Source organism: Amphiura filiformis, chromosome 17, assembly GCF_039555335.1.
Source record: "Amphiura filiformis chromosome 17, Afil_fr2py, whole genome shotgun sequence".
NCBI lineage: Eukaryota > Metazoa > Echinodermata > Ophiuroidea > Amphilepidida > Amphiuridae > Amphiura > Amphiura filiformis.
The window spans coordinates 1,749,834-1,818,866 of NC_092644.1; the positions used below are offsets into that span (position 1 = coordinate 1,749,834).

At 37.2% G+C, this 69,033-nt stretch overlaps 2 protein-coding genes across 2 annotated transcripts; one reads left to right on the plus strand and one right to left on the minus strand.

Moving 5' to 3' along the window:
* Positions 1-10,113: 10,113 nt before the first annotated feature.
* LOC140136784 (uncharacterized) lies at positions 10,114-56,431 on the minus strand. The gene is made up of 4 exons (XM_072158376.1): positions 56,282-56,431; positions 13,893-14,071; positions 12,055-12,137; positions 10,114-11,605 (listed from the first exon to the last, which is right to left on the minus strand). The coding sequence occupies exons 1-4, from the start codon at positions 56,312-56,314 to the stop codon at positions 11,490-11,492; spliced, it is 411 nt and encodes a 136-aa protein (XP_072014477.1). The 5' UTR covers positions 56,315-56,431; the 3' UTR covers positions 10,114-11,489.
* On the plus strand, positions 17,877-45,164 carry LOC140136783 (1-acyl-sn-glycerol-3-phosphate acyltransferase alpha-like). Its single transcript, XM_072158375.1, has 6 exons — positions 17,877-18,410; positions 27,492-27,628; positions 38,244-38,419; positions 39,423-39,530; positions 43,288-43,360; positions 44,911-45,164. The coding sequence occupies exons 1-6, from the start codon at positions 18,175-18,177 to the stop codon at positions 45,063-45,065; spliced, it is 885 nt and encodes a 294-aa protein (XP_072014476.1). The 5' UTR covers positions 17,877-18,174; the 3' UTR covers positions 45,066-45,164.
* Positions 56,432-69,033: the final 12,602 nt, after the last annotated feature.

Sequence of the window (69,033 nt, forward strand, 5' to 3'; positions counted from 1 at the left end):
AAAAATAATGCTCTCACCCTTGCAATGGCCCCATATTTTTATATTTTGCTCTCACCGGATGCCCTTACTGCCCAGCACTACACCTATATCCATTTCATGTTGAAGTGCCGCCCCCGGGGCTGAAATGTAACTGTTTGTGTTTGGATACAATTTTTTCTTTAAAATAATAATGTAACATCACCATAGTAAGCAAAGAAAGATTAGGAAATGTAAAGCATATTTATTACAGTGAGAGAGGTGTACAAGTGAAAGAGGGTTAGTTTCAAATAAAAGGACTAAAGATCTTACCAATTTCGGTTACTATTGTTATTAGAAATCATGTTGTGGAGGGTTGTTGGAGCAGAATTATTTTATTTAGAATGATATTTAATTCTTAAGGATTGTTTTCCAATTGGACATATGATATAACTGTCGGTTGTAATACCTGACAATATTGCATGTCTGGTTATTGATTTAACGGAAAGTCGCCGCGGATATCAGGTTTTAAGAGCATTTGAACTTGTTTAACATGTTTTACATATTCGATGTAAGCCTCGGTATTCCATCTATTTCCAATAATGTTTTAGTTCTAACGAATGTTTGATGACGTAAACTCGATAATATCGTTATGAATTCGGCAGACGGCCGAATCCAGATTCGGCTTTTGGTAAATTCCTTTTTCGCATGCATTATTTTTGAATTAGAGAACAAGGGGTTTATGCTTTACCTATAGAGGGCAGCATATCGATTGTTTAACGGTATCGTCGTTGACCGCACTGCGATACACCGTTAGCTAACCTTGTATGTCGCCCTCTTTTGATTACTTATTATGCTGTTATCATCTGATCTCCGTTAAAAAATTGATATGCTGCCCTCTATTATGTACATCATTGATCCGTTGTTCTCTAATTCAAATGTTATGCATGCGTAAAATGAATTTACCAAAAGCCGAATCCGGATTCGGCCGTCTGCCGAATTCATCATAATGTCATGTCGAATGGCTGGTGGAAAAATGTTATCGATTTTACGGCATCAAATATTCATTAGAAGTTAAGGGTGTTTTTTTTAACCAACCTCATCTTCAGGGATAAAGGTTGGCTAAAGCATTCCCGATTTGGTCCAAGCAATAGATATGATAACCATTCGGACTTTGCGCCACTGCATTTTTACTCGCCTCACACAAATAGCCACTGAGTCCACTAGCAATGTGTTTTCACCTACCTTGGCATCCCAATAACTCGATACGACAACTAACATACGAAGTACCTTGCCATATGCGCCATTCTACAGGTCGTATTCGTATGTACCGAGTCACAATCGGCGCATCAAATATACTCGTGATTTTGGTGTTTCTGTCAGTTGATCCAAGGAAAACCTTTTTGGAAAAGACATTCGTTATGCAAATTATTTGCTCATAGTATTATATAATGAAATTTTAGCAATATCAGTAGAAAAGTTGGTTTAGAATTCAATGCAACAAATGCGACGGAAAGGGATAGTCAAGATGTCTTTAATTTCGGCTCTTTACTACCGACTGGGGTTGTTTCCTAAACTCCTCTAAAGACAATCGTACAGATGATCCACTTATCTTTAAAAATGTTCAGTCCATAAAGAAAGTTGACTTCCGACTGAATGAATTACCTATATAGGCCAGTAAAATTAGCTGAAAAGGTAAAAAATGCAACGTGAACTTTTATGCGGAAAACACTTCTATTTAGGTATCTGCCGAAAGTAAATGAAGCAACGAATGTAATGTAACTATCACAACAGAATCCTGATAAATTAACTGTTTTTGACAACATTTTAAACTATGATTTTACTTTACAGACTCGAGGAAGGTATACGGGCTATTATACGAAATAATTATAACAATCAACACGTTAACAAAAGTCGTGTTCACACAGTCGGATATAAGTGAGTTATTACCGGTAATATTAAAGCAACTTATAACCGGTATTAGTGACTTATACAGGTATTAAGCGACTTAAATCCGACTGTGTGAACACGACTAAAGTTGTTCCTTACCACTGGTGTTACTCCATCTGCCTCTGTCACCCACAACCACGGATCACTTGCATCTCTCCTGTAGTCTACGCTATACTTGCTGATATACTCAGCAACAGTTCCATCGTTACGTCCTTGCATGATTACACCCGCTACTAAGAAAATACAGTCGTCAAGTAGATCGATTTGAAGCCAGTCAGTTTCGTCGCAATTAGCGCCACAGAACCAAGCCGTACTTCCATCTAAACGGCCATGGTATGCCATGTAGGCATCAGCGGGATGGGAACGGGAAGCGGTCATTTGACTGTCCAAAATTATACTGTCATCGGCAACACCTAACGCTGATGGGCTTGGACACGGGTCTCCTATATAAAGAAAGAAGGAAGGAAGGAAGGAAGGAAGCGAATGGATTCCAGGTAAGTAAGTAAGAAAACGGGGCATTCAACATTTTGTTTTATATAACTCATATAAGTTCCCTTTCTTCCACTTTATTTTATAAATCACCAGGACTGTATTTATTTTAGAAGCGACACCCGCACCTATAATTGGCGAGTCGAGGTGGAAACCCCGCGCGTTTGTCGGTGTTGCTATCGTAGCTCCGCGTCGATGCAATGGAAAAATGACTATTGCACTCGTGCAGAGTGTAAATATAGTCCTTTTGCAGCTGGCCGCTACAAATAGCAAAAATAACCAATAGTAATTGACCAATCAAATACTAGATGTGACAAGTGTTAGATATTAACAGGTGTAGTCTCGGTCCCAGCCGATTTGTGCTCCTTCGTCACTAAACAAACCGTCTGGCGACAACCTCATAGTACGTCTTTTCTGATTGGCTGAACATCAACGCCATAAATACTGGCGTTAAATTTTGCTGTCAATCAACGCAGGGCTTCAGCGCATGCAGCGCCTGATGGACAGCTATGGGGTTACATAAATCCACACAATGTATACGTGAGTACGCGCTGCAAGTTGCGTACATGAAAGGCGATATCCGACGATCGGCGCCTCAGTGGTTGCTAAAGCTAGCGTACATTTTTCGTTTGCGGTATCTACAAAGAGTGGAGGGCCTGTGATGTTTAGTGTCACTTACACAAGTCACGTCCTACAGCCAATTGAAAACAGTTTTATTTGTAAATTCATTAACCAATCGGCGATTGTCATTTCACGGGTTGTCGCCAGACAGTTTGTTTAGTGACGGAGGAACACGAACCGGCTGGGACCGAGACAATAACAGGTGTAGCTCCTTTCCCATTAAAGAACACACTAATTTCACACTACTCATTTTTCTAAATAGAATCACCGCTCTTTTTTCTAGTGAACTATTCGTTCTGATGAGATACACTGTTCATTTGGTATATTATCTCTTTGAACCGACCCCTTTAATTTTGGTTTCCGTTTTATTTTTAATAAGTACCTTATTATTCGACAAAATTACCCAATTAATTTTGAAAAGATTATGTTTTGTACCCCTCAAACTGATCAAATATGATTTTTTTTGTCATTTTTGAGAAGAATCTATATTCATTTCTTATGACAAAGCAATCTTATCACATTTTCAGACAAGTAGAAAAAGTTGGTAGAGGGCGTGGGCCCGACACGCCGCTAGTCTGACACGCCGCTACACCGAATCTGAAATGCACTGCATCAGTCTGATACGCCGCTAGTCCGAATTTAAAATACACTCTACCGGTCCGACACGCCGGTAGTCCGAATCTCAAACGCACTGCGCTAGTCCGAATTTAGGACACACTGTGCTATTCCGATATTCGGACAGCACAGTTTTTTCAAACCTATATTCTATTTCACAGTCAATCAGCTTCAGCTTCAGGTTTCACACTATTCTCGCAGGTATGGGCAATTCGTCGGCTGTATTCCATAGTGGCGTATAGTGATTTTTGGTCTTTTTTTGAAAATTGGCACATATGTCTTTAATGATGTTCTCTTTCATTTTTTCTAAGTTTCATCAGTCATAATTAGCTAATTAATTAGTAATTGATTAATTAAATGTGGCGTATAGTTACAAAGTGACATTTTCGTATTCCATAGTGGCGTATCGACCATACGCCACTTTTTATCACATTTTATAATTATGAAATATCGGCAAAATGAAAAACATCGTATGTCATAGTGGCGTACGCGTATCGGACCTATACGCCACTATGGAATACGATGTTTTTCATTTTTTTTTATATTTCATAATTATAAAATGTGTATAAAAAGTGGCGTATGGTCGATACGCTACTATGGAATACGAAAAAGGTTAGGGTATTGCGTTTTGTTCGTTTTCCATAGTGACGTATAGTTTTATTGTCAGTTTGCCAGCAAAAGTATGTATTTATTTCTTTTGAAAAATATATAACAATAAAATCTATTTAGTTTACTACAGAAATTTCACATCATTTACAAAATATAATGAATGTCTGATTTACACAACTCGATTTTAAATTGGCATTTCTTCAAACCCGATTTTCTCGAAAAGTTGTTTATTCGCGGCGCCCCACTATACGCCACTATGGAATACGGACGACGAATTGTGATATACATTTTAGCAAAAACAAAACCCTGCCAGCTTCAAACCTGCAGTGATGGAACAGGAAATAAGAGTAAAGGTCCATTCCTGGTGGAACTAAATTCTGCTTAGACCAGGTCCCCGGACCAGGTCTAACTTTAGACCCGGTCTAACTCTTTTGAGCATACGGACCTATACTATGATCAGCTCTTAATAGGCGGGAATTATTCGGTTTTTGTTACTGCGCGAGTCAATAAAGTTCCAACTATTAAACGCACGCGTAAATCCACAAAAGCACGCGTCTTCACGCAAAACGCAAAGCGTAGTTCGCGTAACTGCTGCGCCCAGCTGTGTATACGCCGTTCTATATCAATCCACGATGTTATGAGTCCCCGCCTATTAAGAGCTGATCAAAGTATAGGAATGTTGCGCAGTATACAAATACAACATGTTTTGAGGGGAAGTAGTCAAAACTACTGGTCCCGAGGTGTTGGATGATTTGACTACTTCCCGACGCGTCAGCTTCCCGACGCGATGACAGCTTCCATACCTGTAGATATTATTTGACTAGCGTCTTATCCCAACTTTCCTTATCCGTGCACATACAATAACGTATAGAATGAAACACTTACATATGCATTTAAGAGTGCAATGCATTGCCTTAATTTTGATTTGTTCTATGATTTGTTGTGACTTAGTAGGTCTCATATCGGGTTTTTTTTATGCTGGTTACACACCAGCCTCAGTAGCAGTTGAGATTGGATTAAGGTTGGCCTCATAACTGCTAAATTGTTGGTCTAAAATATATATTAAAGTATACATAACTTAGAATGGCAACGACTTGGTTTATTCATATGTAAGGCAAAATTTGGGCTGGAATGCTCATTTTTGGCCAAAAATGACTAATTTTTAAAAACTAGATAAAAATATCTAGCAACCATTTTTTTTTGGCCCAAGACATTTTTGGTTACGTTTAACGAAAAATAAGTGGGCCAAAAAGCCGGGTTTTTTTTAAATTTTGGCCCAAATTTAGCAGACAGGTGAGGTCTGCTTGTTTTCTGTAGACAAGGGGCAGTCTTCAGTGAACAGCTCTTTTCAGAGCCAACAAACCTTTAAAATCAGCAGATAGGCGAGGTCTTCTTGTTTTCTGTCGACAAGGGACAGTCTTCAGTAAACGGCTATTTTAGGGCCACCACACCTTTAAATTTAGTAGATAGGTGAGGTTTGCTTGTTTTCTGTAGACAAGGGACAGTCTTCAGTGAATGGCTCTTTTCAGAGCCACCAAACCTTTAAAATTAGCAGATCAGTTCAAGCACTCATTATTCACGGATGTCTCAGATATCTTAAACATTTTGGCTGGGTTCCTCCCCCCCCCCCCCACCACATTTCATGCTGGATTGGCGCTAATGGGCCTAAAGATGGCTTCTAACACCAACGACTATGTCAATATACTATTATTTATGTTTGTTTCATTACACATAATAATGTCGCCTACCTTGAGCATCAACAGAGTAACTCATCGCCATTATCATGATGATCATATATTGCAAAAGAATAATCAACCGTCGTTTTCCCGCCATTGCGAATGATTGTCTGCTGAAGCATTTGTATATACTGAGAACAGCAATATCTCAAGGTAATAAGTTGAGTTGAGTCTTCCCGTACTGTAATGTCCAGATGCAGAGCATTATTTGCAACACCCGCGCCTAACTAACCACCAGGTAAAGATATTGAACACTTTCTGGACCAAATGCATAATGATCCGTGTCACTTATTAAGCCAAAGAAAAAGGTCTGTCCCAGATACCCACGCGCATTACTATATGAACTCAAATTAACGCTTTAAGGGAATAAACCAAATGATCGATGACGTCCTATAAACTAAACTAGTTTTGTTTTATAGGGGAAGGGGGTAGAAATACTCGATTACATTTGTACAAAAACATCGGTCTGATGAATGTCTCATAATTATGATTTTTTTAACAAAAAACAAATTTTACAAGGAAAACATTAACTAATAAATAATTATATTATTGCAATTATCAACATGTTTCTCATTATTTTGCAGCAGTTAAGGGCGAGTAAGCTTGTGTTTGCAAATTTGGATCCCAAAAATTTGGCATGTGCGGGGGGGTGGCAGGGTGCGATTTTTGGCAGGCCGAAGGAGGGGCAAGCATTATTTGAAAAACGCCGTTTGTAAATTTTGCCCTCCCAGGGGCTCATAATTATTGCACAGCCCCTTAATATCTGCTGAACCATCTTCCAAACACCGATGGTTTGCTTTTCCAGCTATCTTATTTAGTTTTAAAAATTGAGCTCCAAAATACTGCAAACTTTTGTCTGTCTTCATTGTCCTAGTTTTTTAACGGTCATTGGTTTTAGGAACAATACTGACACGAAATCTGTTCATTATAGGCCTACTGTTATATTAATCAAATCTGGAAAACCAATGACTCGTGACCAATGACCAGTGATATCGCGCGAGATATATCTGTTCATTTACATATACACTCAGAGAAATATTTACACGTTATGTAAAAAAAACACGATGTAAAATAAATTATACACATTGTTATGTTTTGATAAATCCAGTGTGTGAAACTATTGGATCCAACACATAATAATGACAAAATTGGATGCTTTACGCCTAATATTTATTGGTCTTGCTATGAGTTTTAAAATATTGGACTCGACTACGTCTCTTCCAATATCTTAAACCACAGTGATCTTAAACCTCATAGCTCGACCAATAAATATGGGCTCAATCGATCCAATTTTATATCAGTATGTCAAAGTTTGTCAAAAACATTTACCATGCCAGTTTGTAAATGCTTTAAATTTGAACTGTAACGAGGCTAGTTTACCCAATTTGTGTAATCATTGCATTAAGTGAAGTAAAATGTCAGCCCAAAATACTGATTGGAGAAAAGTTATTCTACCTAACGTGTTATGTAAATCGACACGCACAAAATACATAATCCTGGTGCAACAAGTTGTTATGGAATTTTAAAATGCACCTATTTGAAAGGCAAAACATATATTGGCACCGGGACATTGCAGCAATCTTGACATGTGACGTCATTGCCCGGCAGTATGCGCGCGAATTATGACAATTTCCATTGTTCTTTGTCCTGCAGTGTGCGTGCGAATCGTAGTTTGCTCAGGGCACGTGCATTTAAATCGCCCACCACATTTCTATGAGGCGGGATTAGGGTCAAAACATACGGTCGTAGCTCGCGGGTCGTCCAAGGTAAGTTCGGAATCAAGAGCATACGGTCGTAGAGGACGAGCTTCGACCGTATGCTCTTCGAGTTTTGACTCTAATCCCGCCTCATACATTTCATAATAGTACAAGAAAGCCATTGAACAGTGTAGCGGCTCGTTCAAGCAAATCCATAGACATGTCCCTCACCTTTGTTGATAAACAATGATATCAAGTGATCTTAAGATCTTCTCTGCGATTCTCTGCTCAGTCTAAACGCAGGACAACCGATCTTTTGTTCTGCTTAGTCGTGCTAAAAGTCGATCGATACATGTTAAAATCAACACAATTCCGAGATACACCTTTTGCTATGAAATTTATTTTCTCGGTCAAATATAAAGCAAAATTTTTTTTTCTTCAGTAATGTCAAATAAAAACATAGTGCTTGGATGAACATTTTTTTAAAAATCCTGGTGTTAAAATTAAGCATCAAATTGTGTCTTTTAGTGTGATATTTTTGATTTTTATAGGCCTTTAGTTCGCCCGTGAGCTTTTTACAGAATTCATTTTTAGCGTCTCAAACTAATATAGTTTGCTAAAGAAAGATATTTCCCACCTCTGTAAAGCACATCGTGTGGGTCTATATATTATAGTTTTGTCAGAATTTCCGTTTTTATTTTACCCTTTTCCCCTTTATGCTCCGAAAATGTCAAACTTAGTACTTTACCTCGAGAGCAACCAGCAAAAATAATCGATATTTCAATTGTTGTCAACCCAGGTCCCTTTTCCATTGAAAACCAGGATTGCCTGACCAGCGATTTGGTAGCCCAAATCCCCAATTCTGGTAAATGAGGTGGATTTTGGAAATTTGCTCCCGTGATAGCCTGCAATTTCAATTTATAGGGGCTATGGATTCCATGATTATGAAAACCATTTTGTCTGTTTGTTTGTTTGTTTGTTTATTTATTTACCTAGGATGAGGTCCATGGGAAAATCCACTGTCCAAACCTAGAAAAATTCGCGTGTTATTAGAGGGATTTTAATTTTCTGTCCCTCCTATCTCCAGGTGAATTTTGAATGACCCCCCCCCATCGCGGGTTGGCATTTTCATTACACCCTTCAGACTTGCGTTCGGGTTTGTGTAGGCCTATTTGTCATAATTTAGCGCTATAGGACCTACTTTCTAAATGTATAGCTATAGCCGTGCTATATAAATATTATAAGGTACCGGTATGTAATATTATGTAGGCCTATGGGGGTGGGGTGGGTACTCAACACATTTTAACCATGACTTACAATGCAAGGCTCATTGTTACCATAAATGATTTTTCCTTTAGGTCATTATAATAGGTTGTTATAAACTTCCGTGTTTAACCTTGTATTGTTTTGGCTGCTTCATTATGACTTTCGGTGGGTTTAAGCAATTTCAAACAAACACAAACAAAAGGCACTATACCGAAACACTAGGTAATTTCTTTGCTATATTGAAGTTCTGGCAAAACTGTATCCAGGCCGGGCACCCAGAGATATCGATCCACAATGCTAGTATTTCACTCGTGGATTTTAAATTTTTTCAGCTGGTATTCAAAAATTATGGAATCAAAACGGAAATTCTGACAAAACTATGATATATCGCTCACGGTGATGTGCGTTAGAAAGTTGGGAAAAATCCTTCTTTAGCGAACTATATTACTTTGAAAAGCTAAAAGGTTGATCCAAAAAAAGGCTCACGGGCAGAGTTGAAGCCTATCAAAATCGAAAATCTTACACTAAATGACTGAATTTCACGACTAAGTTTAACACTAAGATTTGAAAAAAAAATACAGTATCAAGCATTACAGTTTTTCCTGACATTTACTGAAAAAATGAAAATTATTGCTTTTCATTTGGCCGAGAAAAAAATTTTACACTGAAAAGGTGTAACTCAAAATTTTGTTCATTTGAATACCAAATTCGATCGTTTGTATTGCCTTATTAAATGACTGAGCGAGCCTTGCAGAACAATAACAATCGGTTGTCCAGCGTCCTAACTGTGCTAGGGCATGGAAGATATCTCTTTCTTCCATGCTCCGACTATGCGTTTCCTATGCAAATGTTTATCGGTAAAAAAAATCGCTACCGGCGAGTGAAATGGAACAATCCATATTCACTTTACGCTGATATTTCAACATCCACGCTGAGCGTGTTTATAGTGGCTGTAATAACAATAACAACTGATTTTGCAGTACGCTAATATACGCTAAATACCGGATAATCTGGCTCACTATAAACACGCTCATTGTGTAGACGTTTCATATTTGTATTATGTTGCTGTAGCATTATATAAATTATTTTTGTTGACATTTTCCTCATCATACACAACGGTTTATCCAACTGCAATATGCATCTTCACATAAGTAAATAACAATGTGCAAAAAATGTAGACATGGTTTATGTTTTATTTCTGTAAGCAACAATAATGTACATAAAAATGTGCTTAACTTGTTCTGTGTGATGACGTTCTTATTACCTACTTATGGGCGTTAACGTGTGACCACACCCTTACACATCTGTATTTTTCCTACAGTGAGTATTTGTGACGCATCATGTCAAAAGGAGACACTTTTGGGCAGGATTGTAAATGCAGAAAGAGATAGGCAAAAATCTGCCCGGGGTGATATTTTCACAATTTAGGTTTGTTGCGAATTTGTGATGTTATTAATGTTAAAAATATTGCCTGATAGTTTCAGACCGGAATATAACTGACATCTTGTATTTTTGAGACAATTTTCAAGCTAATTCCTACTCTCAGCATTGTCAATAATATTTTTGAAGGTCGATATCTCAATTTCCAATTTTATAATACCATAACTTACGAACTCAATATCTTCGCTTTGAAATGTCAGATTTCAATGGGGAAAACGGTGTTGTGGGGCAAAATATCTATATTTCAGATATATAAAAACCTCAAAATTGATAACCTGCCCAAAAGCGTCTTCTTTTGACATGACACGTCACATTTTTGATTAATGCAGCACCGGGATTCGGTAATCCAACAGTATCTCACCACACCTTTTAGGCTGCAACAAACATGTGCAGCAAAATGTTAGACCACCATATAAACTGGAATCCATATGTGAATAGTTCTTTCATCTGGATCTTCCACGTGTGACACATCAACATTGTAATGTCCAAACACTAGGATCCACAACATGCTCATCTATCAAGGCACAGTTCTTGACCCCAATACATTTGGACAATCATTAAATCATTAAATGACCTTCGAAAATTTGGGTAAAAAAACTCATACTCTGAAACTTGAGGTCAAATTTTGCACTGTGATTGCTCAATAGAGGTTATTGAACTATGCCATTGGGATGAGGCCATTGTGGTCCATAGTGATAATGCTTAGATCGGTACCTGCTGCACCAATTTCAATCTTGTGCCAACTTTTCTTTATGGACACTTTATAAAAAGGTTATATCAAAATAATTGTTACCCAACAGCTTCAAGTGATCTGTACAAGATTGCCTCATCAAAATGCACCACTTTGTAGAGTAATGTACTAATGTTATGCCTATGGGATTAACAGATGCTCCTACAACTTTTCAAAGAGTCATGGAGGAAGTGCTCAGAAAATAGCGTCATAACAACAGTCAATATACTCTTACATTCTAGTCATTTCAAGATGACCCAAATGTTGCATTTGAAAGAAACAGGTTTTTCAATAAATACCACAACTAATGCGTAACAATAATTTTGATACAACATATAGCAGCATTAAAAATAAAGATGTTGAAGCAAAGTCTGTTCATGTTTATTCGTCGTCCATTTCAACATCTTCATAATTTGAATCTTCTGATGCTTCTGATGGTGGTTTCTGAGATTTTTTATCCTTGTTCTTTTTATCCTTTGTCGTGACTTCAATTTCAACTGAAATGCAAAACAATATAAACATGCATGAAATGAGTGTTAAACATGGGTTAACAATAAATGTTTGTGCATTACGCTCTTGGTATTAAACCGCACGCTGTATCAAAATGGTTGTTCTCCTTCTGGTTTTTGAAACTTTTTAAAGCCTGCCTTTTCCAGAGGCAAGACTTCATATGCTATGACGTCATATGCTATACTTTGTATTCAAACGTATGGCATATATTTTCCGAAACACCCAAAAACGGACGGAGAACATTTTGATACAGCCTGTATGTGTAATGTATCATACAGCGAATGTGTTAAATCAAATTGATGGGTGTGATAACTCCACATTACTACCAACACCATCACTGCTCAAAATATACAAATACAATGATTTTTGTTACTTACAGGTGTAAAAATCTACTTTTCTTTTCAATCAATTTATAATAAATTTAGGAAACACAAACCTTCCATTCTATCTCTGCTTTGTGACATTCTTTTCCGAATTTTTCTCATCTTCTTCCCCGTCAATTTAGGTCTACCTCGTGACCTGAATAGGTAAACATGTAAGAATAAATAGATAAATAAATAGACAAATAAATAATGAAAATTTAAAATATCGGAAATTGTCTTTCTTACCATATGAATGGATGAAAAGAAAGATTCTTATCTAGCCTACTTAAAAAGTTTTTTGCAGCATTTCCATATGATAATTTGTCATAAAACCGAGTGCATTATAAACAATATAGACAACCATAAAAGACAACATGTATTAAATATATCACATTTGATACTCGATTGGAGCTTCTTTCCAAGATGAAATATGGTATTGTTTTGGGTACTTTTTTTCCAAAAAAATATAACCATGCACTATATCGGATATTATATTTCTCAGCAGTTTCTATATTTCTATATTTTCTCCACTGCCCTCAACTTGTAAATATTCAAATATACATCGCCAGTCGCCACACTCTCATATAAAGTCATATCTCACTATTTCACTATCATACTTTTATATACGCTGGCGAAGTTACGTAATAATCGGATTAACTACCATAGCAATAGGTGAAAACAATTTTTGAATATACCGCCCTACACTGATACGTTCACGCGGTACCTCTTCATTGAACCATATCATGCTGATTAATTGCACCTGTAAGATTAGTATCTTTGAAAAGACCAGTATAGTTTTCAATCTATGATTGCAGACATACACAGGTGATGAGTGTAACCTGCTTGTAGTGCAGCGCGATATGTTCAAAATTGTTTTCACCTATTGCTATGGTAATTAATCCGATTAATTACGTAACTTCGCCAGCGTATAGCATTACGTATTAGTATTATAGCTTTTATTACATTCAGGGCCGGATTTACCACCGGACCAATTGTGCCCGGGCCTAAGATCCAGGGATGTTTTATGGCAAAATACAGGCATGATAATGAAGGCATGATCGGGTATAAGTTAATTCTGCACTTCCGATATATTCAAGGTAAAATGAAACCGCTAACAATACTCACAAATTTCCTTCACCAATTTTATATAACACCATAAAGTAAAATAAAAGAAAATGATTTATACGTGCATGTAGACCTAATGCAATAAGCTGAACTCTTGGTAATTTCAACAATGACACAGGGCATGCACAGTGTCGGAATAATTTTAAGAGTACTTGCGAGAATCGATCTGAGACAGAGAATCGATTCTCGCGACGACTTTTCTAAAAATTATTTTGCTTGTGAGAATTTTATTCTCCTAAATTCATCCCTATTCAAAACGCAGTAAGCTGACAAAGTTTCTTGATTCTTGCAAGATGAGTATGATGTGTATTACAGGCATGAGACTGCACTTTCCTAAAAAAAACTGAAAAAACTGAAAATGCGCGTGAAATTGGGCAAAAAGTACCAAAAACAGGCTGAAATTAAATAAAGTTGCGGAAATTTTGACTATAAAAAAACTGAATTCAGTTTTTAAACTGAAAATTCTCATGCCTGGTATTATGAGTATTAATTTTTATTCACCTTCACGCTAGTTCGAAATTGCACCAAAAATCCCATAGGCTTTACGAGTGGACGAACATTATTTTGATCCTCTACCTTGACTGGCGCCACATTTGTAATTTACATCCTTTCTCAGTCAATTTTTCACCAAATACTTTTAGAAAGATGTTCTTTAAGGATATGCAACAAAAAATGGTAACAAATTTTTCAACTGTGAGAAATCAACATTTGAAATTGGGTAAAGTTGTTTTTGGACTACACTGTATATCATCATCACAGTACACCCAGGATGAAATCATCTACTCACATTTGTTGCTTGTCAGGTTCTTCCTGCTTTGCACCACTGGCTAAGTCGCCGTAATATTTTCGCATTTTCTTTTCGACGTTCTTGGCTTTCTTGGCATGATGTAGTCTCTTTCGCTGTCGTTTACCCCCTCCTTTCGATTTGGCTTTATTTGCCATGCGACCAAGCCTGTTTTTCATTGTCTGAAAAAGTAAGAACACACATTAATGATATGCATGTAGTACAAAGACTGCAAATGAACACATAGGCCTATGTATAAGTGGATATACCGCCATTTTAGCGTCAACACTACGTTTGTGTTATGTAGTTTCAAAACTGATCTTTTCCACAATACGCTTGTTTGATATATCAATTTGGCTGTTCGTCTGCTTTTTTGCGATGTGAAGCCTATGCAAAACGGGTCATTCTTAAACACTGAAGAAAGTTCCTGCAATCTTATTGGTTCTTAGTCGTGTGGTATGACACGATATAACACACTTGTAGCGCGTGTGCTACGCGATACTTGTACGTGCTATTTGAACCAATCGGAGGTGCATAGCAACAACGGGACTAATCGGCCCTATAAGGTAATTCCTTGTAAAATGTAGGATTTAATTTGATTAAAATTTGGTATACCTATGATTAATATATTTGTCATTTTCGAAACTCTACCTTTTGTACCTTTCGTTAATCATAAATGGATATAACTTTGGGGGAATAAAGTCGTATCGTGCCGAATGAGGTATCAAAATACGCAGAACAAAATTGTGCATAAAAGAATCTATTTTGTAATTTAGTTTTATTGTCTTTAAGAAATCACTTTATTTGCCGGAGGATGAATTTCAATGTCTTTAAAAAGACTTCCCATTATGCACTGTAAAAGTGTTCTCACCAGAGTTTCAACTGCAACTTTACTTTTCAAATCCCATTGAATTCTGTGCAAAAGATATTGTTTTAAAATTGTGTGTGTGTCTACTTTGAGCGGGTTTCAATTGATTTCACTGACATTCGCGTAGCCGTTAGCGTTGATCTACATGCAAAAGCTGCACCTACACACGACTGAGCTGAACGCCAACTTGCAACGTGAATGGCGTTTCTCTGTTATCGAAAACAAATTTACCCAGTGGACACTTGTCACCGAACTTTGTAATACATGACATCCCCTCCTTACAAACAATGGGCTATTCCATTTGAAATCCACACTACCCCTGTGGAAGATTTAGCTGAAGTCATCAACAAAGGGAGTATGAGTTTCGAATATAATAATTGGGTAACTTCCATTTGAAATACTCTCTCCAGTTAAGTTGAAAATATAGGTAAAGCCACAATACGGGGGGAGTATAGGTTTCAAAATAATTAACTCTGACCAATTACATTTGAAAAACATACTCCCCCTACTCCCACAATCTTCCACAGGGGTAGTGTGGATTTCAACTGGAATAGCCCAAATAGCAGTCAACATAAATAGCTATATTTTCACGGGAAAATTTTCTGGACACGTGACCAATGCGTATCAATGTGAGTGTGACCTCGAGCCTGATCTCTGACCCCCGGCGGTGACCTCGCTATTCAAGTCTTAGTAATTTTGAATTGGAAAAGTATTCTTGGCTGCAATTTCGATAGAAATTTGTGTATTGCAAATTTATTGAATATCATGCAATCTTAATTTCTTCACAATATCATCAAAACGTAATTTCAAAAATATCTCCCTACGGAAAAAAATATTTATCTACGGAAACTCTTACCATAATATTATCAACTTACGACAAGTTACTTATTTTGCAGCAAAGATGGAATTCTTCCTATTCAAATACATTGGTAGACCAACCGCTGTGCTCGGGGTCACATTCCATAATGCTAATATGTCTGCGCCCATGGGTGTCACGTGTCCAGAAAATTTTCCCGTGAAAATTTACCTATTAATTCTGACTGAATAGACAGGTAAATCCGAGTCAAGTTTGTGTCAATAATAAACGCGTCACGTACCTGTACTGTTTTGCTCATTACTTTAAAGCTTCGAAATATATTATCTTTAATTCATAAAACCTTGTGTTTTTATGACCCAAATAATTTTTTAAATGTATATCACGTTCTTTATATAATATTACCAAGGTTGTCAATATGACTGCACTGTTAAAGTAATTTATTGAAAGTCACACTAAACCATATATCACATTTTAATTTGATACGTTTCAGTTAATTGAAATCTAATACAATATTACTTTTATATGGCATCACATTCTCGTAATGTCATTTACGCTAACACTTTGTTAATTGCGTGCAATATAGTCAACAGTCAGCACAAATTTCGCATTGTGGCACGCCGTTTTAAATAATATATCACATATTATATTATAATCATTGCAAACTTCCACACATGCCATTAAAATGATATACTACACACAAACAGTATTATAAAGTATTATTAAAAGCAATATCTTCAAGATCTAAATATTACCAAAACAAGTAGGCCTAATCAATAGATGGATAATTTTGTTCTGCGTATTTTGATACCTCATTCGGCACGATGCGACTCTCTCACCCCAAGTTGTACCAATTTGAATGCAAAAAGAGAGCATTTCAAAAGTGACAAAATTGACACAAGACTTCTCTCTTAAGGTCCGTTCATACTACCACCGCATTTGCGATGCGTTGCTTTGCGATGCGGTGCGTTGCGGCACTGCATCGTACTGCGAACTACTGCATTGCGATATCGCAATGAAGTTAAATACATTTTAACCTGGAAATGCGACGAGTTGCGTTGAGTTGCGGCAAAAAGTAATCGATATATCGGCATCGCAAAGCAACGCATCGCAAATGCGGTGGTAGTATGAACGAACCTTTATAAAAGCACGGCGAGTGAGTATTGATCTGTTAAGGTCCGTTCACACTACGCCGCAATTACGGAACTTTGAAATACGGCGCCTTGCGTTGAGTTGCGTCAAAAAGTAACCGATATATCGGTAACGCACCGCACCGCAAGTGCAGCGTAGTGCACCCAGTCCGTTCATAGTACCCGCACCGCATATGCGATGCGTTGCTTTGCGATGCCGATATATCGATTACTTTTTGCCGCAACTCAACGCAACTCGTCGCATTTCCAAGTTAAGGTTCGTTCATACTACCACCGCATTTGCGATGCGTTGCTTTGCGATGCGGTGCGTTTTTCTTGTAATAGCAACATCATATGGGGTACTAGAGCATGCGCAATCGTAATGTGTAGAATAGAAACTTGGTGCTATCTCGAACAAAATCGCCACGCGTAGCTGTTGAAAAACGAGAGGATTCGCCGTACTATCACGGCAATTTTTGACACGAAGATATAGGGATGATGACGCTGTGTACCCCTCAAAGGTCTGAAAAGCCTGAAATAGCCAACGGCCTGAAAATATATATAAAAGTGCGGAAATTTTGACTTTATAAAAGTAGGAATTCAGATAAAAGTAGGTAAAGTGGCATCCCTGCAGTATACTAGTATACATTTGCTACATGCATTTGAATGGGGCTTCAACTTCGTCAATACTGCTGTTTTCTTCTCTTTTTTTTTTTTTTTTTGGCCAAATTGTTTTAATTCAAAAATACCAAATGACAATTTGAATAACTTATCTTTTACTTTTAAGCAATTTATAAACAATTTTGATATTTTTATGCTTGCGCTGCCGGATCACTGACTGGGCCTTTAAGGTTGAGTGTCTTTATGCTTTTGTTTTAAGTGTATACGGATACTTTATGGGTAATACTATTATGGATGGAAACGACCTTATGAAGAACTGATTGCAGCAAAACACCCTATATATATAGCTGCATGCTGACATTGTTGACATGCCCAACTCTCTGAAAATAATCTTACACGCGTAATACGGCCTTTAAGTTCCAAGGTACTCAAATCTACAAAGTCACGTAATTTAAATTCTAAAGTCAGCTGTAGAACATAGACTATTATTTTCATTGGCAAGAATTCATGCACCAATGCTGAACATGTCTTGTACAAAACACGGTAACCTGTTGTGTTTATTTTAGAAATTGACATAAATTTTTTACATTTTTTTGGAGTTGACTGGATTGCGCGCAAAAATGGTTAATGTACAATAACAAGCAGAGTCACGATAAGTATATACACGTAGACCTATCTTGCTTCTCAGTCACAATAGACACGCGTGTAAGTGCAACTATATATAATATAGTCTACGAACAGCTTTGCCGCTCATCTCTCCTCAGAATTCAGTTGTTGTGAACCATCATTTTGTTCATCAACAACATCACATATAAAAGCGAGAGTAGAAAATCGTTTTGATGACCCCCCAAGATGGTGGGTGAAAACATCCAAATCGCCTTGGCGCATCTCGTCGCTGCTGATTCTCACTATAAAGGTTTGGGACTAGTTTGTATGGCTGTATTTATGGCTTTATTATTAGCTGCTAACGTCAGTAAAGCCGTTCGTTTTTACATCAAGTATTTCGCGTATAATGGCATGTATTTGGTGCTAGGAGTTGTGTGCATTCCATTCATGTTGATGTCACCAGGGGATCCCGATAATATGAGGTAAGACCCCGGGGGTAAGACACCATGGTATAAGGATGGCGTAGCCAGGATGTCTTTGAGGGGGAGGTGACTTTCAGCGGGGGGGGCTTCCCCATTGTACCCCGCTCACGCCACTGTAAGGATCGGGACTTGATATCATTTCCTGGTGTAGGGCCCTAGGCCTATAGGCCCTACTAAAAAAAGAAGATTTTTCATAGCCCAAAACTTATCATTTTATACATGATATCCCGGATATGTATTTTCTCTTCCGGGCTATACATTCTGTTATTATTACACCGGTAGGCCTATATCATATTCTATTACAAACCCTGGATATCAAACCAGAGGTATATTGTGCTGTATGCAACAGGCACAGATCATATTAAAGCGAAATTTAAAATGCAGTTTGTCCAATCTCAACATGTGTTGTTTATTAATTGGCTTATTAATGTGTTGTTTATTAATTGGCATTTAGGCTTATTATGTTAAGCCAAGTGACTGGACACTACGAATCAGCCGTAAAGTCGGCCCCGGTCAATGTTGTTTTATTTCGTGTTTAGAAAATATAAAGCTTTAAAATAGTATATCATTTGACTTCAAACGATATCCAGAAGCGGGGTTATGGTTTGTTGAACTCTGCTCCTTCAACAAAATGGTATCTTTTTTTCGGTTCTACATGTGTCTCTTTTTCCACATTGCTGGTAATATTAAGTCATAATTGGCGGTCATTTCAAATCATCCCCAAGTCAGAGGTTCAGGAATGTCCTCTCATTGTTATTGTTGGTTATACATACCTAGACAAAATACAATGCAATATGTAGAAGATTATTATCCTCTTCAGCAATAGGATTATTGATTGGTTTAAACGCTATCAAATGAGAAACATGTCGCGCCTAATTGGGACACCTATGAATACGACCTTCACGCTAGACTGTCCCACAGTCTCGGTTCGGTCCGGCCTGGATAATGGAACGATAGGCCTACATAATAACATAATAGCCTATCAAAATATGCCATAGTCCTTCACCCCCCCCCCCCGATTCTAAATACACAGCGCCCAAAACCAATTCACAGCGCCCAAAACCAATTCCTCTTTCTACACAAATTGATGCCACTACACTAATCACACCTCCTATATTGAACGCTAAATTTCAGTGACCGCTCCCCATTGGGTTGATTTTTAATGCTATGTAATCTACATTACCAGTCGTTCTCCACGGACCCGAGGGAGGGTCTACCTTCACGCAGATTTTGCACTGTATCTCAGAATACAATTTGCCGAGTTTACGGCTCATTCGTAGTGTCCACTCACATATAATAATATAAACCTATAATATTTGATTTTATATTACAGGTTTCCACAGGCGTCAGAGGGGAGCACTGAAAACAATCAATTTTAAGGGGCATGTTAAGCCTGTTCTAAAATCAAATGAAGCTAACTTTTCGTTATTACATAGATCACCGTTAAAAAAACCCATGTTTATGCCCTCCAATTCAGAGTACACCAGATTTTGATTACTGCAAGTGAGCCGAATGCTGTATCCAAAATCGTTGGTTGACAGCCCCGGGGTGTTCACTCCCATTGTGGCCTGTACACCATCCGCGATAATGAAAACGCGTAAAAAGGGTAGTTTTTCGTGCGTAGGCACGATACGCGCGTATCGTGCTTAGGGTGTCAAAAACATGAAAAATTGGAAAAAGGGTAGCAAATTGCAATTGCTCATACGCGAAAATGAAATTTAGGGTATGAAATTTGATGCAAGGAATAAAATCCCTGTTTAGGGTATCGTTTTAGCCGAAGGGTTAAATCCTTGTTTAGGGTGCTTTTCAAAAGTTGATTATCGCAGATGAGAGTGACCCCCCCCCGGGTTGACAGCCAATAAATGTATAAACGTGCGTTTATACCTCTCTATTCTGCACGTTTGAAATGACCGTGCAGGCGAAGACGAAAATGTTCAAAATGTGTCCGTTTTACCATGTTTACAATATATAATAATGGAATCAAGGATAGTGAACATACGAAGGAAAGTCTAACTATTAAAGGAGGATTTCGTGATCCTAGCATCCTCTTTTTATGACATTTTCAGTACATATCCACGAAAAAGCCTATTCCCAAAATTTCAGTTGATTCCGATTTTGCGTTTGCGAGTTATGCATGATTATGTGTATTACACTGCTCCATAGACAATGCGTTGTAATTTCGTTCTGGTGCACCAGAACGAAATTCAAATTTCACGATATCTTTGCAAAACGAATTAATCTGCAAGAAATATTTTGTACATAAACATTATGTACCAGAGGTTTCCAGTGATATAAAAATATCAACTTTTTTTGAGAAAAGTGGGGGGATGAGGCTGTGGATCACGAAATGCCCCTTTAATAATGATCCACTTTGTTTGTAAGAAATCATTATAATAAAGCTGCAGTGATTTTTGAAAATTTGACTCAATGCAAACGCGAGGTTCATACGTAGAGATAGTGTCCATTGAAATGTTTGTGATACTTTCCGTATAAAAAATGACATTGCGATTTCACATCTTGTCGAATAAAATATTTGGGAAGCACTGAATATTTGGGACCATAATATTTGGGAAGCACTGAAATACAATTTATTTCAAGCAGCATGTTATTCAACCTTGGTTTTTAGTCAAAATCAAAAGCATGCTGTATTGAAGTAGGCATAGTCATGTATAATAGGACCCGGTGACACAGGCGGCGAGTGGCATGATAGAGCCGGTATAGCATTCATTTCTACATAGGCCTACTTACAAAGTATGATGTTTTGCATAACTTTTATTTTGCATAAAGAAACACCGCGCGATGTGTGTTGTAAGGGTGCATACTACCAAATTACTGACCCTCATCATTTATTAGACGTGAGGATAATCATCCCTGAAAACAGAGACATACAGTCATGCAGCGTAGGCCTACACGTAAGTGTGAAACATGTGTTTGAGCCTACTAGTCTCAGGTTTATGCAGGATACACCCCATTAGGTATATTCGTCTCAGGTCTGACCAAACACGGAGAAGCTGAAGGTCACTCTGTATATTTATCTTCTACCTGACCAGCATGCAAATCCCTCAGAATTTAGACAACCGCAGGTCAAGGCTGTGTATGTGTTGTTCGGTATCGGCTTTAGGGGCAGAATGGATACGGTCACATTATAATATTCTCTACTTTCAAAGAATTTATATTATATGTAGCCTAATACGTTAATTGTTGAGACAGATACAGATATTGCTAATTCATTTGTTACATACACTATCCGCTATATTTTGCCTTTTAAAATTTAAAGTTACCAATCATTGTGACATGCGCCCTTATTCACAAACACGAACTGCACGGGGGTTTCCCAGCAAAACATGTATTTTTTCATATTGACCGTAAACATGGTAAAGTATGTAGTTTTGCCTATGCAAAACTACATATTTTGCCGAAGTATGTAGTTTTGCATATGCAAAACTACATACTTTTGGAAAGTATGTAATTTTGCATATGCAAAATATCATATTTTGCAAAGGTATGTGGTTTTGCACGCAGCACCGGCAACTTGTGAAACCGCCCGGCCGTATGGCATTTTCCATATACTCAGTTAGTTTTGTGGGGTTCATTATCGAACCCCAACGGTTTTAGCTTGTATTTATATTATTTATTAACATAGGCCTATTTGTTTGTGATATTTCAAGCGTTTTAAATTTTCAAAATAATCCCATTCAATTACACGGTTGACGATGGAAATTGACTGAATTTAGAGAATATGCACGTCATTCACCACCTGCGGTGACCATTAAATTTTAAGCGCGTCGCCCTCTATTGACCAGATCCGATGTTAGTCTTTGTTCCATCCGCCTTGTTCTCCTTCGTGACGAATAAGCAAAATCCAGCTTGGAACCGAGACTAGCAATTAAAAACGCCGTTTTGAACGCCGTATAAACGCACGGTCCACGCAGCGTGTATGTAACATCACAATCTCTCTATTAACATGAAGAATATATCAAATAGTTGCCTTCTGCTCTTCTCCGATAAAAGAATAAATCCTATACCTCAAGAACCCTGGGGAGAGTAAGATGTCCCAGGGGCTCCTCTTGGGCCCTTTCCTCCCCCTTGACTACGCAACAGTGTATATTATTTGAACTGCTTGTGCCTGGATTAATTTAGCTTTCATGAAAAGCATTCTATATCATATGCTTCTAGACGCGGTTTTACGGTTGGCTTTTTGTTGGCTTACATATCATTCAACGATATTAAACCATTTTGTTCTCGTCTTCCAAATGTTTGCTGTGAAACTCAGGTAACCTGGTGAAAGATAATTTCCTTCGAGCGGCAACCATGGTATTTTTTGTGTTTTTTGTTTTTGTTTTTCTATAAACTGTAGATTTGTGTGCAAATTGAGGGCGCTATTTAGGCCTACATATGTGTGCAAATGATAATATTATTGATAATTGTCCTTGATCTTTCATTACATAACTTGTTCCCTAAGTTGTAAACAAAATTCACACATTACAAATATCCGCTATCACCCACATCTTGAGGGGAGGGGGAAAAATGGAGGCTAAAATTTCGATTTTGAAGCCATTTTTCAAACGTCACCACGGTCAAGGTGGTCATTCCATATGTCAGCGGCCTTTCGGAGTGTATCCAAAGAGTAGGGCCTATTAAAAAAAGTTGACAGCAATGAAACCCCAACGCACTCTCAGACAAATACTAGTCCATACATCCAAAAGACAATTTTTATTTGTGATGGCTAAAAACAATTTGTGATATACTACCGTATATCTCAGCATGCAGGATGAATTGCGTGAAATCGGTTCCTATTCTTACAAGTTTAATAAAACGAAAATCAACAAAATCTTCATGCATCAATCTAAACTCGGCGCACTTTTGTTGGATTTAATATAATTTATTGGATCTCAATTGATTCTCGCGTAACTCTATTACTGGTATTAAACGACTGTGCGAAAATCGATTTGATGAAGTCAATTGTTGCCGGTCCTTGTTGCGGGAATTTTGGCACTAGTGAAAACGTGAGGGAACAGCACTTAAAAATAATTTAAATTCATTAAACATAATTATTAAATTAAAAATAACAATAAATACACAATCTTCAGTTTATAGTCAAAAGAATATTATATTATATACTGCGCCAAAAATGTATCCTTACACTTGGAAAAAAATCCTAATTTGCAAAATATTTTATGTTTGCTGGGTAACAATTGGGTAACTTAAATTTATATACGAGGGGGTATCCAAAAGTTTTTGACATCAACCAGAAGTGAAAGAGCTATACCGATGAACTTTTGTCAGTGTAATCACTGGTCCTTATGTACATTATGGTCCAAAAATGGTCTCATAAGTATGTTTACTTTCTTCACAGGAGGCGCTAGATGGGAAGTAGGCGCATAACCTTTTCATGATAAGATCCTCCACTTTCTTGAGTTTTTTCACTGTGGCCGCATCATCCGTTAAGTGATGGACGTCCACTTCTTGGCTCATCTGTGAGGGATATGTGGCCAGTTTGGAAATTCCTTTTTCAAAAAGCAATAGTGCCATATGATGGGCAATCATCACCGTAGATTACTTTCATTTCATCATAGATTTTCTGAGCATTGTAGGCCTAACCCTTCAAATGCAGGAACTTTATCATGCTGCGTGCCTCAATTTTCACCATCTTTCAGGTTGTGCGCCTGCTGCCCATCTAGCGCCACCTGTAAAGAAAGTAAACATACTTATGAGACAATTTTTGGACCATAATGTACATAAGGACCAGTGATTACACTGACGAAATTTCATCGGTATAGCTCTTTCACTTCTGGTTGATGTCAAAAACTTTTGGATACCCCCTCGTACAGGGAGAGAAGGTTTCAAAATAACTATATTCCATTTGAAATTCATAGTCCCTCTGTGGTAGATTATTCTTAAATTTTCCAAGGGGTATGGACCCGGGTATGGTTTGCTTTACACCCTTCTTGTCAGTGCAATGATTATGGGTTTAAATGAGTTTAAGTGTTAATAATACGGTATTATAGTATTTTTTACATTCATTATGCAGTGTTATAACGACACACATAAAGTTCCATTATTCCAATGCCAAAATTATTTTGTCCTTATCATATAAAAAATAGTCGACTGGTATCGGTATTTAACATACTACATAACATACGTATCTGGTGTTACATCTATAGTTCAACCTTTGCTTTTGCACTTCTCATGTCGTTTAGAAAAAAATCGTCCAAATTCCGTATATTGAGTTGAAAACAACGGGAAAACAAACAAACTAAAAACAAAAGGCAGCGGTTGCAAATAATAAGTCTATCCACTCTATCCATTCGGCACTTAAAAGTGCACAAACTGGAATGAAAATGAAAATATCTTTTTATTTCTTTCAATGTTTATTGGTTCTTTATATTTATTGATTTACATACCAAAAAACACCCCCCCCCCTAAAAAACAAAACAAATACAAGAGTAAGTATACCAACACTTAAATGGATTTCAAATTTTCAATGGACTCCAGTACTACTATCTGTGGCATATACTCACACTCATGTAAAACCGCATGCAGTAAAACTGCATTATGCGTTTGCAGTGGCGTAATGCGACATTTATTTATAACTTCAATTTCTAAAGCCTTTGTATAACACAATTCCTCTTACAGATTTAATGGATTTCACAGATATTTTCCATTCACACTCATGATCTATATCAATGAAAATTTCATACTTGACATGTTTGGATCCATCAAAATCCATTTAGACTGATAATTTTTGACACGTCCATGACACAAATGTATTTATATTAATATTTCAATTTATTATTAGTTATAAGGTCCATCCGGAGGATCGTAAAAATCACCCAAATTATTTTTTAAATTTTGTATACCTTTGCCGGGATCACTGAATGGGCCTTTAATATTCGGAGATAAAAAAAACTGATCGTAAATATGAAAAATATCAATACAACTGCCCGGGAACCATTCCGTATCATGCGGTGCGTCACCGTGCGTGCGAGTAGGACATACGGACTAACAGGTGATATGAACCCAAATTAGCCTATTAACTTATATTTTCTGGCATTTTGGAACACCCTGAATCAAATTTAACATGTTTTTGTGATGTAATCATGTAGTATTGTTTTATCCTTCACAATAGGGGTAGGTTAAACAGCCTTTTAAAAAGGGTGATGTTTCAAATTTCTTAGGGAACCACCTTATTTGATGCGGCATGTTCTCCTAAGCAATTTGACACCTTTTTCATCCAAATCGGCCAAAAAAATGAGAAGGTGCCGGCCAAAACAAGTATTTGGACAGGGGGGGGGTCTGTTGGGGTCTTAAAATCAATATTTTCATCCATAATCATTATTGTATGCCTAATTCTGTTAAAGTTGGTGTTGGTTTGCAGGTAATTGATGTCTAGAATTCCATTTTTGAAGTTGCATAAAAATTGGAGTTGTCGTTTTCTTAAAATGGCCGTTTTACGTCCAAATAAGGATGTGAGGGCGCTTTGCATAAAACATGCACACATTCTTTTCACATAAAATTCTAATGATGTCAGAATGAAGATAATCACATGTGGCACATCCTCAAGAAATTTGGGCATTATATTTCTTTTCGTTTGACCGTGGCACCATTTTACGTATTCTCAGGAAGCCTTCCATTGAAACGTACACATTTTAAAGTGCGTTGACCTCTGTACAGTTGAATGGCAACGTTCTATGAAATATTCAAATGGCTGCCAAAATCAAACCGTACAATGTAAATCGCTCAAATTTCTTGAGCAGATACTACCTATGATTGTCTTCATAGATACACCATTGAAATTCCCGTTTTAAAGATCGTTTGCAAGTTAAATGTGAAGCGCCCTCATATCCTTATTTGGACGTAAAATGGCCATTTTAAGAAAACGACAACTCCAATTTTTATGCAACTTTCAAAAATGGAATTTTAAACATCAATTACATACAAATCAATACCAACTTTCACAGAATCAGGCATATAATAATGATTGTTGATGAAAATATTGATTTTCAGACCCCCCTGTCCAAATACTTGTTTTGGTCGGCACCTTCTCATTGTTTGGCCGATTTGGATGAAAAAGGTGTCAAAATGCTCAGGAGATCATACTGCATCAAATAAGCTGGTTCCCTAAGGAATTTGAAGTATCATCATTCTATAACCCACCACTATTCACAAAAACTTTGAATTTTACCCACTGGTTGTTTCAATCAGAATATATTATTTTAAAGGGGGGTAACCCTATTGGTTTTGGATATGGATTGTCTTTAAAATTACATAATAATATCAAATATCGCCTCCTTTATGCTGCTTTGTGAAAAAACGAGAGCATTTTCAGCGTAAATGTGAATAAATAGCCAAATTTGCAATCCAATACCTTGGTATACGTGAATTGCATTCTGGGCAGGGAATGACGAATGCTGACATGCTGTACAATGCCCGGCCCGTATTGAACGGAAAATGTGTTTTTTTTTCGTACCGTTTCAGAAAAAAAGGAAACAAAATATATTTCCCCTTGCAATATGTACATTTCAAATGAATATGAAAAAAGTTTGGGTAAAATGGAGAGGAAAAAAACCTTCCGAGACCAGGTTTTGAACCGGGTACCTCTCGGGTAAAAAACAAACGCGCTAGTCAATTGAGCTATTTAGCACATCACGTTTACTGTTGCCGTTTTCATAACTATATACGGCGCACCGTCTCCTCAGCAGTTAGTGTGGTTCGCTTTTTTCACAGAATATATATGACGCGAAACCAAAGTAGCTGCTGCGGTGACTGATATTTCGTTCATAATTCCCTCCCAGAAATCCAAAGTATTTACCATTGTTTACAAACTGGTATACCTGTAAAAACCGCTGTGATTCATGATTTCTCCGGAAATACATCGACTTGGAGCGTCAAATTTCAGGATAGTAATGAGAAAAATAGTATCTATTATGTGATACCAAAACCTCATCAACAATGAAAAAAATCGGGGGATGATGCTGTCGATCGGGTTACGGACCTTTAAAGTAACTTTCCATTTTCAATCCAACATACGGAGCTGTAATTATTATGCAATTCATTTTTTTTTTTACTATATGATTACAGATGGGCATCAAGGTTCACCAGTATGTCGGTGAAATACATATTCGGTGTACGAGTCTCAACTACGGGTCTTGAACATCTCAACTCAAACGAACCGTATATTGCAGTCTGTAATCATCAAAGTACTATCGACCATATCGGTAAGCACATTTATAAAAGCACAATCGAGACTCATAATTCTAATGATAACTTCTGAACGTGATTACATGTAGGAATCTGACATAAAACGAACAAAAGAATTTTCAAACCAGAATGAAGCGAGTATCCCTGCCACCTTCATGTGTATTTATAGGAGCTCAGTCTCATTACCCCTTTTTTGTCACATTCCCCATATGTGATGCGATCAAGCAAAATCAGTCGGAACTCGGAAATATTGATTTTGAGATATAGCCAAACAAAGGAAATATTTCCCTTTGTTTCCTGTTGTTTTGGAAACTCTTCAATTGCTCATATCTTTGGAACTGGTTGTTCAATTTCAATGGAGTTTTCTGCAAAATACAGCTTTGTAAATGCTTTTTACTACCCTATAAGAAACTGAAAATTTAATATTTCCGAGTTCCGACTGATTTTGCTTGATCGCATCACATATTGCCACTGCTCATGGGCATTTACAATCTTCGTCTTATTGATAATCTGCTGGTGCTATAACAAAGCAATAATTGTGATGATAATGTTGATTTTCTACCCACCCAAATGAAATTTTAGATTGAAGTTTAGATTACTAGTATACTAGATACTATAAATATTGATTTGTATGATTGCAGAATACGGTGCGCGATGCTCCATACGAAATAAACACATTAAAACATCTGCATTTACAACCTTTATCATATTGTTATAATAACGCAATTGTGATGATAATGTTGATTTTCCACATCCAGGTGCACCACCCAAATGAAATTTTCACATGTGTAGATATACTAATGTTGATTTACATGCAGAATACAGTGCTCCATATGAAATAACCACAATTAGTAAACATCTACATTTACAACATTGTCATATTGCTATAATAATGCAATTGTGACGATAATGTTGATTTTCCACATCCAGGTGCCCCACCCAAACGAAATTTTCACATAATTAGACACTAATGTTACCTTCCAGATCACAGTGCTCCATATAAAAATAACAGAATAATTTGGGGTAATAATAATTTCAATATTGACAATGTTGATTTTCCACATCCAGGTGCCCACCCAAATGAAATTTTCACATGTGTAGATATACTAATGTTGATTTACATGCAGAATACAGTGCTCCATATGAAATAACCACAATTAGTAAACATCTACATTTACAACATTGTCATATTGCTATAATAACGCAATTGTGATGATAATGTTGATTTTCCACATCCAGGTGCCCCACCCAAATGAAATTTTCACATGTGTAGATATATACTAATGTTGATTTACATGCAGAATACAGTGCTCCATATGAAATAACCACAATTAGTAAACATCTACATTTACAACATTGTCATATTGCTATAATAATGCAATTGTGACGATAATGTTGATTTTCCACATCCAGGTGCCCCACCCAAACGAAATTTTCACATAATTAGACACTAATGTTACCTTCCAGATCACAGTGCTCCATATAAAAATAACAGAATATTTTGGGGTAATAATAATTTCAATATTGACAATGTTGATTTTCCACATCCAGGTGCCCCACCCAGATGAAATTTTCACATGTGTAGATACTAAGTTGATTTATATAATGCAGAATACGGAGCTCCATAAGAAATAACCACAATTAGTAAACATCTACATTTACAACATTGTCATATTGCTATAATAATGCAATTGTGATGATAATGTTGATTTTCCACATCCAAGTGCCCCACCCAAATGAAATGGTCACATTTGTAGATCCTAATGTTGATTTACATGCATAATACGATAATGTTGATTTTCCACATCCAGGTGCCCCACCCAAACGAAATTTTCACATAATTAGACACTAATGTTACCTTCCAGATCACAGTGCTCCATATAAAAATAACAGAATAATTTGGGGTAATAATAATTTCAATATTGACAATGTTGATTTTCCACATCCAGGTGCCCCACCCAGATGAAATTTTCACATGTGTAGATACTAAGTTGATTTATATGCAGAATACGGAGCTCCATAAGAAATAACCACAATTAGTAAACATCTACATTTACAACATTGTCATATTGCTATAATAATGCAATTGTGGTGATAATGTTGATTTTCCACATCCAGGTGCCCCACCCAAACGAAATTTTCACATAATTAGACACTAATGTTACCTTCCAGATCACAGTGCTCCATATAAAAATAACAGAATAATTTGGGGTAATAATAATTTCAATATTGACAATGTTGATTTTCCACATCCAGGTGCCCCACCCAGATGACATTTTCACATGTGTAGATACTAGATACTAAGTTGATTTATATGCAGAATACGGAGCTCCATATGAAATAAACACATTTAGTAAACATCTGCATTTACAACATTGTCATATTGCTGTAATAACGCAATTGACGATACATGTAATATGTTGATTTTCCACATCCAGGTGCCCCACCCAAACGAAATTTTCACATGTGTAGATATACTAATGTTGATTTATATGCAGAATACAGTGCTCCATATGACATAACCACAATTAGTAAACATCTACATTTACAACATTGTCATATTGCTATAATAATGCAATTGTGATGATAATGTTGATTTTCCACATCCAGGTGCCCCACCCAAATGAAATTTTCCCATGTGTAGATACTACTATTGATTTACATGCATAATACGGTGCTCCATACGAAGTAAACACATTTTAGTAAACATCTGCATAATTTATAACCTTTGCCATATTGCTAAAATAATGCAATTGTTAAGATAATGTTGATTTTCCACATCCAAGTGCACCACCCAAATGAAATTGTCACATTTGTAGATCCTAATGTTGATTTACATGCATAATACGGTGCTCCATACGAAGTAAACACATTTTAGTAAACATCTGCATAATTTATAACCTTTGCCATATTGCTAAAATAATGCAATTGTTAAGATAATGTTGATTTTCCACATCCAAGTGCACCACCCAAATGAAATTGTCACATTTGTAGATCCTAATGTTGATTTACATGCATAATACGGTGCTCCATACGAAGTAAACACATTTTAGTAAACACCTGCATAATTTATAACCTTTGCCATATTGCTAAAATAATGCAATTGTTAAGATAATGTTGATTTTCCACATCCAAGTGCACCACCCAAATGAAATTGTCACATTTGTAGATCCTAATGTTGATTTACATGCATAATACGGTGCTCCATACGAAGTAAACACATTTTAGTAAACATCTGCATAATTTATAACCTTTGCCATATTGCTAAAATAATGCAATTGTTAAGATAATGTTGATTTTCCACATCCAAGTGCACCACCCAAATGAAATTGTCACATTTGTAGATCCTAATGTTGATTTACATGCATAATACGGTGCTCCATACGAAGTAAACACATTTTAGTAAACATCTGCATAATTTATAACCTTTGCCATATTGCTAAAATAATGCAATTGTTAAGATAATGTTGATTTTCCACATCCAAGTGCACCACCCAAATGAAATTGTCACATTTGTAGATCCTAATGTTGATTTACATGCATAATACGGTGCTCCATAAGAAGTAAACACATCTTAGTAAACATCTGCATAATTTATAACCTTTGCCATATTGCTAAAATAATGCAATTGTTAAGATAATGTTGATTTTCCACATCCAAGTGCACCACCCAAATGAAATTGTCACATTTGTAGATCCTAATGTTGATTTACATGCATAATACGGTGCTCCATACGAAGTAAACACATTTTAGTAAACATCTGCATAATTTATAACCTTTGCCATATTGCTAAAATAATGCAATTGTTAAGATAATGTTGATTTTCCACATCCAAGTGCACCACCCAAATGAAATTGTCACATTTGTAGATCCTAATGTTGATTTACATGCATAATACGGTGCTCCATACGAAGTAAACACATTTTAGTAAACATCTGCATAATTTATAACCTTTGCCATATTGCTAAAATAATGCAATTGTTAAGATAATGTTGATTTTCCATATCCAGGTGCACCGCCCAAATGAAATTTTCACATACTGTGTAGATCCTTAAGGGATCTAAAATGAGCGTTTATTATGCGTTTAGACAGTATTTTTGTGGGACATGAGAGCACCTCAGACCTATCGAATTGCATTCTGAATACTGAAGCATGTCTTTCTGATATCAAATAATTTTCATTTTTGAAAATCACAATATAATACAAATTTTATGACAAATTATAAAAATTTGATATTTTTCACATTTCTGATATATAACAGTCCTCGAAGTAAATTATATAAATCTAATGATATATTCTTAAAGTGTATGTAGCAGGGAGGAAAAGCCGACGGTCAATTGAAAATGTTGACCTTTCATATTGAAGATATGGATTTTTGTCCCAAAAAGACCCATTTTTTTTGGTGTTTTGGGAAAAAAATCCATATCTTCAATACGAAAGGTCAAAATTTTCAATTGATCGTCGGCTTTTCATCCCACCTACATACACTTTAAGTATAAATCATCAGATTTATAAAGCTTACTTCAAGTACTCTTAAATATCAAAATATCAATTTTTAATGATTTGCCATAAAATGTGTATTAAATTGCGAATTTCAAAAATCAAAATTATTTGATATCAGAAAGACATTCTTCGTATTCAGAATGCAATTCGATATGTCTGATGTGCTTTAATGTCCCAAAATAAATACTGTCCAAATGTTCATACCCCAGCCCTTAAGTTGATTTACATGCAGAATACAGTGCTCCAATACGAAATAAACACAATTAGTAAACATCTGCATTTACAACCTTTAATTTGTCATATTGCTATAATAATGTGCAACTGTCGAGGGTTGACAAACAGAAGGCCTTAACTCACTTTTGGCCATTTTGAGATTTTGGTACCAAAATAATCTGTAATACCCACAGATTCTTAAAATCATAAAGCCTTAACTCAATCAACTTCCAATTGCATCTATAGACGAATCCAAATACACGCATTCCTACACCTGACTAGCAGCCTTTAGTTGTGTAGCCGTTGGCTACAATGCACTCAAAATGTGAAATGATTCGGCCTTGGCGGAAATTTTAAACTGCATTCCATCACCCATTTTACACCTTCCGCGAAAACACAGGCAGACAAAAGAATAACACAATACAGTTCCCTTCGACAAAACACACAGCATGGTCTATTCGCTGTTGAAGTGACATAATAATGGGATTAACTACACGCGGTATCTATATATGCATTGATGTACTTGTGAACAAAAGGACTATATGTATGAATAGATGCGACGGGATTACCTGCGGAATTATCTCCATTATATATATTATTAGCTATTATTCTATTAACCCTCCTCGTCCTTGCATCTTCTCTAGGTGTTAGGCGGCTTTTATTTGCACAATTGGACGCTCAAAGCACCAGGTTGGTGCTAGCGGCTACCCAAAGATGTCCGACCAAATCCTGACCATGACTTGGCTACTTGGATTCGTCTATAGCACAATAATACTTGGTCACATTTCAATACAAAATATTATTTTACTCATTTTTCTCAAAAAGGCACTTTTTGAGTTAAGGCCTTCTGTTTGTCAACCCTCGCTGTGATGATTTTGATAATGTTGATTTTCCAGATCCAGGAGCACCACCCAAGCGAAATTTTCACATAATTAGACACTACATGTAATGTTACCTATCAGATCACAGTGCTCCAAATAAAAATAACATAATAATTTGGGGTAATAACAATTCAGCAATATTGATAATGGAGATTTCCCTAATCCAGTTTGTTACAGAACAATGCGTGACCCCAAAGACTTATCAATTAACCATCAGTGGTGTAACCAGTGAGGGGCCAGTGCCCCCACCCGCCAGTGCCCCCCTTACAGAACAATGCGTGACCCCAAAGACTTATCAATTAACCATCAGTGGTGTAACCAGGGAGGGCCAGTGCCCCCACCCGCCAGTGCCCCCCCTTACAGAACAATGCGTGACCCCAAAGACTTATCAATTAACCATCAGTGGTGTAACCAGTGAGGGGCCAGTGCCCCCCCACCCGCCAGTGCCCCCCCTTACAGAACAATGCATGACCCCAAAGACTTATCAATTAACCATCAGTGGTGTAACCAGTGAGGGGCCCAGGGGGGCCACTTATAATGCTTTTATGTGTTCTCATTATCAAGCAGGCCCTCAAATTACACACCCTAAACACGGATCTCGAGCATGTGAAAATACCAACCCTAATCACTGACCTTCTTGTAAAAAAGGGAGGCTTTTCACTGACCAATAATATTTAGGCACCCTTTTCACCGACCACCATAAAAAGGTATCCTTTTCACCTGACCAGAAATGCCAGAAAAAGTGGTCAATTAACCGGCCCTTCATGTCCTCCAAATACATACCCTCAATCGCCGACCTCATGTCTGTGAAATCCAAACCCTAAACGCTGACCTGTGTTGAAATGTATACCCTTTTTCCCAAAATAGCATGAAATAGCTACCCTATTTGCGGTCCGCCACTATGCGTGAAAAAAGTACCCTTTCCTGTGGATTTCTGCTCGGTGATGACAACACATATGTATTGAGTGCCCCCGCTCGTCATGGTCGTCGGTTCATGTAAGGCCGTCGGTAGACAGAAGGGGTTGGTGAAAAAAGATTGGGTTAATAGACTATTTTTTACTCAGGGTGACAGAAAAAAGGGGAAAATTATTTTTAAACAATGAAAAACTGTGAATTATAATGTACCGCCAATTATCCTTTTCTTTTTTTCTTTTTTTTTTTTTTTTGGCTCTTCACTTTTTCAAACCATGCAAACAAAATTTGGGTCAACAAATCACAACTTCCTTCGGCAAAAATATTTCCGTTGGTACATTTACAAGTTGTGCCCCCCCCCGGTTCCAAAATCCTGGCTACGCCACTGTTTACCATAAAATAATTTCTATAACTTCCAAATCTTTCTTCAAATCACATTCAACAGCAGTGTGCTATTCCATCCATCACATAGCATGGGTTAAGATGGATATCCTTGCATGTGATTAATTTCTTATTTTTGTGTCGATAACTTTATGCTCTTTTTTCATAAATTAGGATTATATAATGATGATTTTCCCACAAAAGAATTTCATACATGTTTCTCTTGTTTTAACCCATTTTCATCCATGGAAAGTAATATTTAAAGGAGGATTTCGTGATCCTAGCATCCTCATTTTATGACATTTTTCAGTAGATATCCATGAAAAAAACTTATTCCCAAAATTTCAGCTGATTCCGATTTTGCGTTTGTGAGTTATGCATGATTATGTGTATGACACTGATCCATAGGCCATTTACCCTATAGGCCACTGTTGTAATTTCGTTCTGGTATACCAGAACGTAATTCAAATTTCACAATATCTTTGCTAAACGAATTAATCTGCAAGAAATTTTTTATACATAAACATTTTGTAGTCAGAGGTATCCGGTGATATAAAAATCTGAACTTATTTTGAGAAAAGTGGGGGGATGATGCTGTGGATCACGAAATGCCCTCTTAATAACAGGACACAGTTCATGTTCAGCTGATTTCCTTAACCCCCCTGAGCACTATCTGCCGACCTAACATTGCCTCTGATTGGTCAATTACATGATATCTTCACTTTAATCACCAATCAGAATAGAACTTTGCAAATAATTCCCCCCAATTTTTTGTGTGGTGAAATTATTCTAGCAATGTTGCTGATTGGTCCAATTGATAATGAAAACTTCTTTGTGGCCAATCAGCAGGTACTTCTCATGGGGTTAAAAAGTAACTACATGTTGTCATAATCATCATCATACTTGCAATCTTGCAAGGCATACAGTGGACAATATTCCTTACAATTCATATTTAAAGTCATAATGTACGATCTTTTTTCAGAATTTACCTTTATTTTTTTCAAAACCGATTTTTTGGCATATTTGTAATACGTACACATGTTCTAACTTAAATCTATGAGCAAACTGTCAAATTCGTCCTATTTGTAGTAAAACGGGACGATTTTCTGTTGGTCCGACATAAAGTCATAATTTTTAGATTATGACTTTATGTCGGCCACGATCGCAAACCGTAGTCTCGTACAAAACTAGCTTGGTTACGCTCCCTCCACATGTGGAGGGAGCGTAACCAAACTGGCCGCGTAGGAGACTAACTCTGAGGCCGCACTCGCTGTCCTAATCCAAATAGTGCGAGATGTTTCGAGTGATAGAGGTGAAGTTTATGATGTTGTCTCTTTGCAAATTCCCAATGTTTTTCGCGTCCAAATGTATTGGGAACTTTCATAATGATTGCATATTATCATTTTAGAAGAAAAAAATAAAAATCTAAAAATTTAAAAAGATCGTACATTAAGGCTTTAAAGGAAAAAGAATAAATGTATTGTTTTAGCTGTCGTGCATCAAATCAAACGTCTCCTATAACACGGGCGACATCATTATTTAAAGTACAACAACGAGGCGAAGCCGAGGTTTTTTATGCCCAAAATAATGATGTCGCATGTTATACAAGACGAAATATGCATGACAGTGGCTACAAACAATACCTTTATTCTCATTCTTAAACACTTAAATTCAAATAAATATATTAATCATAAGTACATTGAATACCAAATTTTAATCAAATTAAATCCTACATTTTACAAGGAATTACCTAGGGCTTAGAATAGATCAATCCTGTTGTTGCTCTGCAGGTCTCCGATTGGTTCAAATAGACACGCACACGCTAAAGTGTGTTAAATCGTGTCATATCACATGCACGGCTAAGAACCAATAAGATTGCAGGAACTTTCTTAAGTGTTTAAGAATGTGACATTTACCACTTTCACTTTTTCCCCATTCAAAAGAACATTTAATGCTCTGCGTGCTAGTCATAAGCTTCAACATAAAAAGACCAAGTTTTGAGAAATTTTCTCAAAATATCAAGAGCTATCTCAAGAACCACTGCACCAATACTAGGCTTGTTTGTACTCATTTTTATGCATTTTTCATGCTGATTTCAAATATGATCATGAAAATTTACAATTCTGAAATTTTTGAAAAATTCAAATAAAATTTGAAACTTGTCGTCTGCAGTCGACTCCCGCGTGGAGAGTTAAATATCACCGCTACCTTTTTACCATCAGAACCAAAACGTGAGTTCAATCAAGTGTGTTCAATCAATCTCAACATGTTTAAATTTAGATTTGATACAACTTCAGTACTCCTGAAGTAAACATAAATAGAATTAAATCTTTCCCTATTGAAGACCATTTAATTTAAGATCCACATTAAGATCTGATATGACCTTCCCTATGGAAAGATTAAAGTATATTTAAAGTTTCTTTACAATTTTCCATATTTATGGCATCAAGATTTATTCCAGTATATCACGTTTCATTTTTTACTTTACTTCAATTTCTTCATGTTTTAGTGTATTTTGAGTTGAATACAATTACTCCAGGAATAATTGGTGTTATTCCATAAGTTGACATTTCCAAAAAGACAAAAGGATTTCACAAATTTGTTGAAAATATACAAAAAGTTGTTCTTTTGTAACATTAAATGAGAGGAAATTTTAATCAGCTACTAATGCAAGAATATATTTTTATATAACCAGCTAAAAAACTTGTTTTGTTGGAAATTGCAAAATATAGGGATTCCTAAAGCTTTTTAGGCTTTTTCAGCGATTTTCTGTACAAAATATTTGTCTGACTTCATCACCAAATGGGCCTATGTGTGCTTGCAACATACATGCCATATTCAACAGCTTTGCTTGCACCATAAGAAAAATGGAACTTTATAAAATTATAAATACACTTTTATTCCATCTTTATAATCATTTTGATTTCCAATTTTGTCTTTATTAGATTGCTTGAAATCACGTTTTATTTGCAATTTGTCCACTTCAGTCACTATATGGACCACAATGGCCTCATCCCAATGCCATAGTTCAATAACCTCAATTAAACACTCATAGTGCAAAATTTGACCTCAAGTTGCAGAGTATGAGTTTTTGTACCCAAATTTTCTACGGTCATTCAATGAATGTGGGGTTATTGGGGTTAAAGAACCGTGCCCTAATAGATGCAAATGTTTTGGATCCTAGTGAGTAGAACATCTATACTGGTTTCAAAAATCTGAATTTGAATTGCCTTGAATTTGATACTCTCTTGAATGTGATGTCTCATCTATATCTCAATTGACACTCACCGCTTATATGACAGTGCTGGGATGGTCTTCGTTTTGTGCTTTTGTCAGGCATGGTCCAGCTTCTGCTTTTTTACCATTCTTTTTCTTATGTCCTGGCTTCAGCTTGTGTGGTGTATACATCACAGCACTTGTGAGTGGTGGGTGTCAATAATTACAAGTGTAGCTACATATCAAACTTTAATTTGGGCTTAAAGGAATAATTGCATATTTGTTTATAATATTGTATGGCTGACATGAAGAAGGGGGGCTGGTGGTTTTCTGTATCTTTTCTCCACCCACCAGTCCCAAGTACAGGGCAATAAAAATGGAAAAACAAGAAAAATCTGAATTTGAATGCATTTAGGGTGTTTCGGTTTAGCAAATCGCTGAAAATTCCTCTAACTATGCATGTAATTTCTTACAAATGTCATGTCATGTTCCTAGCACGCTTTTATAATTTTGTCATATTTACCAGGTATGATGGAAATATGGCCACAAAGATGTACTTTGATGGTGAAACAATCTTTGAAATATGCTGGGCCATTCGGAATAGCAGCTATACTGTGTGGATGTATATTTGTTGATAGGAGTAACAAGGCAAGAGCCAAAGAAGCTATGGCTGAGACAATACAGACCATCAAAAGAAAACATGTAAGTATTCGCTGTCCAAGTAACGTAATAATCACTATTAGGAAAAACTATTTGCCAAAAGTGCCTCCCCCTCCACTTTTGAAAAGCTGTGCATGTCACTGGACCTCAGGTTCTGTCTAGGTCTGTACCACCTGATTCGTCTGGTACTTATTAGCTGTTGAAGTGATGTAATAATTGGATTAACTACCATAGCAATATATGAATACAATTTTTGAATAGATCGCCCTGCACTACAAGCAGGCTGCACTCATCACCTGTGGATGTCTGCAATCATATATTGAATACAATACCACTCTTTTTAAAAATACTACAGGTGCGAGTGATCAGCATTTCTTTAACATCTATGGTTCAATGCATCTAGGTGCCGCATGGACGTTAGAGTGCAGGGCGATCTATTCAAAAATTGTATTTATCTATTGCTATGGTAGTTAATCCAATTATTATGTCACTTCAACAGCGAATAAGTACCAGACGAATAAGGTGGTACAGGCCTAGACAGAACTTGAGGTCCCGTGGCATGCACAGTTTTTCAAAAGTGGAGGGGGAGGCATTTTCAGCACTTAATTGAAATAGTTTTTCCTTGAGGGTTCTACATTGTACAATGTAGAATGTAAAAAAAAAGGTTCTTGGCTTGTTCTGTATGTACAATGTACACACAGAACAAGCCAAGAACCTTTTTTTTTTTTTCTGAGAGTGTAGCGTTAATTTAAAGTTGCACTTTACAGCATGTACTTGTAAAACCCGTCATTATCTTCCCCCTGAATTCAAATCAATACACAATTAACTGCAACTTTTAAATTCGGGTATTTTTCTTTAAAAACACTAAATGTGTTGCTAATATTGAACAACATTGAACGTATGTGTATGGGGTATCAATATCAAGCGCGTAAATAACCCAATGTTAAATTATTGCAAAAACGATTATTAATTCTGAAACTGTTAGCATATTTATAATGGCTACCTTGCTTTTTTTTTTTAATTTTAAATTTTCTATACTATTTAGGCCAAAATATGGATGTTTCCAGAAGGGACACGAAGTCTGTCACATGACACCAAAGAACCAATGTTGCCCTTCAAGAAGGGTGCCTTTCATCTAGCTGTTGAAGCACAGGTAACATGTTTCATGATTCAATCAAAGGGTTAATGGAAAGTAGGTAATGGGGCTAAGTAGGTAATGGAGTCTAACCCCCTTGGCACAAAATGGTAGAATTTTTTGATTTGATTTGTTCGGGTTTTGACAACCCTGGATAACCCAAGAAAGGATCTATTGAAGCTTATTTCCATTGGGGTCCATTTGAACAATGGGGCGGGTTGGGAACAGTCAGGGGTTAACACCCTACTCTTTTCGAAACTGGCTGCGAGATACATATACAGGTATGGCTCTCTGTACACGGGACCGACGGCTTAACGTCCCCTCCGAAGGACGGAGTACTTTCATGATTCATTTACCCAATTCTAAATGAACCATGGGGAGCGCGGAAGTCTGAATTTAATCTACAGAAGTTGCCAATTAATTTCAGACTTTTTTTTTCCAAGTCAATATCCCAGCAAATCGCCACCGCCGAAATTGAACCGGGACCTCATGCACTAAAGGCAAGTACCTAACCATTGCGCCCACGCTCTCCTAACCATTGCGCCATGCTCTCCCTTAGGGTAGGGTACGGGTGTATTTGGGGGGGGGGTGTATCCTAGGAACATCAAAGGGGAATACCCATCTACTTTTAACCAATTTCAACCAAATGAACAGTTTATAACAGTCATTGTATTCCTCGATGCATTTGGTGATATTTGGATCAAAATTGACAGAGCCTTTTACTCACATACATGTATATACACCCCCCCTCAAATACACCCGTACCCTACACATATAAATCCAACATTCGCTGAATTATAGTAAGATAACAGCTTATGTCTGATTCCAATAACTCAATAATACTATTATAAATGGGCTCATTCCAGTTGAAATCCATACACCCCCCTCTGGAAGACATGACCTTAATCTTCTACACAGGGAGTCTAACTATTTAAGGGCGTACTACACCCATGTATTAATTGGTTTGATTGGTCTAAAAAAATATTTTTTCATTTATAGCTAGGCGATATATGCATAGACACACAGAATAATAATAAAAAAAGGTGCTTTTAAACCATTGTATAGCAAGTCATTTTAGCCTTATATATTTTTTGTTTACATGTATCCTGGTAACTCAGATGCATGTTTCATAACAATCCATAATTTATTCTTTTCAACATGTTCAAGTAGGGGCATGAATAGAATACATTAAATCCTTTGTTATACCATCTATAGAAATGTACTCACTGATTATAACACTGAATAAATTAAATAGGCCTAATCTCTTCCACATAGACAATTTAATATACACCATGTATTTATCTTCTATAATGTGGTGTTAGGAAAAGAGATTAAAAAAGGCCATCAAAGGTCATCAAAGGTCAGGTTATACTTATAGGTCAATTGGTTCAGGTCAAATTCAGGCATCAACATGTGGTAGTCTGTGATATCATACATGTCATAATGAGGCATCAATTTTGATATTTTGTCTGTTACTGGATATATAATGGAAATATGTGAGGTGGATATACTAAAATACCTTGGGATGTAAATGGTGAGTACAATTTAGATTGCCTAGTTGAGATGAATTGGGCAAATAAATATAAAATAGTTACCAAAATCACAAAAATGAAGCTTACGGAAAACTACCTAATATGGTGGTATGGGTGACAAAAAATACAATCTTTTTCAACATTGCTGTAGTGTGGTTGTGGTAACCTGCTACCTATGGCTTATTAAGTTTCAGTGAAATAGTGTCGCAAGTTTAATATACAAAATATAGCTCAACATTGAAAATAGAAGCATTTTAGTTAGTTGTGGAGCACCAAGTTCATGAAGTCATAAAAGAAATCAGGGACCGCTTATTCCCATTTTACATATCAACATTATTTCCCTAATATGTTAGCAATACATATCCAAAATTTTAACGAAATCCGTTGATAGTAAGCTTTCCAAAATGAAGTGAATTTAAAACATCAGTGATGTACCACCTTTTGGCTTATATCATTAGAAGCATGTACGCTTCATTGATACTGATGCCACCAATTGAACGAGAAGATTTGCCCCTTCATTTTGCATACCACTTTGTCCAATTTCTTTTTCTCATTTCTTCACAAAATGCAAAAAAAAATGCAATGGGTGTAGTACCCCCTTAACTCAAATGTGATTACCTGAATTGGTGACTCCATTTGAAATCTACTGTCTCCCTGTATGGAAAATTAAATTCTAACTCTTGATGGCCATAGTGGGATGAATTCTATTCAGCCTGATTGTAAAGTTCAGTCAGTGGCAGCGCTACAGGGGGCATTTGCCCCCCACCCCCCAATATTTTTCTTGCCCCCCTAGTTTTGAGGCAAAACCCACAAAATCACGTAAATTTCCACTTTTTGTGGTAATTTTGCATAAAATTTGCCAATTTTGCCCCCCCAATTCACTTTGCCACCCCGAAAACATTCCTGGCGTCGCCACTGAGCGCAGTCTATATAACCACTGGTAACAGTTGCCTCAGGTTCCCCTCCCACGAAATGTTCCGCTGTCCCAGAAACCATCCACCTTTTTATATCATTATTCAATGCCCAATCCTCCACCATGCCCAGCCTAGAAAATGGTTATGCTTTTCCCCAGTGAAATTTAAAACTGCTGTATACATGTAGCTTCATTATTCATTCATTTCCACAATATTATGTAAATCATGCAGGGGCTGTTATGCTGTAAGCCAGGTGTCCTTTCTCCCTTAATCTTAATTTGCATACATGCATCTAATTAAGAGTTCTACATCTTTCAGGTGCCTATTGTGCCACTAGTCTTTTCATTTCAAGAGCATATCTTGAGATGCAGGGGCTGATGATGCCAGGGGGGGGCTCATGCATAAAAGTTGTAAGCTTGCTTGTGAATTGACTTTCAAAAATGACTCTAAGTGATGATGTTAAAATTTTGTCAAAGTAACCCTAAACAAGGACTTTACTCAAATAAAAACACCCTAAGCGAGGAATTGGCATGAAATTTACCCCTAAACAAGGATAGACATTAGCTGACATGAGGTGTGTACATGTAGGTATGAGTGTCATTCAGTGATGATGATTAGCTTATTAAGGCACTAAGTCGGCTCCGAATTTTTTTAATCTAGTGTGTAAAATTGCTCGGAAACCACTCTATTGTGCCAAATACTAGTAACTTACTAGTAAATATGTCACCACTAATGGCTGTTAATTGGGCAATTTTAAAAAACTACCCTAAGCGAGGATCGTTCTTTAAAAAAAAACCACCTGCATCCAGTAAAATGAGTGTTTTGAGACCCTAATCGCGGATCCTCACAGATCCTAGTTTTGCTTTTCAAAACCACCCTAAATCCATGTTTCTTTTACACAGATGCTTACAAGTCACAGAATTAGAGAAGGATAACCGGGACTCCCTATACCGCCATGTACAATCGCGCCGTCAGCTATGGGGAGAAAATTTGGGGTATTCGGGTCCTTGCTGACATTGCGCAGAGACGAACGAAAACAATTCTGCATCTCATCTGAAGCGTCTTGGTACTCAAGCAGGTCGCATCAAGTCGTCTCTCAAATGCGCCCATCATCCATGTCGCGCTTGCATGACAACGAATACCTCGAGCGCATTCCGAGGGAAACCGAATACCCCCAATTTTTGCTCCATGCCTGTATCAAGATGTCAGTCGAGTCCTGGTTCTGTGTTACAAGTATCATTCTGAGTGGTCCCCCCCGGAGGCCAATGTAGCCAGGTGTCCTACACACATATAATTAGAGTGCTACATCCTTGTTGTTCCCTATTGCAGGTGCCTATTGTGCCACTAGTCTTTTCATCTCAAGAGAAGTTTTTCAGCTTTAGGGAACATAGATTTACATCAGGTAAGTATTGCAGAGTCGGTCAAATGTCAAAACGTAATTGCATTAGGGCTGTCGTCGGCAAGCTTTTGGCTTGGCGACATGTCGGGAAAAAGTTGATCCCGACGTCGACACGTTGTCGACAAAGACAACAAATCAACAACCAAATTGACCAATGATCCCGACTGTCAAAACACTGTAATCGTCACAAAAGTAAAAACAAAGTATGAAAAAACTCTGAAAAAGTAGGGATTACCATTGATACGCGCTATGCTTGCTCTAAAACATAAAATGCGCTCTCGAATTGGCAGTTTGGAATTTAGAAGGTCGGGGAGATGGTGCAGTATTCCATTTTTGTTCTCTTATTAAACTTTTGCAGCTTAGCCATCGCAATCATTGTGTGATGCTGCATGCTCGAGCATACTGCTACATGCCTGGTAAACTTTTTTTTTACCTTCTTGCTTGTCGACAATTTGACTAGTATTGTCGGCTGTCGGGAAAATGTGCCTTGTTGACAACATTGTTGACAAAGGCCTTGTCGATGACAGCACTAAATTGCATACGCATGTGATAGCTCTGATCATTAATAAATGTAGACAATGCGATATGCCCTTCTTCAACATGACATAAATGATCGGTAAGACCTTTTAAAAGTAAAACCTTGAATTAGCTTAATTGATACCTAAAGCAATGCATCAATTAAGCAAAGCAATGAGACCACAGGCCCCACTCTCAAGAGGGATAAGGGGTAGGGGCTAAGTTGGCATTCTTCCAGACTAAAATACATATCATAATATAAACTGCAAAAAATACAGTGAGATGACCTTGAATGTGATGTCTTAGGTCGTGTTCACATATAAATTATTTACCGGGACCGAGTTAATCCGGGTTGTACCGGTTGAAAAAAATTCTGTTCACACTATAACCACTCTCATGAAGAAAATTGACCCGGGTTGATTATTTTGGCTAAAGCCTACTGGAAAATGCAGGCTTGTACATATTCTGTCATTGACTATTACCAGTATATAACAGGCTCCCGGCCTAATTATGCTCATTTTTTATTTTATTTTCTAATTTCACCTTATGTAATCTTATCTAGTTACTTCTTGTAGCTGTTTTGGGTCACAAAAATAATTAATTACTTCTTGATTCGATAATACTAGTAATTTGTTTGCATGAAATAACTTTCTTATATCAGGAATAGATGTTTATTGATTTTATTGCCAAAGAACTGAATCATTATTTTCCCAGTGCAGACAGAAACAATAGAAAGGGAATGATAATGGTTGTGTTTACTTCTAGTAATGCGGGTCAAACAGTGAATTTCTGTTCACACTACAATTGACCCGGGTTTGACCCGGGTTTTAACCTGCTCATTCCTAGGTTGAAAAATATTGACCCGGGTCGATTTTTTTGAGGTTTTTTCCTGTTCACACTTATAATCAGGTTAGACCCGGGACCCAGGGCAAAACAGGCATAGTGTGAACACGTCCTTAATGTGATGTTACTACATGTTTTTTTTTGTTTGTTTGTTTACTGAAGTCATATTCTCCTCATATCTGATATTTCCACAGGTAACTACGCAATTAAAGTCCTACCGCCAGTATCCACAGAAGGCTTGACATCTGACGATGTACCTAAACTCACTGCTCAGATTCGGGAAAACATGATGGACACCTATGTTGCCTTGACACACCAAGCTACACACAATGATCTGCCTGCAACATGAACTTTGTGCTTTTTTTGTTTTGTTCAATATTTTGTTAACTGTTTTTAGTATTTGTAACAAAAATACTTGTTTAAAAACATATTTGTTGAAAAATGTATAATGCATATGGTCATTTTCACAGTAAAGGTGTAACTTTTGATTTTTAGGGTCAAAATTTCAAACCACTTAAATATGTTTCTGTTTACTGAAATCATGCATAGAAGCAACTTAAATTCCAGTAAAATAAAGTTTCAAGGCTTAAACCTTTTGATTTCTAATAAAAAATTTGACATTTCCATAACATTTTGGTTAAAATCTAAGAAAAAATGTATTTTACATAACCTCAGAAAATTATGACATGAAAGCTGGAATACATGTGAAATCCCATTCCAAAGTAAGTCAACAGATATAAGTTAAATTTTATACCATGTTTTGCTATGTTTGTAATTGCAGTTTTGAAAATTTTTAACATCAAGTGTCATTTACAATGGGAATTTCCAAACCTTAAACATATTTTTTAAGTTTTAATTGGGTTCCTAAAATAATTTGAATGTCTAACTTCATGTACAAATACTACTTGATGAAAGGAACCTCCCAGCCAAGTTTCACAGAAATTGGAGTTATTTTTAGAATTGGCAATTCAAGCAATTTGTGTTTGGAGGCTTCAGTTAACAACACAGGTGATCATAAAAGTAAAATATTTGGCTAACTACTACAAGTTGACATAAAAAATAGGTAAAAAATATCACAATTACCAATTTTCATGCTTTGCTTCTAAGTATTGAATTTCAGTTGTGACAAAAATTAAATTATCACAGCAAGTCATTTTTTTGTTTCGGAGGCTTCATGTTAACAATTGTTAAACATTGCAGAAGTAGTTTTTTTGAAAACAACAGTGTTTGGATCATCTAAGCTGTTATTTTCTTGTGTGTATTGAATCAATGATTCTATGCGGCAGATATTGTAGATTTATCACATGTTAATTTTTTCACCCATTTGTTTTGTATGGTGTTTTTTGCATGTGAAGCCTCCGAAACAGGCTTTTATGGGTATCAGTATATTTTTCAAACATTAACCATAATGTCAATTTTTTTTTAAATTTATGACATTCTGCACATATCAAGTAATAATTACAATGCAGATATCAGTATGAAACACACTAATTTAGATATGCATAGATGATAATTAATCTTATTGTTGTTTCGGAGGCTTCAATTGTTTCGGAGGCTTCAATTGTTAACGGAAAGTTTGTATTGGGTCCCATTTTCAAACGGTGATATATATCTCCACGATTTAAAAACATGTGATTTGAGGATCTACTTTGCTACATTTTGATAAATAGATTGGATGAGCTCTTTTATTTAATATTTGCACAAGCTTGCTGAACAGTTTGTTTCGGAGGCTTCAAAAAAGTTAACGGAAAAACGGCTCTTTGAAGTCAAGATTTTATAAAAATTTTAAAAGCTTGCAAATCGACTAATTTTTGTTACCCATTTCAAGTTAAGATAACAACTGTTATGAATCAAGAAGAAGTGAAGAAATAACCAAGAATTATGAACCAAAGCTACACCCACAAAATTTGTTAACAATTGCTAACGGAAAATGAAGCCTCCGAAACGACAAATATCAAAGTCCGGTTCTCAAAACTATAGGGCTGTTCACAAGTAAATCTATTGTGGCCGTGTTTACTGAACATATGACTGTACTTTCAGGATAAGAAAAATTATCCATGAACTAACTGAAGAAAACACAGGGTTTTACAAAATGTTACTGTTTTTTATAGTTTTTCAAAATGGCAATATTAAGTACATTTAAGCCTGCTAAAACTGAACGCAGTAACTCCCAAAGCTGATTATGCTACCCAAGGTAGCTGCTAACTAGATGACTTATGTGGCCAAAAATCATGGAATTCTGTGGCTTTATTAGAACACTACGGATTAAAATGTTAAAAATCCAAAGTTACACCCTTTACCGTGAAAATGACCATATACATTGTAAACATATTTAAATACATAAACATACTCGCGCCAGGTGTGTTTTTCGCGTTGCTAGGTTACGGAGTTTTTGGAAAGGCCTTTGATCATCGTGTTTTTCAATTTTAATTTATTCACCTGATGATCGCTTTGGCGTGAAACACAGTGTTGTGAAATGTATTAATATCTGTGTCTATATTTTTTTAAATAGCTCTACCATTTATTGGTATCGAGCACTGTATAGCTGTCTGTGATACTTTTACTTCTTAATAAATACACAAAGTTATATTTCACAATGTCACCTCTGCGGAAATTTAATGAAGAAGTGCAAAATGCCCTTCAATTGGGGGCACGGTGGCGCAGCGGTACGGGCTCTACCTCACAATTGGAGGGTTGCGAGTTTGAGCCCGGGCGGTGCCATCGTGTTGTGCACTTGGGCAAGGCACTTTACCTCACTTGCCTCTCTCTACCCAGGGGTGAAATGGGGAGCTGTTAGGGATATTGTCCATTGAGGGCCGCCCAAAGGTATGAGCATGCCTTGGGCATTGTATGGCAGCTGACATATTCTAATGACGGCTGAAAAAATGTAAAGCGCTTTGATACACATGAAAGGCGCTATATAAATGTCAACATTTATTTTATTCCTGTGGAGAAAAAGTCAAACACAATTGGCAACCAGAGTGAAATTCATGGGAGCAGAGTATAGCACAAGAATTTCAACCCCCATTTGGTCCCCCTTGGTGGCAGATTTTCCCCCGTCTTACCCCTCAATTGAACAAGTCTGGTTAAGGGGGTACTACACCCATGTGGTAAATTTGTGACTATTTTTGCATTTTTCTCAAAAAATAATTACACACTGGTAACAAAAGTTATGTATATTATTGGGGCAAGGAATCCAATTACTACACTGAAATTTCAGTGACTGAAGACAAGCGGTTCAGTATATATGATAGGAAACGAGGTACATCCTAGCGGTACCTTATATCTGATAATAAATAACAAACCGCTTGTCTTGGGTCACTGAAATTCCAGTGTAGTAATTGGATTCCTTGCCCCTATAATATACATTATTAGTTTTTGAGAAAAATGCAAAAATAGACACAAATTTATCGAGGGGTGTAGTACCCCCTTAAAGCCATTGCAGACATCTATTGAAAGGTTACATGTATGTATATTAGGTGTCTATCTGAGGCTTATCAATTGCAAAGCCATTTCCTTTTAATATCAGAATTAGACATATCATTATGTGACACAAAGGCATAATTAACACAACAATTTTCATACATATTGTTATTCACATTAATATCATTATTGCAAACAGAATTAAAAACAGTTTCAAACACATTTCCATCAACAGATCTAAGTTGATTACCAATAGTAGAGGAAACGTCAGGCATATTTTTACTAACATCATGCACAAATGAAGGTAATCAAGGGATGCTACATTGTATACCAGTATAACTGCATTATTACTCTAATAATGTTAACTCGCTCTCTCTCTCTGCCAAAGAAGCACATTGTTTAAATTAAATGTACAGTAAGTTTGAATGCTGTTTGAGACAACTTGTGTTTTAAGAGACAACTTGTGTTACTGTCCTTCTGTACGGGTGCGAGTCATGGGTAATCACCAAGGACATGGAAAACAAGATCAATGCCTTTGCAACATCTTGCTACAGAGTCATGTTAAACATCAAGCGTGTGGATTGGATTCCAAATGAAACCATCTACAATCTGACCAACACCACTCACTCCACTGGTTGCCAGAGTCAAGATTCATCAACTCAAATTTCTCCCCGGGAATTTCTCGGCCATATACTGCGTCTTGAAGATGACGAGCCTGTGAAAGAATATGCCCTTTATATTCCACCACATGGGAAGAGGAAACCGGGACGGCCACACACACTGTACTTACAGTATGTACAGCACCTCCTGGGAGATACTGAAGGGATGCTGCAGCCAAACAAAATTGTTTCGCTTGCCCAAGATCGCAATAGTTGGAGAAAGCTTGTAGTCGCCTGCTCCGCAGCCGACTGATGATGATGAAGTTTGAATGCAAAATAGATTTTAATGTTGAAATTTTATGAAAACCAAATCTATAATAAATTGTCAAGCTTTCACACCAAAAGGGTAAAGTTCAATTCAAAGAGAAAAGTGAACAACACCTAAAGTGAATTTCAGGGGGCAAAAAAAAAAAAAAATTTGGTTTTTTTTTTTACTGGTGGAGTTTTGACCTCCCACCCACCTGGAACTGCCACTGGATGGGGAGCCCTATAGACGAATCCAATTTCACGCATTCCTGCTTCTCAATGGCAGCCATTAGCCGCGACGGGTACCCAACTATCCCACCTAAAATGTGGGATGATGCGGCCTTGAAGGGTATTATAAACTGCATTCTATCACCCGTGTAACACATAGACAAAAGAATGATGACAGTTTTTACACAAAAGAATCTAACATCGAATTTTATGCAGGTTTAATCCACCCAATTGGGCACTCACATCACCTGTTTGGTGCATGCGGGTACCCAAATGTGGCCGACCAAATCCTGACCATGATTTGGCTTGTTGGATTCGTCTATACTAAACACAAGACGAAATAAAAGACACACAGGCTATTTATTTGAGAGCGCTTGTAAAAAAACCAGTTTTTGTTCAAATTCAGTTGCAGAGAAAAGGGGTCACAACTTTCATAATTCAATCAAAATATTGATAAGTTAGTCTGACGTTTTGGGTGTCAACATTAAATGTCTACAGTATTTGCTCGATCAGAGGATGATTTAAGGAAGCCCCATCATGCACTGCAAACGTGTTATCACCAGAGTTTCAACTGCCACTTTACTTTTCAAATCCCATTGAATTCTGTGCAAAAGATGTTGTTTAAGAATTGTGCGTGTGTCATTATTACTTAGTCGATTTCAGATCTAAAGTGATGTATGCATGAAGGATAAATCACACCTTCTGTCGGTTACATAAAATATGAAATCGACCAGCATTGTGAATGTGTTTTTATTATAAATATATCAGTCCAAATTGAAATTTAACCATGTCCGTCAATGCAATGTGCACGCAGTGGTGTCATGTTCACTCACACAGCTGTGCTAACCGCAAGTCAACACAGTGGCGTGGTGGGAAGTGCTTTCATCCTCTGTTGCTCGATTAAATGCTCCCCTTCTATTATACACCCCTATCTTTTTTCAAAGAAAAAGTGAACAAAACACAGAAATTTCCCATGCCATAACATGTTAGCATCCATGTATACCAGAACGAAATTCAAATTTGACGATATTTTTGCTAAATGAATTAATCTGCAAGAAATTTTTGGTACATAAACATTATGTAGCCAGAGGTTTCCAGTGGTATAAAAATCTCAATTTTTTTTGAAAAAGTAGGGAGATGAGGCTGTGGATCACGAAATGCCCTTTAAATTCCAATATCTATTTGAACAATGGTCCAAGTCCAAATGCTCTTGCATTTATATATATGCAAATGCTCTTCTTTTCCCAACGATCCAATGTATTAAATCAGAGTGTAATTTGCAGATTTGTGCCAACATTGTAACCCTGACCAATGACCATTTACACATGTATGTAGCACACAACACCAACCCTCCACACACCAATCATAAGTTTTTTGGATGACACGGCACAGAATTTTTATACATTTAAGGTACATTGTGTAATAAGGCGATGAAAAAAACCTCTATGGTCGGACAGACTTGCTGTAGGGTTTGGTTGGTTGGTTGGTAGGTGATGTGCTTTGTTTTTCATAATTAGCAAAATTATCAAAAATATCACCAAACGCTTGAAAAAATCTGATTTTTTTTGGAAAAAGAATCAGTCATAATCAATCCCCCGGCCAATTTTGTGCCTATTTTTGCATTTTTCTCAAAAATTATAGCGCATTGGGGACAAGTAAGATATGTATATTATAGGGGCATGGACTACAACTACTGCACTGGAAATTTTACTTCAGCACAGACAACAGCTGTGGAGTTACAGTCAAAAATGAGGGAAAACCAATATTTGATCAATAAATCAATAACTAATTGCTTTGAGTTGCTGAATTTTCAGTACAGTAGTTGTAGTCCTTGCCCCTATACATTGTAATATACATATCTCACTTGTCACCAATGTGCTATAATTTTTGAGAAAAATGCAAAAATAGGCACAAAATTGACCAGGGGTATAGTACCCCCTTAATTCATACAAGTTTTTTTTTCATCGCCTAATCCAAATAATCATTACAACACAAATATTTAAATTTATACAATGTATATTTAATTTCTATACAATGTCTGCATTGATCAACTGTTTAAACACTGAAATAAAATGTGATACTACACAGTCAAATATGAATTAGAAGTACATTGAGTTTTGGAGACTCAGCATAATTCTCATTTGCTCTGTGTTCTACAGTGTATGCTAGTATTACATGGATTCAGGCGCGTATCAAGCGGGGGGACAGGGTGGACGAAGTCCATGGGCCCCGAGGGTTCAGGGGCCCGAGCACAAAAGCGAAAATTAAATAAGGGCTGATAATGGAGAGCAGGGCCGGATTTTTATACCATTGGGCCAGATGGGTCCGGGTCCAGGACAATTTTGGGCCCCCAAAATTGCCCTACGCATCTTTCTTTTAACCCCAATAACAGCATGTTTATTGGTGATAATAGGGCAAAATTGTAAAATTTTCCGCGCTTCGCACGCATTCAAATACCAAAATTTATGTTGATCTGGGGCCAAAGTAGTCTGAAATTTAATTGAACAAAACATGTTAGTCCCCCTTTAGTTAAACCAAAACTTGGCCACTGACTTGAGTGCACATGCCTTCCTCGGCATGTGAGTTCGGGGTCTCCAAATTTTGGCCTGGCCCAGGGCCCATAGGGTAGGCTAAATCCCGCCCTGGTTAAAAGGGCCCGTACTGTTCCTTGTCCATGGGCCATGATGTTCTTGCTACGCCCCTGCATGGATTCCATACATTACACCCCCTTTGAGAAGACATTACCTTCCTTCCATGCAATTTCAAGTGGGGTTACTAAGGCGACTCCATTTGAAATCTTCACCCCACTGTTTACAAGTCTAGGAGATTAAGGTCATGTCTTCCCTTGTATGGATTTCAACTGGAATAAAAAATTAACCCATTGCTGTTATTTTTTTTAAACACAATAATCAGCACCTTGGACCTCCCGTACTAGATCGTATCCATATAGGCCTACCACTCCAATTACCCGGTAGTCCAAATATTTCAGTCCCAGAACAAAATATTCATATATATGTGACATGATCAAGGGGAATTAATCACATGTCGACCCTGGTCGAAAATGAGTTTAACACATGTTTCTAAAGAGGACATTTAGAGCTTTCAGAAACTGAAAACCCCATGTTGATACGACTTTTCTTTGCAAAGTTACAACCATTTATCAATCGCTGAAAACAAAATAAAACAAAAGGATTTTAACACCTCTTTTGCCAATATCTCAAAATCAATATTAGCGACATCCGACTCATTTCCCTTGATCGTGTCACATATACTGATATGATCGTGTTCTGGGTCTGAACTGTTTCCATTCGAAATCTTGATGGCAAACTGGACATCTAAGCACATGGTCCCACTTCACAGCTTTTTAATCCCTTATTCATGTTGCGTGAATCACTCTTATTGTGTATCATCCTGTTGATACTTGAGTGTTTGGCCAACTGAAACAGTTTTAACAGGTCTTACCTATTCAGCGAGGATGACAATTTTGTACATCCTTGTCTGTTTACAAACAGAGAGGTAGACGAAAGACCTGTCAAAACTGTTCCAGTTGTCCAAACACTCAAGTATCAGTTGAATGGTCCACAATATATATTGATTCACGCAAATAGGGCTAAAACCTGTGAAGCGGGAACATGTGCTTCTATTGTCCAGTTTGCCATCAGGATTTCGAATGCAAACAGTGCAGTTCAGACCAGGGAAGTGCGAACCCAGAACACGATCATGATTATTAAGATTCATGTCAGCAATGAATATCTTTGTTTTGCTTGGGACTGATTATTCAGACTATTTAATATTGTGGATGAAGCCTAGTGAGAGTACCATAATGAATAATAAAAAATGCCCGTATGCGATTTAAAAAAGTGACGGACGCAAATCTAAAACTTTTATTACCATGGCTGATCAATATAGAAGCGGCTACGGGACACCAGGTATAAACCTATTGTTGTTTTTACACAGTAAGCTGTAATTATAATCTGTTGACCGCTATCCTGTCATTCGACATCTAATGGAGACAAGCGGCTACAGAAATACGGGACGACAGGTAACCGCTGTATTTTCTTGTCATCCTAACCCTAACCCTTACCCTAACCCTATAAACCCTTACCCTAACCATGAAAGGCAAACCTTAGTTAACACATTTGCTCGTCAGCCAAATTGGCCTAAACCAGGGCCCAAACACAATACATACATGTATTTACATAGAAATTAAAAAGAAAAGAATAGTCAAGGAAACCTTAACCTACATAATAAATGTTGTCTATAATACTTCACTTGACCAAAATATGTGATTATCATGAGACTACTGTTTTGTTTTTCAGGTGTATCTGATGCATAAATATTGGCAATCTTTGAAAGTCAATCTTTGAAAAGATGTAACTTTGCTATGGAAAGGGGTATGACAAAACGGTTTTCAGTTTTGGCTTTCTTTAGTAAAATGATGCTGTTTGATGGTAAATTTGAATTAGACAATAATAACTTTGCACCATCTATTTTGAGGTCATTGTGTGAAATCAGAGGGTTTTGTTTTGGGCGAGGTATTTTTTCCAAGGGAGCGGTAGCTCCGTGGAAAAATACCGCCCAAAACTCAAACTCCGATATTATTTTACCATCTATTTTGAGGTCATTGTGTGAAATCGGAGGGTTGTGTTTTGGGCTGAGGTATTTTTCCAAGGGAGCGGTAGCTCCGTGGAAAAATACAGAGGCCCAAAACAAAACCCGACAATTTCACACTTATGAACTCAAAATAGATGGTGCAAAGTTATTATTGTCATTCATTACCGTCGTATCTGATATTTTGAACAAATCAAATACCCAGTTTTAATTATTGTTATTACCTACATTGTACCCTACAAAAAAAATCGACCAGGCGAATTTAACATTCGCGCCGACAACAAGAGCTACCAATCATAGAAGCGCGAAGGCATCGCGTAGGCGTGTGCATTGCCATAACGCTTAGTGTATACAGGCACGCGCACGCAGAAGTCATAGTAGCGCGTCAGAAGTCATTGTGAGTTATTAATGACCGCGCAAATCTTTTGATTGGATCGCACGTATAATAACATGAATAATGAGGTTATGAATTCACATTTCATACCTACATTAGACTCTATAGATGTCGATTGACAGGATAGCGGTCAACAGATTAATTACTTTTTGCTTAAAAAGTTACCTTTTTCAGAGTCTTGGTTAGCCCGGTGGGTTCAGTCTTCACTGACAATGTGTACGCATGATGGTTCCAATTAGGGGTACTTTTCAAGAAATGTCCGAATTTTCGAGGACAAAATTGTTTTGATTGTCCAAATTAGGGGTATTTTGGAGCAAAATTGTCCTTGAAATGAAAAATAGGGTATATTTCTAGGACTTTCGTCCGTGTTTTACCGCTACAGTTTTCGTATATTGTCCTCATTCCCTCGTGAAATAGGGGTAAAAATTCAAAAGCGTCCTTAAATGGTAAAAATAGGGGTATTTATTTCAAAAAAATGTCCTTGATTCCTCGTGATAAGGGGGTGAAATGAAAATGCGTCCTCAAAATGATAAAAATAGGGGAGGTATTTGGGGGCAAATTGTCCTTGATTTCGCGCAAAATAGGGGGTAAAATTGCTACAAATGTCCTATATAGGGGTCATTTTCAAATCCTGGAACGGTCATGAATACGTCCTACCTTTAAATACAAACTGAACCCACCGGGCTTGGTTAGCAGCGACGTAGCTTGCGACACCATCACGGCATCTTCATTCAGCGTAGTGTTTACAATCCTCCGGTCACATGACCACTGGTGATTACTAGTAGGGATTTTACGTTTTCAATATTACATTTGCATGGACGGTAATTTTTTGCAGGCTTGCCACGATTCTAGCGAGTAGATTTCTTGCAATATTTGGCTTACATGTATTTACCATCCAATTTATTTCCTTCAAAAGTTCAATGTACCTGTATATCTTTTACATTAATCCAGCACGGTCAAAAAAAGTTTTTTGATGTTTCTGATCGTCACAATGAAACACTTTTTAAGGACATGATTTTCTCAGTTTTCCCAACCATTTTGTTTACCCGTTGTTATCGACGTGACCCGAAAGTAACTGATTAGTCTCAACCCCAGAGTGCAACATTCTACAGGATTTTATGGGTAGACAACCTATGTACAGTTGTATCGCGCCCATCTTGTCCTCTTGAACCTAGAGGGTTGAGTGCAGATATCAGAACCGGGGATGATCCCCCTTCTCTTTTCGAATAGCTCCGACACTTTTACGTGCACCTGGATGAATCCTCCTGCACACGGGACCAACGGCTTTACGTGACTTCCGAATCACGGACGAAGCACATACACTACCTATATCTGCACGTGCTAGGCAGTGTATCGGGGCGAGAAGAAATTCTTCAATTAAATTCTGAAATTAAATTACTGAACTTAATTGAAGGATTTCCGACCATATAGGAACTTTTTGGGAGGGAAGAGAATTTTCACCTAAGGCAAGCCCAAGGCTCGAACCCTCGTCGATCGTATCTCCCGGTCGGCAGCGCAACGCCTTAACCACTCGGCCATCTCGCCAAGCAACATCATGGCTGTATCGCGAACATGACTTGACGACAGAAACCAATTTCATATAAATTGACTGAATTGCAAAAAAATTGTTGAAATGTTTGAGCTGTGCAAAACGTTAAGTGTGTAAATCCCATTGACACACAAAATGGCATAAGCCAGTCTCTGTGTACAAATGGCGTACACAAGACTGGCAAGCAAGGTGACTACTGTGACAACAATAGGTTACCTGGGAGGCTGGGGCGCTGGCAATTGAGGGGTTATGGTTCATGGGTTAGAGTTAGGTTGACAAGAAAATACCAAGGTTACCTGGCGTCCCGTCGCATGGTAGCCGCTTGTGATCAATACTGCATGATTGCGCAATCATAATTTGCATCACGACACTAAAACACAAATCAGAAATTGGGGTTTTGGTATCTGCACTAGCATGACCAGCACTTTAGAACGATAATAAAACATTTCACTTACCCTATAGCTTGTATTGATTTTAGGTCCTCCCATTCTGCCGTCGATATAATGAATAAATTATGTAAACATAGAACGAAATTGTTAAGCTTACTGAATGAACACACCAGCAGTCGCGTTGCACATGTCACGCATGTGTTTACGTTTGTGCTGCCCTCTAGGTTTGCTTTTCTAGGCTCATTGCACTACTAGGGTTGGGCTACAACAAAGATCTTTAGTAAAGCCAGATCTGGTGACCACTTATAGGGACCGTTCACAAACACTTGTTAGGGGGGCCTGATGCAAAAAGGGGGCCCTGAAATTTTTTGGCCCTTCTAAGGGGGGCCCTGAAAAAAATGACCACATATATGCTTTTCTGATGGGGTTGACCCCCCATAATTTTCATGTCAAAAAAAGGGGGGGCCGAAAATTTTTGAGGTCTGTGAAGGGGGGGGCCGAAAATTTTTCGCTGGTGATGACTGTGTGAAGCATCCATACGAGAAAAGAATCTCATAATACGTGTATGTTAAATAAAATGAACACGTCCGAAAGCACCCATTTTTCTAAACCAGACTTCAGAAAGTTGAGAATATTCCTTTCTTCGAAGAGATACGCACTTTGACGTATTCTATAGATCTTCTCCGTTATTAGGCCTACCTTCCTTTGATTAATTGATGACATAATGACTCTATTAGCGCATTAACTAGCCCACAGCAACACCTGAACAATGTAATAATCTCTGACAAAAATAATGTAGGCCTACATTTTCTTATAAACTAAGCACCAAAATGTCCAAAGGGCTTGGGTAGGGGAGAGTGGGGTAAGTTGAGCCACCCCCTCTAGAAAGAAAATTAAAAACTTATCTTACTTTGCAATTCTACTTATTTGTATATGACATAACAGAGGCTTCTCAAGTGTAAATGGAATCACTTGCACATAGGGTAAGAAAGCTGCATTAGAAAGTTCATTTTTCGCACTTTTGTTGAACTTTTGGCAAAAACCAATTTTTTTCATGTTTCACCCAGAAAGAAAAAGGCTAAAATGATAGCATTCTGGGTATTGAGGATGTGATATATGAACACTATAAATTGTAGAAAATTATTTACAACTGTAACAAGTTTTAGTCAGGTGGGAGGCTTGGTTGTTGACAAAAAATTTTTTTAATTCAAACTAAAATCTTGTCAGAAATTACTTGTATGCAATATTTAGATCAAACTACTTCTATATCAACCTATTTTTCGAAATAAATACCTGAAAACAGCAATTAAAAAAAGGCAAAATTGAATTTCACAGCTATGGCATATACTGTGCATTTCTGGCTCAACTTGCCCACGCGACTGGCTCAACCCCGGGGGCCCGGGGGGTCTTCGAAAAAATTTGTACGGGGTGTGCCACGCAGACTTTCGGATGCTGACTTTCTCTATACCTACTTTTTGCTGTTTTTGCTACCCATTAGTATATATACCAATTTTCAAGAAAAAGTACCCAAAAAGCGCTCAAATTGGCCATAATTGGGCGCTTTAAAGGCACTTTTTCCAAAATGCGCCCAATTGGGCGCATTGGTCCGCTGAAAACCCACCCATCGATATACCAAAATCGCTGAAAAGGTACCCCAAAACCGTGGCACATCCCCGTATACCTTAACCAGGAAGAACCCCCCCCCCGGGGGGGGGGGCTCAACTAAGAGCTTGGCTCAACTTACCCCACCGTTGGGGTAAGTTGAGCCAATTTGCAAATGATTTTTGGCGTCTCACTGTGCGAAAGTACAAAATATTGATTACAATTCTGTGGTATCATAACCAAGTAAACATATATAGGCCTACATAGGCCTATGTTTCATTTGTAACACTACATTTGGGTCCTTAGCGTATAGTAGTGAAAGTAAATGTAAAAAGTGGCTCAACTTACCCCACTCTCCCCTATGGACGTTTGGACAGTATTTTTTGTGGGACATGAGAGCACATCAGACATATCGAATTGCATTCTGATGTCCTTCTGATATCAAATAATTTTGATTGTTTGAAATTCCCGATATAATACACATTTTATGGCAAATGAATAAAATCCTGGGCAATGACAAAGAATGACAGGAACAAGATAGATGCATTTGAGATGTGGTGCTATAGGAGGCTGTTGGGAGTATCTTGGAAAGACAAGAAGGCAAATGTCTGGATCCTGAATAAGATTGGCACAGACATAAACATCAGAAAGTCCATAATTGAGAGGAAATTGCGCTACTTTGGCCACATTGTAAGAAAGGATGGTGGAGTTGAGAAGCAGATTCTTCAGGGAGCTGGAACAGCTACGCGTAGCTTCTTTCTCGTTACGAGCAGCTGTTTGACCAATCAAAATAGTCAAATTTAATCACGTGGTTGGGTCGTTAGCTGCGGGTAGTATAGTTATAGGTATCCTCTTTCACAATTATTATCTTGTAATTAATTTACGGAATTAGCATAGATAACGAACGGGTAAAGGAGGCCAAATCACAGCACGCTAAAATGACACAAAGCATATTTATTTAGTGTTTCCAAGTTTACACCGTGTTTAATAGCAAGTAACTTTATATTCGGGCTGTATTAGCGGTGCAGGGGATATGAAGGTCAAACAACAACAACTACTGATGTAAAGCGCTGTGTAAAGATATTGCAGGGAAAGCGATATCACATGCCACTGTGTAAATATGGAGAGAGTAAAATGGGTCATCAATTTTTTCGGAACGGGGGGTGGGTCCTAAATTTACAAAAAGTCGGCGTCAATAAATTGCGGCCCTCACTATTTCGGCATCAAAATGTTATGACCCCGACACCCACCACCGATACACCGTACCCCCTAGACAGGCTAAAATTGTATTGAAATCAGTCTTTTTGAATACAATAAACACACGATCTGTAGTCATCTTGTGACTCCCTACATTTTGTCATTATCAATTTATGACCCCCCTCCCCTTATTTTTCTTTCCAAAAAGTATGACCCCTATATTTGGGATCCCCTTCCGAAGAAAATGATAGCCCCTAAATATAGAACAATCATCATTCTGTTCAGATATTACTTTAATAGCACCTATACCATTTTTTGCTGATATACTACAGATATTTTCATTTACAAAAATTAACAACGTAATATTTGTGAGAGAGGATGTTTACATCAGCTCCACGTGTTTAAAACCGCGAATCTGATTGGTTAGTAAGCTGCACGTAACGAGAAAGAAGCTGCGCGTAGCTAGTCCCACGTTCTGAGCCGCTTAGCTTGCCATAGACGTCCATCAACATCTTGGACAAATGATGTGAAGAACGTTTCATCACACGGAGAGAGAGAGAGAGAATAAAAATTGATATTTTTGATATTTAACAGTCCTCGAAGTAAACTTTATAAAGGCTGATGATATGTAGCTGGAATGAAAGCCGACGAAAATTTTGACCTTTCGTATCGAAGGTTTTTTCCGGCCCCATGAGCAAAAAAAATGTACCGGTAGGTCTTTTGGGGGAAAAATATGAAAGGTCAAAATTTTCAATCGATCGTCGGCTTTTCATCCCAGCTACATACACTTTAAGTACACATCATTAGATTTAGGCCTATAAAGTTGACTTCGAGGACTGTTAATAATTTTTATCAAAAATTTAAAAAATATCAAATTTAAATAATTTGTCATAAAATTTGTAATTTCACAATATTTTGTTCAATATGACCGCGCAGCAGGCCTCTCGTCTCGCCTGCAGGGGTTGAAAATTCAGATATTTTGAAAAGAATACCGGTAAGTAATTAAAACATAGAGCAAGTACTAAAATCATAGCTTTTATACTTTATGATATAGGCCTATGACGTTAACTACGGTAGTTCATATCTATCTACAACACAGCGCTACCTGTATGGGTCAGTGCCTAGTATTATGAGTGCTCCTGCACTGCATACATGTAGAATAACTGCATGATGCTTGGAAAAAACGTGGATTACATTTGTGTGAGGAGGGCTAACAGTGGGTGATATTTTTTTTGGGGGGGGCGGGGAATAAAAAAAAAATTACGAAAAAATGCTGCAAAAGTGAAATTTTCGTAATTTTGGGTTTATACTGGGGGAGTCAAACAGGGGAAAGAGTTCCCAATCTCATGATATTCCGGGAACATTGTCCCCCCTGCCCTTGACCCAAAAAGTCCCATTTGTGAGGGTAGGGGCAGGGCCGTCGCTAGAGGGGGGTATGGGGGGTGTGACACCCCCCAATACACAATTTGTCGGCAAAACCATGTGACTGTCGGCAAATGTATAGTCAAAGGTATGTGTGATTGTCGGCAAATTGTGAGAGCCATATAACAGATTAATGTGTTACGAAATTGTGTTGTTGTAACGTAATAGACATACTGTGAATGGTATAGTAGTTACTAGTTAAAAAAATTGTGTTGAAAATTTTTTTGACTCCTACCTCCTACCTTGAAATTTCTTCAAAGTGGCGAACTTGCCTGGGGTAAGTTCACCCTGGGACGAATATACCTAATTCGACTCAGGTTCACCCTAATCACAAAAAAGGTTTAAACATTGCATAACAATAACATATTTAAATGCACACATTTAGCAAGAGTATACACCAATCCGAGAAGCGTTTACTGTATTTGGCCCTCTATTGACGGAACCACAATTGTACCAGTGCGGGAGATTTAATTTGTTCAATCAATTCATGGTCGTGTATTGAAAATTACTGTTGTGTACAATTCTGTATAGCACACTAACAAGTAATTGATTGAACCCCCGACCTTGGGACACCGCAGTTTTACGTCGGGGACACCGCAGGAATGGCCTAGTCGGATTGGTGTATACAGGGCATTCATTCTCTTCTGGGGGAGGGTCAGGGTAAAATGTAGGGGTCCAAAGTGAGCTTAAACGTATCATGTTTACAACTTCGGGGAGATTATGGATTAGGCCTTTAACGACGGTGAGTAATACTGATACCACATAACTTTAAAAAACATGCTTTTCAGTAGTTTTACCATGTTTAATGGTATAATTATGAATATTTTGCATAATACGCTGATGGGGCAGGTTTGGGGTAAGTCCGCCCGGGAAGATATAGGCCGAACATGCCCCTTGTGCACATTTTTGTATTTTCTTCAGGGTATGCAAAATACAAATCGAATATTAAAGGAGTTTATAACTGCAAGTTAAATCTTTGACAAATCCCATACGGTACCGGTACGTTCCCAATACAGATTTCCATTAAAACCATCTGTATAAATGTATCAATGATAATGATAATAGGCTACAACATTTACGTTTTGGTGTAATTTTTTTATTTTGGCTGTAGTTCGATGAACACGTCCCTATCGATGTAGCGCAGCTAAATAATATGAGAAGTTTATAATGACCAAATGTCACCTAATATTGCCATCACCAAGTTCCCCGATAGCCGTAAGTAGATCGTAGTGCTGAGAAATAAGGGGTGGGCGAACCTGCCCCTAGGGCGAACACTCCCCGCTCTCCCCTATAGCGAGCGAAAAAATCCAAATAGAGAATTTTTATTCCTTTTGTTCAATCTGTCTCCCTCCCCCTCCCTAAATCCTGGTTACGGGCCTGCCTCCCGGCCTCTGCTTGCGCCTGTTCGCTCTGCAGTAGGCTAAATCTGTGACTTTGGAAAATGCTCTCTTGGTAAAATAAAGTAGAATTGTACCGAATGAGGTTGAACATACGCAGAGCAATCAGGCAGAACAATAGACTATTTTGTACGCGGTGGCGGCACCGGGAATTTTATTCGGGGGGAAAGTGAATTTGGGGGGGGTGAAAGTGCCAATTTCAGGGGGGTCAAAATCAACCAATTCTACGCAAAATGGCCTCAAAAAGTGGAAATTTTTCGAAATGTTGAGTTTTTATGGGGGACAACTGGAGGCCAGGAGTTCTGACTGGGGCATTTCTCCCCCCCCCCCTCCCCTGTGCTCAGTATCAGAGTTTACGTAATAAAAAAGTAAGTATCGTTGCCCATCCCTAGTCAATTAATTAACTGCAGTGAGCCCTGATTTATAGCCTCATAGTAAGCTAAATGAGAGGCAAAGATCCTTACCAAGACGTCCCGTGCCAGGCCGTGCCTACATGCGTAGGAGTTGAGGCTATCTTCAGATTATTTTCAAGGACGGAATTTCGCGACGTCGCGACATAGGGCAAGGACTGCGTTTTGACCTAGAAACGAATACGACAAACTTGCACGCAAAAATTCGCAGGATTTTGCCTTGTTATTCAACCTGTATTCAACGGTTACGGTAAGTTTTGTATGTAAATATTTAATGCGCTTGTTGATCTCTGTAAACGTTATTTTGTTATGAATTATAAGCCACTGTCAACACAATATAATTATTATTTAGTCGAGATATATAAAATTATAATCATCCATGATCATCAGTCATGATTTACCATATTTACATTTAGTGACAAAACGTTCAAACCTGACTCGTAGCCTATTGTTATTATAATTTATAAGTGGGATTATTTTCCCTGGATGACAAGATCATGTGTCAATAGATTGTGGCCAATTGACTTGTCAATAAATCAATATCCATTGATCATCTCTGTCTGACAAAATGTTTATGGTGTCATTACTAGATAGAGATTAGAGGTTACTAAAAATCCGGGCTAAAAATATTACTAAAATAGATGATATGAAAATACTAAAAATTAATATAAAAACAATACAAATTGAAATAGGGGCCTACATATATAAAAATTAATAAGCAAATATAAATGAAAGAAACAAAGATTAAATAGACATTGCAGAGGAGCATACATGTATGAGCATCATCATCATCTTCCGATACTGCATATCTGCATAGACCCGTGTTTAAATGTTTAGACTACTAGAAGTAGGGTGGCCACAATGCTAGCTAGTGTGTGTACCCCTGCCTACATACACACATGTATGGTGGAAATTGTAACAGATTCTGCAGCAGTTGGAAAACTAGTAGAAGTTTCAAGTGCAACATTTCACAGTATAATAAGTAACAAGGCTGCAAGGAGTATTTACAAATAAATTAATAAATGAATTTATAAATGAATAAATAAATTCAGTTCGGCCTACATTTAGATTCAGTTAGATTGAAATAGGCCTACATAAATAAATAAAAATTAATAAGCAAATAAATGAAACAAACAAAGATTAAATAAACATTCAGAGTACGGTACTCGAGTATAGGCCTATAAGTAATATATTGAAACTAATATTGAATACCAAAAATAATCATAAGGCCGTATAAAATTAATATTTTGGTTCTCGTCCAGAGGATTTTCATGAATTGATGAGGGAGGTGTTTTGTTTTTTTTGTTTTTTTTTCAGTGTAAAATCAGCATTGTCTGTAGTTTTCGGTCTTTTCCAACAGTGCTCGAGGAAACGATGAGGCACTTTTTTTTTTTTTAAATGTGAGATTCTGAGGTATAAACCCCCTAGAGTACCACAAAAAGACTTGGAAGTGGTCCTTCTTCTCTAATAAACTTATTTATATGTATGAAAAATTCATAAATCATTCCAAAGTCTAAAATAATTGAAAAATCTATAAAAAAAAAAAATCTGACAAATCCCAGAAATTGAGGAGGGAGGGGACGAGAACCAAAATATTAATTTTATACGGCCTAAAGAAACAAATAGTCAGCCCCAATTAAAAACAAATTAACCTAATAAATTTATAGGCCTAAATGAATAAACAAACAAACAAACAAACAAACTAACTCTGAATAAATAAACAATGCGACGAGTCAGCTGATCGTGTCCATCGGAGCTGAATGCACGATCAATATAACGGTTTAAATCGTAGAGTCGGCAGTCCTTTAAAACTTCCTGTATAAACAGCTCACCTCTTTATAAAGGGATTATCTTACGAAGATTACTTTATTATAATATGAAAGGATTACATTATAATAACAATAGGCTACGAGTCAGGTTTGAACGTTTTGTTTGTCATTTAGTGCCGTACTAAAGTTGTTGTTTTTTTAACTTCCGTGGTCCGGGTACGCACTGGTGAATTGCGATCGCGTAAAGTTTTTTTTTTAAACTTCTGTGATCCGGGTACGCGCTGGTGAATTGCGATCGCGTAGAAGTGACAAGGTCGCCTACTACGTGCTGCGCCGAAGACCAATGGGTCAGCCGGCTTGTTGTCAAGTGCGTTGATCAGCCAATCAGCGTGATTGTTTATTGCTTTTGCATTTACGCTCGTGTACGCGATACGTAGGTAACCCAGGCAAACCTTAGTTAACACATAATTTGCTAGTCAGCCAAATTCGCCGACAATGTCAATGCATACTTACATAGAAATTTAAAACAACTGGCCGAAGAAGGACACGTACATAAATATATGATTTTTATGGTGATAAGTCACTCGCACATGGAATTTTAGAGGGATTTGGATAGCAGTTCCATTAAAAAAAGCTGCTATCATAGCTGAGACTAAGATCTAGAAACACCCCTGAAATGCCGTTTTGGGGAATTTTGCTAGCTGAAACTTTTTGATGAAAGTCAATCTTTGACAAGATGTAACTTTGCTACGGAAAGTGCTATGAAAAAATGGTTTTCAGTTTTGGCTTTGTTTACTCAAGGGCTTTGATTTGATAAAATGATGCAGTTTGATAGCAAATTTGAATTCACCTAGCATACCTACGATACGCACAGGCACGACCACGGAAGTTTAAAAAACAACTTTAGAAGTGACAAGGTCGCCTACTACCGTACTACGCGCCACGCCGAAGACCAATGGGTCAGCCGGCTTGTTGTCAAGTGCGCCGTTGATCAGCCAATCAGCGTGATTGTTTATTGCTTTTGCATTTACGCTTGTGTATGCGATACGCACATGCACGACCATGGAAGTTTTAAAAGACTTGACTATGCTTCAGTGGTCATGAAAGGATTCAATAGATAACCTCTGCCCCAATAATCCCAAGCTATTGTCTGAAACTGGACCTCGAAAGATGTATCGTAAGAACTCAGTCCTCAAATGATAGTCATATAATGACCAAAAGATAAATGACTGACTATCATTGAGGACTGAGTTCCGCAGTCTAGTAGACAAAGGGCCTGTCAAAACTGTTCCGCTTGTCCAAATACTCAAGTATCAAAAGGATGGTCCACAATAGAGTGATTCACGTAACATGAATAGGGGATTAAAAAACTGTGAAGTAGGACCATGTGCTTCTTTTGTCCAATCATATATTTTCATTACTATACTAAATGATTGTTTATGTAAATAAATAAATGTAAATAAGAAAATATAGCAATTATGACCATGGTTTTTGCATAAAAGAACATTAAATAAACAAAAAACAATACATCTCATGCCAAGTTACTTTAGCTTTATTCCCACAATTATCGCTCTGTAAATATATCCATGCAAATTTATGACAAAATCAGGATTTTCCTAAAAATGAGGTAAAAATGGCCACTTTTGTGAATCTTTAGAAGGCTGTATCTTCGCACAGGATTGTCCGGTTGAGTTTATTCAAAAGGGTTTTTAAAATCATTTTGCAGAAGGAACAATCCTGACAGAAAAAGAAATTCCAGGGGTGGGTTTGGAATTTTCATGTGGCCACCCTAATATAAGGAAGAAGAAGAAGAAACACATACACACTATCCCAGCACTTGTTGGAACTCCTGGTTGGAGCCGGGAGTTTCAATTATTGGAACTTACACTAGCATAATAATACAGCTACGTAAGGGCTCTGACTGGCAAAAAAGTAAAATTGGTCCTGGATGGACGAAGTTGCATTTTGAGGGCCCTATATCTTTTTCTGATGCCAGATGATTTGAATTCTACACAAAAAAAAAACCAGGATACATACTTTTCAAAGTTGTAGGGGGTTCCCTTATATATTTATGGACCTCCAAACATCGTCTTTCGCGTTGCGACACATTTTTTACGCTGACACCCCTAAATTTCAAATTGATGCCACGGGAAAGGAAAATGGAGTATGAAGCTCAAATTTTCAGGATTTTACTTTCTCATCAATATCTACATGTACCACCACACAGAAAAAGAAAAAAATTTAAGAGGTGCTGCGGTGCACATCCCAGGAGTTGACATGGATTGGCTCCATTTATTAAAGTCATGTGACTGAGTCACTGATAAAGTTTACTATTCATAGCCTACAAGATACACCCAAACTCCGGGTTGCATGTGATGTGATGCGATGCATATAGCTTGGTGCGGCGCCAATGTGTCTTACACTATATACTCCTGGTGGCGTTATGGCAAGAGCATTTTATTTAAAAAAAATTAAAAAGTAAGAATTTCCAATCGGAGAGGGAGCGGAGGGGATACCAGTGGCGGATTACTTAAAAATAAATATATTTAACCACAAGACAAAACCAGATACTGTTATTGTGCTGTTTTAAATACATAGGCTGCCCTTTAGAGGCTTTCATGGGTTACCAGGGTATTGTCCGGCAAATAAAACAAGCAAACAAAATAGCGACCTGTTGGATAACATGTACATTAAGGTGTGGCTTGTTTTTTCAAGTAAACAAAGGGATAATCGGCTTAATTTATAATATATATTTGATATTTTGCGTTATCTTTCATTTTATTTGTTGCTCGATGTTTCAAATATTTTACGTTCTCGGTATTACTACGTAACTGATTAACAGTGCTACATGTATTAAGAGATTTGTGCTTTGAAAAACACTTATTTAAGGAAACGCTATCTGATTGTAAATTCATCCAAGCGACAAAATCCACATTATCTCATCGAAAAGTTTTCAACAACTGCACTCTTCTTTAATGGGAGTGTGCAAATCGATTACCATGATATTAAGGAGTTACTAACATCTAACAATATTTTGCTCGGATTCCCAGAAAAAGGAAAGTCAATGTCAGTGGCTGATGCATGGGATAAGTTTTGACATTTGCATGCGCAATTACGCATATCATCATTATCATAAACGCTTCTCGTCAGCAGTTTGACATAGCGCCATCAATAAAGTTATTCCAGGCAGGTCTCTCTCTTGAAAGTTCAGTCGCTTTCTTTATCTTCTTTGATTTCTTTCAGCTCTTTTTGAATTGCTGATATATCCACATAGTTTTTGGTTTCCCTCTTGGTCATTTTACGTGTCGCTTCAGTATTCTTGAAGAGCTTGCTTTGCTGGGGTATCATCAGGTAGTCTCAGGAGGTGTCCTAACAAAAGGAGCCATCTTTTCTTGATTTTATTACTCCATTTTGTTTCCATTAGGCCAAAAAAAAAAAGTGTTTGTTTGCCCAGACACGACCGACCCAAAAAATAAAAAAAACATCAAACACTTTTTTTTTTTTTTTTTTTACAATGATATAAAAATAAAGAAAATGATAATTTTTTCCTATAAAAATGCCAAATGACACTTGAAAGTTAATATTCTTGGCAATCACAGCTTTCATTTTTTCCATTTAGCCCTCCCAACAATATTTTGCCATCAATCAACATCAATATAGAGTTAACCAAGCATGACAAGTATGGTCTGGGATTTTGTACTCCAGCTCCTTACCCTTGCAACAAGCATGTATAAATACTGAATCTTTATCAAGATTTTGTTGCCAAAGAGATCAAATTTTATATGGTAAGGTTGAAATACATTCATACACTCCTATAATCAAAGCAGCCAATCAGATACACTGATTGTGTATAACGTGCTCTCCGCGTACTACGTACAGTACTTTAACACACATTAGCGTCGCGTAGGATTGATTCATTTTTCGGGCGGGTTGATGCATTTCTATTTAGTCCTATTTTCCAACACTTTTAGTGATAATTTTGTTATAAAAACAGCAAAAATCATGTGTTTTAAACTCCTCGTGTATGAAATAGGTTACTGAACGTGTATTACTTGTTGCTTGAGAAATCAGACAAAATAACGCACTTGCGTCTGATGCACGATCCCCGAAATTAGATACATCAACATCAGCGCGCGTGCATTATTTCTAATTTCTCTCCCAACAAGTAATATGCATTCATTAACCTATAATTAAAGTTTGACACAAGTACAAAATGTAAGGCTGAATGTCGCATATTTTCTCTTACCCCACTTGCTGCAACACGTGTACAGATCTAAAAAAAAGAAAAAAAAAAAAAAAAAAAAAGGAAATCGACCTACCGACCCACTCCTTTCTACCCCATGTCTGGGCAAACAAACACTTTTTTTTTTTTGGCCTTATATATGCGCACAGCTAAACGATAATTTCATAATCTGTTTTTTTAGCCTTTGATTACAGACTCGGGGATAAGAATGATATTTTCCAATTCACTAACTATATCTTTCTATTTTTTTATAACTACTATTTCTATTTCAACTGGTTGTTTTAAGTTCCCAGTACTTTTTCCTTCCTTTCTCAAAATTAATATTCGGTGGAACTTAAAGCTTCCGTTAAAGGCCAGAGTATTACCTATAATTCATTCCATCTCAACTCAACCAATGGGTTGGTCACCCTCTCAGATTTTATTTGAAATCGCTTGTAACATCAATGCCCTATGGGTCAACTGAACGGTAACAAACTAATTTTTTCGTAATTGTTTTCCAAATTTTTTCAAATTGACTGTGAGTCTGTGAATGATCCTAGCACTTCAGAATAGGTTCAGTGGTTCTTCAAAGTCGCTGAAAAAAAAAGTTTTTTTTGAATTTTTTTACCTGATATCCGATCCGATACAGATATCGTTGATATTGGGCCGATACGATATCCGATATGATAATCGGTTGAGCCCTAATGTATATTGCCAATTCATGTGAAAAATAAATCACTGCAAACAATCAACGTTATTACTAGGAGGACAATGTAGTACGTCCCTGGGCTGGGAATAG

Bases quoted from the DNA above. Each gene is read 5' to 3' on its own strand.
- LOC140136783 (XM_072158375.1), top strand. From the start codon at position 18,175: ATGGTGGGTGAAAACATCCAAATCGCCTTGGCGCATCTCGTCGCTGCT. The intron at 38,420-39,422 runs GTAAGTATTCGC...TATACTATTTAG, and splicing joins AGACCATCAAAAGAAAACAT to GCCAAAATATGGATGTTTCC. The intron at 39,531-43,287 runs GTAACATGTTTC...TCCCTATTGCAG, and splicing joins ATCTAGCTGTTGAAGCACAG to GTGCCTATTGTGCCACTAGT.
- LOC140136784 (XM_072158376.1), bottom strand. From the start codon at position 56,314: ATGGGAGGACCTAAAATCAATACAAGCTATAGG. The intron at 12,138-13,892 runs GTGAGTAGATGA...TTACCTATTCAG, and splicing joins GAACCTGACAAGCAACAAAT to GTCACGAGGTAGACCTAAAT. The intron at 11,606-12,054 runs GTTTGTGTTTCC...TTTGCATTTCAG, and splicing joins AAGCAGAGATAGAATGGAAG to TTGAAATTGAAGTCACGACA.